General features: G+C 40.8%; 3 protein-coding genes, 1 long non-coding RNA gene and 1 pseudogene across 4 annotated transcripts; 4 read left to right on the top strand and 1 right to left on the bottom strand.

Annotated features, from left to right (window-relative positions):
• The first annotated feature begins 16,018 nt into the window (after nucleotides 1–16,018).
• On the top strand, nucleotides 16,019–19,139 carry LOC147371694 (olfactory receptor 5BS1-like). The gene is made up of 2 exons (XM_086403693.1): nucleotides 16,019–17,183; nucleotides 18,977–19,139. Exons 1-2 carry the CDS (start codon nucleotides 16,411–16,413, stop codon nucleotides 19,137–19,139), a joined length of 936 nt encoding a protein of 311 aa, XP_086259819.1. The 5' UTR covers nucleotides 16,019–16,410.
• Nucleotides 19,140–34,648: 15,509 nt separating this feature from the next.
• On the top strand, nucleotides 34,649–37,107 carry LOC147371693 (olfactory receptor 5BS1-like). Its single transcript, XM_086403692.1, has 2 exons — nucleotides 34,649–35,421; nucleotides 36,945–37,107. Exons 1-2 carry the CDS (start codon nucleotides 34,649–34,651, stop codon nucleotides 37,105–37,107), a joined length of 936 nt encoding a protein of 311 aa, XP_086259818.1.
• An 8,565-nt stretch (nucleotides 37,108–45,672) lies between these two features.
• On the bottom strand, nucleotides 45,673–64,028 carry LOC147371691 (uncharacterized). The gene is made up of 3 exons (XR_015164821.1): nucleotides 62,656–64,028; nucleotides 49,556–49,686; nucleotides 45,673–47,435 (listed from the first exon to the last, which is right to left on the bottom strand). It is a non-coding gene; the product is annotated as an uncharacterized LOC147371691 (long non-coding RNA).
• Nucleotides 52,195–54,533, top strand: LOC147371692 (olfactory receptor 5BS1-like). Its single transcript, XM_086403668.1, has 2 exons — nucleotides 52,195–52,967; nucleotides 54,371–54,533. The coding sequence occupies exons 1-2, from the start codon at nucleotides 52,195–52,197 to the stop codon at nucleotides 54,531–54,533; spliced, it is 936 nt and encodes a 311-aa protein (XP_086259794.1).
• Nucleotides 59,829–68,822, top strand: LOC147371690 (ubiquitin-conjugating enzyme E2 E3-like; annotated as a pseudogene).
• The last annotated feature ends 3,267 nt before the right edge of the window (nucleotides 68,823–72,089 follow it).

Raw genomic sequence — 72,089 nt, 5'->3', positions numbered from 1 at the left:
ATGGTTCCAAAAAGAGAAAAGTAGATCAGAATGGAAAAAGACATGTCCTTACAGTTGGGGCCAGCTGACAAAAGTGGAAGTGGGCCTGTGGATGGGATTATAATGTGGAAACCACACTGATGTCCTCATTTGGAGGTTACGTGCAGGTTCCCTGGGAGAGTATCCCTGTTGTGAAGAAAACACACTAGAATATTTCATGTGAGCGGCAAATGAGTTAAAGCAAAGATGGCTGGAGAATCTAAGAGATAAACAGTACTTTGTGCTGCTATTGTAATTTTTTCCTATGCTTGAAAGATAAAACATTACACTTCCTTATAGAGGCCAAGCCTTACTCAGATGCAGTTCATACAAAGTTATGAACCTAATTGCTCATATAGGAATCCACCTGTAATTGAGAGGCACCGTGGGAAGATATTAGGAGCCACTATGTCATCAGTGTTGTGGGTGATCTGGATGTGACAGAAGGAATGGGCTTTTTTAATTCCAATTTTCTACAGCATTCCACCAAAAAACTAATAGGACTAATAAATGAATTCAGTGAAGTTACAAAATCAATACACAAAAATCAATTACATTTCTAAACAATAAAAAGCCATCAGAAAGAGAAAGAAAACAATCCAATTTACAATTACATCAAAAAGAACAAAATATCTAGAAATAACTTTAACCAAGGACTTGAAAGACCTGCACACAAAAAACTTAAACACACTCATGAAGAAATTGAAGAAGATACAAATAAATGGAAAGATATCCCACACTTGTAGAATGAAAGAATTACTATAATATTAAAATATCCATCTTACTCAAAGTATATAGTGAAATGCAATCCATACCAAAATTCCAATGGTATTTTTTATAGAAATAGAGCAAACATCTTAATATTTGTGGAACCACAAAGGACCCCATATAGCCAAAGTGATCCTCAGAAAGGAGAACCTGCTGGAGGCATCTCACAGCTACAGTATCCAAAATGTGGAACTGGCACAAAAACAGGCTCAAGGGCCAGAGGAGGGCAACAGAGACCCCAGAATTAAACCCATGCGGATGCGGTCAGTTAACTTAGGAGAAAGTAGCCAAGAACACACCAAGGGGGAAGGACAGTCTTCACAATAAACACTGCTTGAAAACTGTACACCACACATCAAAGAACTACATCAGACACCATCGACTTTGCAGAGAAAACTAACTAAAAACCCAGTTTAACACAACAAGTCCCTGCGGCATCAGCGGAAGGTGGACCCTCCCCCACCCATTGCCACAGTCATACACAGGAAGCTTCTACTCATTTCTCACCTTCTACTCCCAATGGTGCTTCCACAGGCAGATCCTGAGGAAACCCAGGACCTGTCAGCACAGACGCAACTTAAGGTTGTCCTAAAGGCCAAACGTTGGCGAGCCCTACAGAGACTGAACGCCTGTGGCATGGACACTTGCCCGGGGCTTCCCAAAGCTCAAGCCCTGGTGGTGCCTGAGGAGACACATCCTTTCAGCTGCTGCTGCTGCTAAGTCGCTTCAGTCGTGTCCGACTCGGTGCGACCCCCATAGACGGCAGCCCACTTTCAGCTGCGCACAGAGCCAATTTCACAGAGGAAGGTGCATGCGCTGGCGGGTCAGAGAAGTGGGCCCAGCGCCCCCTGTGGTTGGTACAGGGATTGTAGACCGTTCTCTGCTGGCCAACCTGCTGAACTTATTCAGCTGTTGAAATTCAAACTGAAATGGAATCAAACACCCTGTAACTTCTCCAAAAACACTTAAGGAACAATTCATTGGAATTGTTATACAGTGAAATAAATGTACACATAAACTTTATAACAACTCCAAATTCACTCAAAATTATTTATAGACAAAATTTAAATGCAAAACTACTCAAAATTAAAGAAGAAAATCGACATGAGCTTGGGTTTGTAGATCAGTAGCTTTGAGTTTTAACACACAAAACACAAAAGGCAATCCACAAAGAAAAGTCATACCATAAGCATTCTAAAAATTAAAGATTTCTATTATGCGAAAGAGCTCATTCAGAAAATCAAAGCCAAGTCACAAACTGGGAGAAAAATATTTGCAAACACATATCTAAGAAGGGATTTGGCTCAAAAAATACAGAGAATTCTAACACAAGTAATCCCATTAAAAATAGGTAAATATCTGAATGGACACCTGGCTAAAGATGATACATAGATTATAGACAGAAATATACCAAGAATTGGGCTGAGGGGGCTGGGGCAGAAAACAATGGTCCAGCTAAATTCCCTGAGTCAAGTATGACCCTGAAGTAGTTCTATCCTCCCCAGAGGCCTTAGAGAGACAGAGGGAGGAAGGAAAAGAGAGATAGTTATGCTTAAACGTAACTAAAACCCTAATCACTCTTACCAGTTTCATCCAATATGGTCTAGGAAGTCTTAGCCATTGTAATTAGATGGAAAAAAGTAATAAAAAGAATCTGACTGGAGAGGAAGAATTAAAGTTTTCACTGATAGTAGATGACATGATATTTTATGTCATGATACAATAATATGATATGACATGATAAACCTGAAGACAACACCCCAAAACAAATAGAACTCACCAGAAAATTCAGCTGACTTCTAGAATACAAAATTAACATATAGAAATCTGTCATACAGCAAAAGAGACACAGATGTATAGAACAGTCTTTTTGACTCTGTGGGAGAGGGAGAGGGTGGGATGATTTGGGAAAATGGCATTGAAACATGTATAATATCATATAAGAAACGAATCATCAGTCCAGTTTCAATGCATGATACAGGATGCTTGGGGCTGGTGCACTGGGATGACCCAGAGGGATGGTACAGGAAGGAGGTGGGAGGGGGGTTCAGGATTGGGAACACGTGTACACCCGTGGCGGATTCATGTTGACGTATAGCAAAACCAATACAATATTGTAAAGTAATTAGCCTCCAATTAAAATAAATAAATTTAAATTAAAAAAGAGAAATCTGTCGTAATTCTATACACTCATAACAAACTCTCAGAATGAGAAATTAAGTAAACAATTCCAATGACAATGAGATTAATAAAAATAAAATACCTAAGAATACATCTAACCAAAGAGGTGAAAGACTTGTACTCAGAAAACGGGAAGACAACGATGAAAGAAATTGAAGATGACACAAATGAAAAGATATACTGTGCTCATAGATTTGAAGAATTTGTATTGTTAAAATGATTCCACACCTCAAGACAATCTAGTGATTTGATGTCATTCTTATCAAAATACCAATGGAATATTTCAAAGAAGTAGAGCAAAGAATTCTAAAATGCATATGGAAACACAAAAAGCCTCAATAGTCAATACAACCTTAAGAAAGAAGCACAACTCTGAACGTAACATGCTCCCTGATTTCAAACTATACTACAGATGTGGAATCCTCAGTCATATGGTATTGGCACACACACACAAAGAAAAAGTTCCACACAGATCGATGGGACAGAATAAAGAGCCCAGAAATGAACCCACACTTATATGGTCAAGTGATCTACAACAACAGAGATGAGAATATACAATGCAGAAAAGAAAGCCTCTTCAATAATAAATGGTGTTGGGAAACTGGACTGCTGAATGCACAAGAATCAAACTAGAATCCTTTCTCATGCCATCTACAAAAATAACCTCAGTTCAGTTCTGTCGCTCAGTCGTGTCCAACTCTTTGCGACCCCATGGGCTACAGCACGTCAGGCCTCCCTGCCCATCACCAAACCTCAAAATGAATCAAATGCTTCAATGCAAGATCTGAAGCCATGGAACTCCTAGAAGAATATATGGGCAGTATGCTCTTTGACATGAGTCTTAGCAATATTGGGGGGAGATCTCTCTCCTCAAACAAGGAAAACACAAGGAAAATAAACCACTGGGAATCCATCCAACGGAAAATCTTTTGAACAGCAAAGGAAATCACTCACAAAACAAAAAGGCACCCTACTGAACATGAGAAGATATTTGCAAAAAAAAGAGAACGAAATCTTGTGACAAGAAGAATTGACCTAGAGGATATTATGCTAAGTGAGATATGTCAAACGGAGAAAGAGCAAGACCCTATGATGTTGTTTATATGTGTATAGAATCTACAAAATGAGCAAATGGATGCATAGATCCCAAGAATATGCTTGTGGTTGCTAGAAAAGAGTGATAGGGGGATGGCTACAATATGTGAAAAAGATTAAGAGGTACAAAATTCCAATTATAAAACAAATGTCATAAGAACGTAATGTACAGCATATGGAATACAATCCATAATATTGTAAAAACACTGTATGGTGATGAATGGTAACTAAACAAATCTTGATGATCATTTTGTAGTGTATAAAAATATTGAACCACTATGTTGCATTCCAAAAAGCTAATATAATATTGACAGTCAATTATACATCAATTAAAAAAAGAAGAAGAAAAAATACTATCTTAGAAAAGAAAGAGTGTAGTGAGGTAAAAAGCAGATGTCAGATGAAACTGTGAAAATGTGTAGGTTGAAGAGACCATGTCCGCTGAAGTTCAGCTCTCAAGTCACCCAAATAAGGACTCAAAGAGGTAAGGACATTTGATACTACTAGAGAACTTGCTTGAACATCTTTGTTTAAAGAAGCTTTATTATCTGTTTAAAGAAGTGTTGTTGTTGTTCAGTCGCTAAGTCGTGTCCGACTGTTTGCGACCCCATGGACTGCAGCACACCAGGCCTTCCTATCTCTCACAGTCTTCTGGAGTTTGCCCAAGTTCAAAGCAAAATTGGGTAAGGTACAAAGAGTTCCCATAAGCCCTCTGCTGTGACCTGGTTGATTCTCCCATCACCCTCCATGGGTGCTCAGAGCCTTCCACATCCAAAGTCTCCTATCAACATCCTGTGTGGTGGTCACACGTCATGATCACGAGAGTCCAGAGTTTACATTAGGATTCACACCTGGTGTTGTACATTCTATGGGTTTTGACAAATGTATGTCACCATGAATACATCCTACTGAATAATTTCACTGCCTTTAAAATCCTCTGTGCTCAGCGTGTTTATCACTCCCCATCCCTCAGCCCCACCATGAGCCCCTCACATCCCCACTGATCTTTTCATTCTTTCCATAGTTTGCCTTTTCCCAAATGTCATACATAATTGGTACTTTAGGGTATGCCACCTTTCCAAATTGACTTCTTCCAGTGAGTAATATGCATTTCAGGTATCCTACCTGTCTCCCCATGGCTCCCTAGCTCTCTCATTTCTTTTCAGTGCTGAAAAACATTCTGTTACATAGATATAACCAAGTCTATTTGTCCATTCACCTCCTGAAGGACATCATCACTGCTTCTAAATTCTGGCACTTAAGGAGAAAGCTGCCGTAAATGTTCTAGTGCAGGTTTTTGTGTAGATGTAAATACTCGATTCATTTGGGTCCTTTGATTCCAATATTTTGAGGGCTGGATTGTATGGTAAGAATGTATTTCATTTCGAAAGACACAGCCCATATTCACAGAGTTTCTGAAGATGGTAGCTGAGAGCATGTCTGCCTACTGAAGACTCAAGACAAGTAAAGGGGTAGAATTATAGATGCCAGCTAGAAAGATGACTCTAAGACAAAAACCTTACCTCCACCTTCTTAGAGTTGAAAGCTGGTCCTGAGAATTAAATGGATACAAGACATAGTCACAGGAGAGAAGCATACATATTTATTCCCCATAAGTTGTATGTGACACAGTGCACCTTCCTAAGGAAATAAGAAAGAGAAGTGACAAAACCTAAATGTTTTTCTATTGGGTTGAAAAAAGAGAGGTGATTGTGGGGAAGGAACTACACTATGTAGGGAGGCTAAGGGTGGTAACAATGATGTTGAATAAGGTCTATTTGTACAGAATTCTCTCATTCCCAATTTTCTGTCCTTGATAATGATGTCACCCTCCTTCTAGGGAGGCAGGACATCATCAGTGGGGGTTAAGGAAGGGAAAGGACATTTTACATACATATATACATATACCCATATATCCATACGACAGAAAAATAGACAAAGACAGAGATAGAGAGACTGAGAGACAGAGAGAAAGAATGAACACAAGAGAGAGGGGATGAGCAGAAGTCATAGACTTCTCATAAATCAGTCTGTATATTATAACCCAGTTGCAATGTTCATCCCCTTGGAGGGGTGGGGATTACACAAGGATACATGACCAGGAGCCAGGAACCCTGGGAGCCATAATGGGGACAGCCACCACATAGACCAAGATGAAACACTAAGACTTGAGCCTAAACGTACATAACAAGAGGACCTGGAAGGCTGTATGCCAGAGGGGACAACGTCTGAATTTCATTTAATTTCAACCTTCCCCGGGGGGGACTGGGAAACAGGCAGGGAGGTGAGTGACTTTCCCTTGATCTCAGAGTAAACCCAGGCTTGTTGCAGTTGTATTCTGTGCTACAGCAGCCCTTTATAAATGTAATCTTTCCTTTGCTAAGTCTGTCCATGAGCCATGTGTGATACGAGTCTATGGGCTTTACAGGCAATACAGGTATAAAAGGTCTATACACCTGATGACCTCCCTAGAATGTAGACACCAGAATGACCCCCACATTCAGATGGGGAGTTGGGGGACCCTGAGAGGTACATGGCTTGCTGAGGGTCACATGACTGTTGAAAAGGAGCAGCCGGGTCTGAACCCAGCTATGCCCTCAAAGTTGGGGTCCTTACCGCACCCAGGCCTCCCTAAAGCTATGGAGTGGGTTGTGTTGGTATCACTGTGCATGGACATTGCATATAGTCATCAGCCCGAAGGTGCCCTTGAGGAGCGTTGTGAAAGGAGGAGGCCCAGGTAAGGGGACCCCATAAAGTGGCCTCATTTCCCTGGCAACAAAACCAACAATCTTGGAACCTGAATAACAAGGCAGCCACATCTAGAGGTGCCCCCTAGCCAGCTAACTTGAAACTCTCAAATGGACATGTTCTGCTGTGTCCCAATGTTCCGAGATCGTGTCCTCAGGAGAACCCATGGTGAGAGCCTTTACTGACACTGCTGACATTGGGTCAGGTCTCACCCCAGACACCTATGGCTATTTGCCTAGAGGGACCCAAAGGTAACACAGGGAGGCCCAGAGTGGACTAGCCCAGGCCAGGACACCACTCTGATCCCACTTGGGTAGTCTTATAACTTCACATAGATAATGAATTTTAGCCTAATTCATTATTGATATCAAGTTATAAAAGACTACAAACTATGTAGTTTGTATTAAAATGCAGATATATTTCTGAGTCACTCAGAAACAGCAACACACTTTATATTCTTGGGCTCCGAAATCCATGTGGATGGTGACTGCAGCCATAAAATTAAAAGATGCTTGCTCCTTGGAAGAAAAGCTATGACAAACCAAGACAGTGTATTAAAAAGGAGAGACAGATATTACTTTGCCAACAAAGGTCCATATAGTCAAAGCTATGGTTTTTCCAGTAGTCATGTATGGATGTGAGAGTTCGACCATGAAGAAGGTTGAGCACTGAAGAACTGATGCTTTCAAACTGTGGTGCTGAACAAGACTCTTAAGAGTCACTTGGGTAGCAAGGAGATCAAACCAGTTAATCCTGAAGGAAATCAACCCTGAATATTCATTGGTAGGACTGAAGCTGAAGCTGAAGCTACCATACATTGGCCACCTGATACAGAGAACTGATTCATTGGGAAAGACCCTGATGCTGGGAAAGATTGAGGGCAGAAGGAGAAGGAAGCAACAGAGAATGAGGTGGTTGAATGGCATCCTCAACACAATGGACTTGAGTTTGAGCAAATTTGGGGAGATGGTGAAGGACAGGGAAGCCTGGCATGCTGTAGTCTATGGGGTCGCAAAGAGTGTGATATGACTGAGCAACTGAACAACAGCAACAATATTTCTGAGTATGTAGTTCAAACTCTTGTAATAAAAGTTTTACTTTTTACTTTTGTCTGTAGTAATATTTCCTCTTACCCTTTGTAGCTCAGAGATCACCTAATGTACATCTCAAACATAATAGACTTACTTCTGAAGGCAAACACAAAAGAATGTGTAACTGCAACCTTTTTTTGGTGGTGGGAAGTTGGAAATAATTAGAGTTAGTTAGGACCTCTGTTTTAGGAAGATAAAGGATAAAGCTATTACAGAAGAGGTTCCAAAATAAAGTGAATCAAACAAATTAAAAGATTATTTTTTTCTGAAGCTCAATAGTATTGGATGGTCCAGAGTGAAAAACCCAAGTTCCTTGCCTATTGTTGCTTTGTTATCTCCTAGGGATTTATTCCGGAGAACGCAATGGCAACCCACTCCAGTACTCTTGCCTGGAAAATCCCATGGACAGAGGAGCCTGGTGGGCTGCGGCCCCATGGGGTTGCAAAGAGTCAGACATGACTGAGCGACTTCACTTTCACTTTTCACTTTCATGCATTGGAGAAGGAAATGGCAACCCACTCCAGTATTCTTGCCTGGAGAATCCCAGGGACGGGGGGAGCTGGTGGGCTGCTGTCTCTGGGGTCGCACAGAGTCGGACATGACTGAAGCGATGCAGCAGCAGCAGCAGCAGGAATTTATTCAATCAACCATCATTCGGTCCTTATCTGTGGCAAAGACTGATAATTGCTCTTCGATACCTATCCTTTTCTACCTTTGAACAAGTTCATGTTTTAAATATTTGACTGTTCATGTAATATAGAGATTACATTTTTTTTTCCATTTATTTTATTTTATTTTTTAACTTTACAATATTGTATTGGTTTTGCCATATTTCAACATGATCTGCCACAGGTATACACGTGTTCCCCATCCTGAACCCTCCTCCCTCCTCCCTCCCTGTATCATCCTTCTGGTTCGTCCCAGTGCACCAGCCCCAAGCATCCAGTATCGAGCATCGAACCTGGTCTGGCGACTCGTTTCATATATGATATTATATATGTTTCAATGCCATTCTCCCAAATCATCCCACCCTCTCCTTCTCCCAAAGAGTCCAAAAGACTGTTCTATACATCAGTGTCTCTTTTGCTGTCTCATACCCCATGAACAGTATGAAAAGGCAAAATGATAGGATACTGAAAGAGAACCTCCCCAGATCAGTAGGTGCCCAATATGCTACTGGAGATCAGTGGAGAAATAACTCCAGAAAGAATGAAGGGATGGAGCCAAAGCAAAAACAATACCCAGCTGTGGATGTGACTGGTGATAGAAGCAAGGTCCAATGCTGTAAAGAGCAATATTGAATAGGAACCTGGAATGTCAGGTCCATGAATCAAGGCAAATTGGAAGTGGTCAAACAAGAGATGGCAAGAGTGAATGTCAACATTCTAGGAATCAGCGAACTGAAATGGACTGGAATGGGTGAATTTAAATCAAATGACCATTATATTTACTACTGCGGGCAAGATCCCTCAGAAGAAATGGAGTGGCCATCATGGTCAACAAGAGTCTGAAATGCAGTACTTGGATGCAATCTCAAAAACAACAGAATGATCTCTGTTCGTTTCCAAGGCAAACCATTCAATATCACAGTAATCCAAGTCTATGCCCCAACCAGTAATGCTGAAGAAGCTGAAGTTGAACGGTTCTATGAAGACCTATAAGACCTTTTAGAACTAACACCCAAAAAAGATGTCCTTTTCATTATAGGGGACTGGAATGCAAAAGTAGGAAGTCAAGAAACACCTGAAGTAACAGGTAAATTTGGCCTTGGAATACAGAATAAAGCAGGGCAAAGACTAATAGAGTTTTGCCAAGAAAATGCACTGGTCATAACAAACACCCTCTTCCAACAACACAAGAGAAGACTCTATACATGGACATCACCAGATGGTCAACACCGAAATCAGACTGATTATATTGTTTTCAGCCAAAGATGGAGAAGCTCTATATAGTCAGCAAAAACAAGACCAGGAGCTGACTGTGGCTCAGACCATGAACTCCTTATTGCCAAATTCAGACTTAAATTGAAGAAAGTAGGGAAAACCACTAGACCATTCAGGTATAACCTAAATCAAATCCCTTATGATTATACACTGGAAGTGAGACATAGATTTAGGGGCCTAGATCTGATAGATAGAGTGCCTGATGAACTATGGACAGAAGTTCGTGACATTGTACAGGAGACAGGGATCAAGACCATCCTCATGGAAAAGAAATGCAAAAAAGCAAAATGGCTGTCTGGGGAGGGCTTACAACTAGCTGTGAAAAGAAGAGAAGCGAAAAGCAAAGGAGAAAAGGAAAGATATAAACATCTGAATACAGAGTTCCAAAGAATAGCAAGAAGAGATAAGAAAGCCTTCTTCGGTGATCAGTGCAAAGAAATAGAGGAAAACAACAGAATGGGAAAGACTAGGGATCTCTTCAAGAAAGTCAGAGATACCAAAGGAACATTTCATGCAAAGATGGGCTTGATAAAGGACAGAAATGGTATGGACCTAACAGAAGCAGAAGATATTAAGAAGAGGTGGCAGGAATACACAGAAGAATTGTACAAAAAAGATCTTCACGACCCAGATAATCACAATGGTGTGATCACTGACCTAGAGCCAGACATCCTGGAATGTGAAGTTAAGTGGGCCTTAGAAAGCATCACTACAAACAAAGCTAGTGGAGGTGATGGAATTGCAATTGAGCTATTCCAAATCCTGAAAGATGATGCTGTGAAAGTGCTGCACTCCATATGCAAGCAAATCTGGAAAACTCAGCAGTGGCCACAGGACTGGAAAAGGTCAGTTTTCATTCCAATCCCAAAGAAAGGCAATGCCAAAGAATGCTCAAACTACCGCACAATTGCATTCATTTCACACGCTAGTAAAGTAATGCTCAAAATTCTCCAAGCCAGGCTTCAGCAATATGTGAACCATGAACTTCCAGATGTTCAAGCTGGTTTTCAAAATGGCAGAGGAACCAGAGATTAAATTGCCAACATCTGCTGGATCATGGAAAAAGCAAGAGAGTTCCAGAAAAGCATCTATTTCTGCTTTATTGACTATGCCAAAGCCTTTGCCTGTGTGGATCACAATAAACTGTGGAAAATTCTGAAAGAGATGGGAATACCAGACCACCTGACCTGCCTCTTGAGAAATTTATATGCAAGTCAGGAAACAACAGTTAGAACTGGACATGGAACAACAGTCTGGTTCCAAATAGGAAAAGGAGTTCGTCAAGACTGTATATTGTCACCCTGTTTATTTAACTTATATGCAGAGTACATCATGAGAAACGCTGGACTGGAAGAAACACAAACTGGAATCAAGATTGCTGGAAGAAATATCAATAACCTCAGATATGCAGATGACACCACCCTTATGGCAGAAAGTGAAGAGGAACTAAAAAGCCTCTTGATGAAAGTGAAACAGGAGAGTGAAAAAGTTGGCTTAAAGCTCAACATTCAGAAAACGAAGATCATGGCATCTGGTCCCATCACTTCATGGCAAATAGATGGGGAAACAGTGGAAACCGTGGCTGACTTTATTTTTCTGGGCTCCAAGATCATTGCAGATGGTGACTGCAGCCATGAAGTTAAAAGACGCTTACTTCTTGGAAGGAAAGTTATGACCAACCCAGATAGCATATTGAAAAGCAGAGACATTATTTTGCCAACAAAGGTCCATCTAGTCAAGGCTATGGTTTTTCCTGTGGTCATGTATGGATGTGAGAGTTGGACTGTGAAGAAGGCTGAGCACAGAAGAATTGATGCTTTTGAACTGTGGTGTTGGAGAAGACTCTTGAGAGTCCCTTGGCCTGCAAGGAGATCCAACCAGTCCATTCTGAAGGGGATCAGCCCTGGGATTTCTTTGGAAGGAATGATGCTAAAGCTGAAACTCCAGTACTTTGGCCACCTCATGCGAAGGGTTGACTCATTGGAAAAGACTCTGATGCTGGGAGGGATTGGGGGCAAGAAGAGAAGAGGACGACAGAGGATGAGATGGCTGGATGGCATCACTGACTTGATGGACGTGAGTCTGAGTGAACTCCGGGAGTTGGTGATGGACAGGGAGGCCTGGCGTGCTGCAAGTCATGGGGTTGCAAAGAGTCGGACACAACTGAGGGACTGATCTGATCTGATACAGGGTTATTGTTACTACAAAGCCACAGTCATCAAGACAGTATGGTACTGGCACAAAGACAGAAATATAGATCAATGGAACAAAATAGAAAGCCCAGAAATAAATCCACGCACCTATGGACACCTTATCTTTGACAAAGGAGGCAAGAATATACAATGGATTAAAGACAGTCTCTTTAACAAGTGGTGCTTGGAAAACTGGTCAACCACTTGTAAAAGAATGAAACTAAAACACTTCTAACACCATACACAAAAATAAACTCAAAACAGATTAAAGATCTAAATGTAAGAACAGAAATTTTAAAACTCCTAGAGGAGAACATAGGCAAAACACTCTCCGACATACATCACAGCAGAATCCTCTATGACCCACCTCCCAGAATATTGGAAATAAAAGCAAAAATAAACAAATGGGACCTAATTAAACTTAAAAGCTTCTGCACAACAAAGGAAACTATAAACAAGGTGAAAAGACAGCCTTCAGAACAGGAGTAAATAATAGCAAATGAAGCAACTGACAAACAACTAATCTCAAAAATATACAAGCAACTCCTACAGCTCAACTCCAGAAAAATAAATGACCCAATCAAAAAATGGGCCAAAGAACTAAATAGACATTTCTCCAAAGAAGACATACTGATGGCTAACAAACACATGAAAAGATGCTCAACATCACTCATTATCAGAGAAATGCAAATCAAAACCACTATGAGGTACCATTTCACACCAGTCAGAACAGCTGTGATCCAAAAGTCTACAAGCACTAAATGCTGGAAAGGGTGTGGAGAAAAGGGAACCCTCTTACACTGTTGGTGGGAATGCAAACTAGTACAGCCACTTTGGAGAACAATATGGAGATTCCTTAAAAAACTGGAAACAGAACTGCCATATGACCCAGCAATCCCACTGCTGGGCATACACACTGAGGAAACCAGAATTGAAAGAGACACGTGTACCCCAATGTTCATAATAGAGATTACATTTTTCAATCACATGTGATCAAAGTGTCAGTGAGTTGATAATTGTTGAAGCTGGGTGATGGATACAGGATTATTACACTATTCTTTTTACTTCTATATATGCTTAAAATTTTCCATAATAAAAAGGTTCTACCACAGTTAAAATTTTAAGTGGTTTTTTTTTTTTCCTTTTTAACTGAAAGTGAAAGTGACTCAGTCATGTCTGACTCTTTGTAACCCTATGGACTATAGCCTATCAGGCTTTTCGGTCCATGGAATTCTCCATGGCAAGAATACTGGAATGGATAGCCTTTCCCTTCTCCAGACGATCTTCCTGACCCAGGGATCAAACCCCATCTCCCGCATTCTCCTACTGTCTGAGCCACTAGGGAAGCCCTTTTAACTGAAGTTAGATGATATCAAGTGTTGTGTTAATTTCTGCCATACATCAAAAACATTCATCAAAAACATTTATACGTTCTTTTTCCTATTATGGTTTATGACAGGATATTGAAAATAATTTCCTGTGCTATATAGTAGGACCTTGTTGTTTATTCATTTTACATATACTAGTTTGCATCTACTAACCCAGAACTGTTTTACAGTTTTAACCTACCTGGATTTTTTCAAATTGCAAAAAATTAAAGAATTAATATTGGATAGCATAATAAATTTGCATTTTTGCCTATTATCATGAAGTTATTTAAACATACTTTTTCATTTTTATTTTTATTTTTTTAATTTAAATTTATTTATTTTAATTGGAGGCTAATTACTTTACAATATTGTATTTGTTTTGCCACACATCAGCATGAATCCGCCAGGGGCATACACATGTTTCCCATCCTGAACCCCCCTTCCACCTCCCTCCCCATACCATCCCTCTGGGTCATCCCAGTGCACCAGCCCCGTGCATCCTGTATCATGCAACAAAACTGGACTGGTGATTCGTTTCTTATATGATATTATACATGTTTCAATGCCATTCTAGCAAATCATCCCACCCTCTCCCTCTCCCACAGAGTCCAAAAGACTGTTCTATACATCAGTGTCTCTTTTGCTGTCCTGTATACAGGATTATCATTACCATCTTTCTAAATTCCATATATATGCATTAGTATACTGTATTGGTATTTTTCTTTCTGGCTTACTTCACTCTGTATAATAGGCTCCAGTTTCCTAAAATATCTTTTTTGTATTTTATCTTTTATCATTTTATTTCTATAATCACAAATATTATTTAAAATTGAACAGAAAAAGGAATTCCCTGGTGGTGTAATGGATGGGAATCTGCCTGCCAATGCTGGGGACATGAGTTCAGTCCCTGGTCCAGGAAGATTCTACATGCCACAGTGCAACTAAGCCCACAGGCCACAACTTCTGAGCACATGCTCGTGAGCCCTCAAGCCGCAACAAATGAGCCCCTGTGCCACAACTATTGAAGCCCATATACCTTAGAGCCAGCAAGCTGCAACTACTGAGCCCATGTGCTGCAACTACTGAGCCGTGTGCTGCAGCTAGGTGCCCGTGTGCACACAGATCCTGTGTTCCACAGCAGGAGACACCACCGCAGTGAGAAGCCCATGCAACACTGCAGTGAGTAGTAGCCCCCACTCTTCACAGCTAGAGAAAGCACACATGAGCAATGAGGACCCAGTGCAGCCAAAAGTAACAAATGAATACATACCTATTTCTAAAAAAATTAACAAAAAGATAAGAAAAAGAAGGAAGGAGGGGAAAGAGAAAGGAATAACAAGATTTAAAACTAAGAAACCGTAGTTTTAAGGTTTCTAAATCTTAAAAGAGAGACTCTGTTTATAGAGTCTCTTATAGAAAAGCCTCTATCTTCATCTTGAGAAACTCTTAGCCACCCAAGGGTACCTCTTGCAACCCACTGAAACAAGAGTAATACAGGGAGGAACGTTGGCCCTGGAGGACTCATTCAGATCAGAGCAGGCCTCCTGCTTAAGGGCCTCTCCAGGGACCGCCAACACTCTCCAAGGTCTAGGGCTGAGATCAGGTCCCTCTGGCCATTGTTATTTTGGAGGCAAAGTCAAGAAATTTTCTCATTGGACAGAAGGACTATAGGGATATTTCCTTGCTCAAAATCTCCACCTCTGCATCTTCTAAAGGAAAGACAAAGTTGTCGGTAGTCCATGAAGCCCTAGCCATATCTGTGGCTTTTGCTCCAGTGTTAGAAAGAATCCCAAATATCCACCACTGAGAGTGTCTCTTGTTGTAGGGAACCCACGTGAAGACAAATATTCTTCTCGTTCAGCTCCATCTTATCTTAAAACTATCCAATCTGGGAACTCCTGAGTATACAAGCCATAAATAGAGATCAGATTCTCATTTATCCTCCTCCTGAGTTACCCTTCAAGGGGACAGAGGGGAAGACAATATCTTGCTTTGCTCTGCACTAAATCCTCTTGACTGTTCATTTTGCCACATGTTCTAGGTGGTCTTTTATCTCCCCTCTTTTTCTCTTTTACTATCTCTGTGATGCACAGAACATGGTCCAAATTTGACCTGGCTTCATCCAAATCCTCTAGTACCAACTCAGAGAATAGCACAGTCGTCATGGACCCTCATGTTAAGTGATGAGATTACAGTACAAACAGTGGACATTATAAATTCACAGAATCTTGGAATGGGAAGCCCTTGGAGTCACTGCAGTACACAACCCTTGCCTCCCACTTGACGGCTTCCTCCTGCCTGACTTCCATGAAAACAACTATTCCTGTGCCACTTCTGCTTCTGTTGACACAGAAGGGGAGAAAGTTTCCATTTAGTACCAGAGATACCCAAGGAAGATTGGCTCCCAATCTGTAGAATTTCTAAGCTGGAACAGATTTTAAAATGTCTAGTTTTTCCAGATTTTCTTTTAATGAGAAACTCAAGTGACTGATTCATGAACTCACAGTGACAGAGAACGGCTTTGTGCCATCATCCACTGTCACAGTACCTCTACCAATCACTCAAACCTGCATCATGGACTATGAGCCTTAGGTCAGCCAAAATCTTTATTGCTTACTCACTATGCCAGTGAGTCTTCCTGTGCTTTGAATTCAGTTACTTTGGGAACTGGAGAAGAGCACTTCTCAGTGCTCTGGAGGCTATTTACAACTCCCTTCCTTTCCTTCTCCAGTCTGAATAATCTCTTTTCTCTTCTTCCTTTCTAGGTGTGAGCCTCTCCATCTTCCTTCCCACCATCTCCACCGCAGCCAATAGATTATTGCTTTGAGCTGGGCAGGACTGATGAGGTCTGACATAGCAAGGTTGCCTCTGCTACACAATCTGATCTGGGTCAGCCCTGAGGCTTTATTCGTAACACCTCATCTCAAGCCATTCTCTGAGACTCATAGCACATTGGAGCATTCTTTTCTGTTCTTGTCCTTCTAAAGAGAAACTCCAGTGCTCCATGGAAGCTGGCAACACAACCACAGTCACTTTCTTTATTCTCCAAGGACTATCCAACAACCCTCAGATCCAGGTAGTACTCTTTGTAATATTCCTGGTGATTTACGTCCTGATTCTCACAGTGAACCTGCTGATGCTGCTGGTGATCAGGACTGACTCCCACCTCCACACCCCTATGTACTTCTTCCTCAGTCACCTCTCCTGCCTGGATGCTTTCTATGCCTCAATCATTGTGCCTAAGCTGCTAAAGAACCTGCTTTCCAAGTGGAAGACTATATCCTTCCTTGAATGTTTCATCCAGATCTTCTTTGTTATATTTCTTGGGGCCACTGAAACTTGCCTCCTTTCAGTCATGGCCTATGACCGGTACCAGGCTGTGTGCCACCCGCTGCTGTATGTGGTGACCATGAATAAGAAGGTGTGTGCTGGCCTTGCGGGAGCCTCCTGGGCCATAGGAATGGGGACTGGCCTGCTTAATACCATCCTCCTGGCTCAGCAGCACTTCTGTGGCCCCAACCTAATCCGCAGTTTTGCCTGTGAGCTTCCTCCAGTGCTCCTGTTGGCCTGTTCTGACCCCTACATTAGTGTGTTCTCCATCCTGACCACCATGGTGGTCCTGGGCCTTGGCACCTTTGTCATATTGGTGGGTTCTTATACCCGTATTATCCTGACAGCCCTGGGAATGAACTCTGCCACAGGTTGGAACAAGATCTTCTCTACCTGCTCATCCCATTTTCTTGTGGTCATCATATTTTATGGTTCTGGAATTTTCAGGTATGTCATTGCTAAAACTTGGCCTACAAATGCAGTGTGTTTTTCACCCTAAGTAAACTTGCCCTGTAGACAGAGCATTGCAAAGTGGCAAGAAAAGAATTATACTGGAATCAATAAGCCTAGGTTCTAGTTCTGGCTCCGCTGTGGACCTAATGCGTGAATTATTTTTTTTTTAATCCATTTTCTTTCTGAGGCCTCAATTGTCTAACTCTGCAAAATAAGTTTATACAAGAAGTAAAGACTTTCTTACTTTCATTAACCTATGATTTCAGAGTCACCAAAAAAAATAATACAGACTTTTGCTAGACTTTTATTAGTGCTAGACAAAAATAAGTAAATTATATCATCCTTGCAACAGATGCCATTTCTCTTTCCTACTGGAAATTGGTGTCTCCACAGCTTATTTCTGCCTTAACTATTTATTAGGTGTTTATTACATAACAGCTGATTTACATAATCAAGCTCAATTTTAGTATACATCACACCACACCAAAAGAGAAATATTATTAATCTCATTTTCTGATAAGAAACTTGATTTTTAGGAGTAACCAAGTACCCTACAAAACTTTCCAGAACAAGCTAGGAATGAAGCCAAAATAAAAACCAAGTCTTACTGACTGGACACCTCAAGCTCTTTTCTACTACGTTTCTCTGAAATATAAACAGCAATACCTGATGAGTCCTTGCTTCCCAGGGAACAGAGTAACTATGGCCTATACTCTCTACTAGTGAACTGGAGATGGATTTACTAAAATTGCTCTAAACTTCTCTCACCTGCTTTTTTTTTTTTTTTTTTCTGGACAGAAGTCATAGGGTGTGAAAGGATAAGGAATGGTCTAGGAGAGCTCACCTGAGCCTGTGGGAAAATCTCTTGAGCTCTCTTTGTCTCTGTATCCTCATTTTCCCAAGAGGGTAGGAGATTTCTCCCACCTATTTCACAGATATGTTAGGAGTATGAAATTAAAAGATTAAAAAATGACAGTAAGATGAATATCTTTCTTAATCAAGCACACCAAACCCAAAAAAGAATGTTCCAATGATAATGGAACAACTGCAAAAATTTGTTTTCCAATGCTTCTTTGGGAAATACTCCTTGTGATACTTAACGAAGTACATCCTTTTAATTCTTACTATTTTGGAATCATATCTCATGCTAAATACATTTTTATAGTTCACTTTATTTACAAAGCTTGGCTTCTTTTCTAAGCCAAAGACAAATATGTTTAAAAGGACACAATTTTATTCCACTAAGCATTGTAAAAATAAAGTGCTGTGATTCTGGGTTAATTCCCCATAAATGTTTGGAAAAAATGACAACATTATTGGACTAGCATATAGTTTTGCATATGCTAGCCCAACAATGGAATTATCACCACAAGATGGGAACATACAGTTGTGCATATGAGAGAAAAAAGAGAAAAAAAATCCTCATCATCATCATAACTATTAAGAAAAGACACTTTGAAATGTATGAAGTACGAGAGAAATGCATGAAATCATTTTTAGTTCTATTCTAACCCGTAGCACTTCATATACTGCAGAACGTCCTTTTGCCTCAGGGTAGCTCCTATAATGTTTTGCATTAGATAATTCATGTATGGAAGTGTTTGAAGGCAGAAATGACAGACTTCTCACTGATAATACAGTCATTTCTAGATGCTTCTATCGGTGATAGCTGACTCAGCCCTGAGGATGCTCTTTGCAGAATCTAGGATGGAATGGACCCTGGCTGCCAACAGCATTGTGGTCATTGTCTTGAGCTCATTTTTTCCCTTTGTGCAATTCCCTTCAAGGTACATGACTCCAGCTTCTGGCTCAGCCCTGGAGCAAGTGCTATCCATGCAGTACAGTGTGGTGACCCCCCTACTGAACCCCCTTATCTACAGTCTGAAGAACCAGGAGGTGAAGGCAGCTCTTAGGAGGACATTGGCCAGGAAACCTAGTTTTACCTTCTAAGCCAAGCTCTACTGCAGCCTCATAAAAGGAGGAAAAGTCATGAGAAAGGAGAGGAGACAGAAAACCTTCATCTCAAAGCTATCTCAGCATGAAAAACAGAAGCCTTAGTTGCTCTGACCCCAGTGCCCTCCCCTAGTCAAGCAAAATGGAAAAACCTCCACAAAACCAATGGCAGCCATCCACAGAGGACCCAGTCACCACACAAGAAAATCTTCTCAATAAACATATGAAGGATCTTCAAAGAACTAAAAATGAAGCCACCATATATATCAGCAATTCCATTTCTGGGAATACATTCAAAGGAAATGAAACCAATAACTCAGAAAGGTATCTGCACCCCCATGTTCATGACAGCATTATTTACAACACCCAACACATAGAAAGAACCTAGGTTTCCTTAATGGATGAATGGATAAAGAAGGCATAGATAAAGCAATGGAATATTATTCAGCTGTAAAAATTAGGAAATTCTACTATTTGTGATGACATGCATGGACCATGAAGGCATTTTGCTCAGTGAAATGTCAGACAAATAAAGACAAATGCAATATGATCTCACATACATGAGGAATCTAGGGAAAACCAAACTCTTAGGGAAAAAAAGGTCAAACATATGGTTATCAGAGATGGAGGGTAGGAGGAAAGGCAATTGGAGGAAAGTAATTAAAAGGTACAAATTTCCAGTGTAAGGTAAATATTAACTTGTACTATATGATGACTATAGTTAACAGCATTGTATGATATATACAAAATCTGATAAGAAAGTAAATCCCAACTAGTAACATCACAAGGAGAAAAGTTTTTTTTTTTTCTTTTCTTCTTGCTTTTCTTTATCTTATACCTTTATGAGATGATGGAATATTTTGAGGAATAGAGAAGAGTTTTATATGAGCCAAATTGAGGACTATAGCCCAGAAGACAGCCTCTCAGATAACTCTGAGAAACTGCTCCACTGAAGCATGATTTTTAGCATAGTCATATATCTTATCAGAACACAGAACACACATCAAACATTACCTGGGTATATTCCTTCAAGCTTCCAAAAGAGACAGGATAAGTAGATATAGAATGAGACAGCAGGACCCTGGTGTCTAGGAAAGGAACCTTTCTTCAAGGAAGTTAAACACAGATGTCATATCTTTATCTTCAAAACAGATATTCTTTACCTTAATGATTGAAGCAGACCTACTGTGTGTGTTTGACAGGCTCTTCAGGTTCACACAAACTCCAGGCTGAACCATATATAAGCCAAAATGACTTCCCCAAAACTCAATGTGTGAAATTTTCTCAACCATAGCTAACTTTCAAGATTTTCCTGATTAGAAGTTTTTAGATGATGGATATTAACTGAACCTATTGCAATACACATTTATATGTGTGTGTATGTGTGTGTGTGTGTGTATTTATATTCTCATGCTGTGCACCTTAAACTTACATATTAATATAGGTCAATCAGCTCTCCTTAAACTGGGGGAAAAACAGTAAAGAAAATCTTCACAGCTCCAACAGCCATTTCCACTATCTTTCTCCTCTCATTTCTTACCGTTTCAACCCCTCCTCTTTTGCCTCTCCTTCAATCTTTTATTTTTGTTTATGCACAAAGCAGAAATCCAACCACTAGCAAATTTCCCACTTCATTCTGGGAGAGTCTTATCTTAGTACTGAGACCCAGCTCCTCCTTTGTTCCCATACAGAAAACTGCCTGGCAAAATCTACAGCTCCAGAGTAACCTGGAAAGAAATGAAATAAAAATAAGCATGTTTCATTGAAACATGTAAAATATCATGTAAGAAACGAATTGCCAGTCTAGGTTCGATGCACGATACTGGATGCTTGGGGCTAGTGCACTGGGACGACCCAGAGGGATGGTATGGGGAGGGAGGAGGGAGGAGGGTTCAGGATGGGGAACACATGTATACCTGTGGCGGATTCATTTTGATATTTGGCAAAACTAATACAATTATGTAAAGTTTAAAAATAAAATAAAATTAAAAAAAAAAAAGAAAGAAAAGCTAAAAAAAAAAAAGTAACCAAGTAATTATCTTAAACAAGTGAGTGAATCAATGGCTAGCCACTCATTGTCACCTTCAGAAGAAAACAGTGCTAATCATGAGGTCAGGGAGGAGGTTAAAAAAGGAGTGGTAAGGGATGAGAGGCAAACAACATAGGCTGAAATATTCTGAAAGGGCTTTTTAAAAGAATTGATTATAGTGTAGTTGATTTACAATGTTGCGTTGGTTTTCGATATACAGCCAAGTGGCAAACAAAACCAGTTATACATATACCCACTGTTTTCTTTTTAGAAGTGAAATAATTTTGTATCTAGAAGCCCCAGTTAGTGCTTAGTAAACTCAGAAAGGTGGTAAATTGTAAAAATAAAATACCTATAAATCAAAAAAAAAAAAAAAAAAAAAGCATGTTTCCAACTGTATTATTCTTAACTAGTAATACCTAAGGTAGAACATAGCAAATAATAAATCCTGAATAACTATTTGTTTATTAAGAGGTGCATGAGAAATGAATGATCAGTCTGTCTCAGGAGTCCCCCTTTCCCTTGCATGATCCTAGGAAAGAAGAGGGAATATTTTCCTCTAAAATGTGAGTCTTGAGAGTAAAACCCTATCTAACGGATTCTGTATCCTCAGTGTCTCAGTTCAGATCAGTCACTCAGTCGTGTTCAACTCTTTGCGACCCCATGAATCGCAGCACACCAGGCCTCCCTGTCCATCACCAACTCCCGGAGTTCACTCAGACTCACGTCCATCGAGTCTAGTAGTTCCTATTACTTATTGGCTCTCAATTAGAATACAAAAAAAAAATGAATGAGAGAGAAGGGAGTGAGAGAAGGAACATATGAAAAGAAACATTTAATTTAGTCCAATAAAATTCCTGCCTTCGTAACAATATAGATGTCAGAGGAAAGTAGCATGGAGGAGAGATCAGGATAGAAAAAGAGAAAAACAATCTTTATTTTGGGACACCACCCAAGGTCATCTTCACAAGAGGTTGCTGAAGCACGTGCACTCTGACCCCCTGTCCTAAGTCTCTCTGTCACCCACCCGAGTCCAGACAACTTCAGATCCCTAATGCCTTCAAGAACTGTTCCAAGCCTAGAGGAAGGAGAAGTTGAAGAAAGCAAAACAAATGCCCAGCTGCCACCTCATCTCCCATTCAGCTCCAAGAAAGTTCTCAGAGAGACAATAGCAGACCACTTCCATGCCAGCTCCCTGACTTCTATCTGTTCTCAATCCTTTGACCCTCAGGCTGAGATCCTTTCCTCAATTGTCAGTTTTCTTCAGCAAAGCCATCTGAAAATCAAGTCCTCATATGTGGCATACTCCAGGCAAAATTTCCAAAATGAGGATATTTCTCTGGAGATGAAGGCCAGGGCTGAGGAGCTAGCAAAACAGTCCCAGGTTCAGTAGCATTTCTGCTTTGCACACTTGGTGGAGCTGGTGCTTTACATTTTCCAGAGCATATGCCTTCCTGAGGGCGTAACTGAAGCAAAATAATAAGCAGATTGTGAGATCAGTAGGAGGAATGGCCATTCAATCCTGCCTACCCACACACAACACACAGGCTACTGCTGCTGCTGCTGCTAAGTCGCTTCAGTCGTGTCCGACTCTGTGCGACCCCAGAGACGGCAGCCCACCAGGCTCCGCCATCCCTCGGATTCTCCAGGCAAGAACACTGGAGTGGGTTGCCATTTCCTTCTCCAATGCACAAAAGTGAAAAGTGAAAGTGAAGTCGCTCAGTCGTGTCCAACTGTTAGCCACCCCATGGACTGCAGCCCACCAGGCTCCTCTGTCCATGGGATTTTCCAGGCAAGAGTACTGGAGTGGGGTGCCATTGCCTTCTCTGAATTATTCCTAAAACCCTATAGATTGGGGAAGACTATTATCTCATAATTAAGGAAGAAAATACATGCAATATCCCTGGGAAATGTGTCACATTGTGTTAAAATTCAGATTAAAATCATATTATGAAAGCCAAGTTATTTCCTGAGAGTTTGGTTGCATTAAGTATAGGAATGGGCTGTCTTGTCCACCACTTGCCAGGGCCTATACGTCCTTTAACAGGCTATGGAGGCTTCATTTGGGAGCTGCTGGTCCCTGAGACAAGAGAAATATGGTCTGAATGCCGAAAGTACCCACAGGTATAGAGTGTACGAAGAGAGAATTAGAAGATAAATAACTTGGCTAAGACAGAAATTGTGTATCTTGAATGGAATTTTGGAAAGCTGAATTGTCAAAGCAGGATGAGATCTCAGAAAAATCACTGGACCAAAGCTTTCATTTAATGATGAAAAAATTGAGCCACAGAGACAGAGATGACTTGTCCAGATTTGGACCATCAGTGTGAAGCAGAAACAGACTTTAGGACTTGATCTCCTAATATCCTTCTTTCACATGCCTCATGATCAAATGACAATAAGGTTCTGCAAACCTACCCTGTAAAGGCCAGTAAAGCAGCAAGAAAGAGTAATAGAGTGCAGGGTCCCAGCCACAGGCCCCAGGTGTTCAAATTTTTCAGTTGCTGAGTTGCTGTCATATATATTTTTTTTAATAAGTTAATTTTTATGGCAGTATAGCTGCTTTCCTGTAGCTCAAACAGTAAAGAATCTGCCTGCAAGGCAGGAAACCAGGGTTCAATCCCTGGGTTGGGAAGTTCCTCTGGAGAAGGGAATGCAATCCACTCCACTATTCTTGCCTGGAGAATTCCATGGACAGAGAAGCCTGGTGGGCTACAGTCCATGGGCTCGCAACGAGTCAGACCCGACTGAGTGACTAACACACACACATAGCTGCTTTACAAGGCTGTTAAAGCAGCTTTACAAAGCTTCTGCTGCACAGCAAAATGAATCAGCCATGTGTATATTTCTTCCCTTTTAGATTTCCCTCCCATTTAGGATACCACTTTAGGCGCATCAAGAGGAGTTCTCTGTGTCATACAGTATGTTCCCATCAGTTGTCTATTTTATACACAGTATCAGTAGTATGTGTCAATCCCAATCCCCCAATTACTCCCACCCTTTCCCCCTAGGTATCCATACATTTGTTCTGTACATCGTGTCTTTATTTCTGCTTTGCAAATAAGGTCATCTATACTGTTGCTGAGCGCCAAAGAATGCTGCTTTTGAACTGTGGTATTGGAGAAGATTCTTGAAAGTCCCTTGGACTGCAAGGAGATCCAACCAGTCAATCCTAAAGGAAATCAGTCCTGAACATTCATTGGAAGGACTGATGCTGAAACTGAAACTCCAATACTTTGACCACCTGATGCAAAGAACTAATTCATTGGAAGAGAACCTCATGCTGGGAAAGATTGAAGTTGGGAGGAGAAGGGGACGATAGAAGATGAGATGGTTGGATGACATCACCAATGAGATGGACATGAGTTTGAGTAAGCTCTGGGAGTTAGTATGGACAGGGAGGCCTGGTGTTCTGCAGTCCATAGGGTCGCAAAGAGTCAGACACGACCAAGCATCTGAACTGAACTGATACCATTTTTCTAGATTACACATATATGCATTAATATATGATATTTGTTTTTCTCTTTCTGACTTACTTCACTCTGGACTAACTAGGTCCATCCATGTCTCTACAAAAGAACAAATTTTGTTCCTTTTTATGGCTGAGTAATAATCCATTGTATAATCTCCAAAATATAAAAGCAGCCCATGCAGTTCAAAATTGAAAAAAATAAATCAAAAAATGGGCAGAAGACGTAGATACACATTTCTCCAAAACAGACACACAGATGGCCAACAAGCACAAGAAAAGATGCTCAACCTCACTAATTATTAGAAAAATGCAAATCAAAACTGCAATGTGGTATCACCTCACACCGGTCAGAATGGAAATCATCTAAAAATCTACAATCAATAAAGCTAGTGAGGGTGTGGAGAAAAGGGAAACTTTACAGTGTTAGTGGGAATGTAAACTGCTATAACCATCATGGAAAAATATCTGGAGGTTCCTTAAAAAGCTGAAAATAAGACTTCCCTGGTGGTCCAGTGGTTGGGCGTGCCAATAGGGAACACAGGTTGGATCTTTGGTCTGTGAAGATTCCAGGTGCCGCAGGGCAACTCAGCCCATGTGCCGAAACTGCTGAAGCCCACGTGCCCTAGAGCCTGTGCTCTGCAACAAAGAAGCCATCACAATGAGAAGCCCACACACTGAAACTAAAGAGTAATCCCCACTCGCCACAGCTAGAGAAAGCTCATGTGCAGCAGTGAAGACCCAGCACAGGCAAAACAATAAATAATTTTTTAACAATACCCTACTCTCTGAGAGGGCTTCCCAGGTGGTGCTAGTGGTAACGAACCCGGCTGCCACTGCAGGAGATGTAACAGACATGGGTTCGATCCATGAATCAGGAAGATCCCCTGGAGAAGGATATGACAACCCACTCCAGTATTCTTGCCTGGAGAATCCCATGGACAGAGGAGCCTGATGGGCTACAGTCCAACCAAGACCAGAAAAGGCAGTGTGAATTATTAGATGTAAGCGGGTAGGAGATGTTCTGATTTTCCTTGATCTTAGAATGCACGGGAAAGGAGGGACCCTACAGTCCATGGGGTCACAAAGAGTCAGACACAGCTGAAGTGACTTAGCACACACACACTATCTGAGATTGTTTTCTTCAAATGAGTCATGGGTTACTGGGAGAGAAATGGAAGCCTGGCCAACCAGATCAGCATGAAATGGCTCACACAAACTATCCTCACATTGCATAGAGTGAAATACAGATTTCTGGTATTCAGTGTTTTAGTGATGTTGATGAATTATTGATAACCTTTGCTTAACATACTTTTCTCTCAGACTGAGGTAGCCATATTTAGTTATCTATACCAACATTTCTTATTGTTTCCAAATATCCACATGACTGCCTTTTAGAGAGTTTTATCTGGACATAAGGTGCCATCTCTACATTGATTCAGTGGTATTAATGCTAAAAGAGTCATTTAAAATAAGTAAATAAATTGTTTAAAAAACTAAAAATAGAACTACCATCTGACCCAACAATCCCACTACGGGGCATTACCCAGAGGAAACCATAATTCAAAACTACACATGCACCCAAATGTTTACTGCAGCAGCATGGAAGCAACAAAAATGTCCATCAACAGAGGAGTGGATAAAGAAGGTGTGGTTCATCTATTGCTTCTAGAAAGATTTCCTCTCACAGCAATTTCTGAAGGGTGTGTTCTTATTTCAGGGGTAAGGAAATACCTCAACCCCCTTCAAGTCACCCATTTCAGATTCTTGGAGCTTCTGCCCTTCCTGTCCTTTTCCCACTCCACATCTCTACCTGTGACAATCCCACCAACATTTCAGAACAAGCTTAAATTCATTCCTCTGCCGTCGGGGGCATTGAGCAAGGATCAAAAGTCAGAGCACAACAAACACATGAAAAGATGCTCAACATCACTCATTATCAGAGAAATGCAAATCAAAACCACTATGAGGTACCATTTCACACCAGTCAGAATGGCTGCGATCCAAAAGTCTACAAATAATAAATGCTGGAGAGGGTGTGGAGAAAAGGGAACCCTCTTACACTGGTGGTGGGAATGCAAACTAGTACAGCCACTATGGAGAACAGTGTGGAGATTCCTTAAAAAACTGGAAATAGAACTGCCTTATGATCCAGCAATCCCACTGCTGGGCATACACACTGAGGAAACCAGAAGGGAAAGAGACACGTGTAGCCCAATGTTCATCGCAGCACTGTTTATAATAGCCAGGACATGGAAGCAACCTAGATGTCCATCAGCAGATGAATGGATAAGAAAGCTGTGATACATATACACAATGGAGTATTACTCAGCCATTAAAAAGAAAACATTTGAATCAGTTCTAATGAGGTGGATGAAATTGGAGCCTATTATACAGAGTGAAGTAAGCCAGAAGGAAAAACACCAGTACAGTATACTAACGCATATATATGGAATTTAGAAAGATGGTAACAATAACCCTGTGTACGGGACAGCAAAAGAGACACTGATGTATAGAACAGTCTTACGGACTCTGTGGGAGAGGGAGAGGGTGGGAAGATTTGGGAGAATGGCATTGAAACATGTAAAATATCATGTATGAAACGAGATGCCAGTCCAGGTTCGATGCACAATACTGGATGCTTGGGGCTAGTGCACTGGGATGACCCAGAGGGATGGTATGGGGAGGGAGGAGGGAGGAGGGTTCAGGATGGGGAACACATGTATACCAGTGGCAGATTCATTTTGATATTTGGCAAAACTAATACAATTATGTAAAGTTTTAAAAATAAAATAAAATTTAAAAAAAAAAAGAAAGGGAAAAAAAAAAAAGTCAGAGTGCCAGTAACATATCCCTGGAGCATAGTCCCTGCATGTCCAATGGTGTCACTACAAGGCCCAGGGCTCAGACACAAATTAGCTTCAAGAAAGTACAAAGAAGCAAGATAAGGTAGCCATAGGGAAGAGGAGTTCCAGGAATAGAAAGAGGCAGAAGCAGCAAAGACAGCAGGTGTTCACAGCTTCTCATAGAGCTGCTGATCCAGCTTCTCAGAACACAATGCTTTATGGGCCAACCTGATCAAAAAGGAGACAAGGCAAGTTGACTGACAGGCTCTTAGCTCGACTTCCATCTACCTTTGTCCCCAGGAAAGCTGAGGTGGAAGAGTGAGGGTGAAAATTAAAACCAAAAAGATTTTCCTGGCCAGCTGGCAAGAGACACTGAGCCACCTCCATTTTTTTTTTAAACTCCAAGAAGATAGTAGGGCCGTGGTACAAAGAGCTTGCCTTAGGGTTAGGTCTAAGCAAGTCAAATTAAATGTGCAAGACCCGCTGAAGGAAACCCTGGGTTTCAGCCCTCTATTAGGGAATCCTTGTTAGGAAAATTGTGAAACAGAAGTGAAGTAAATAAGGCTTGAAAATTGGAAACCTGAGTCTGCTTGATGATTTCTGTTTAGAAGACTACTTTCTAGCTTAAAATACCAGGAGATAAAGAAAAAGGGCTATGGTAGTAGAACTAAAGAGCTCAGAAGAAGGAGAGGAGGGTAAAGTAGAAAATAGAATGGGGACTCTCCAGTAGTTAATTCCTACTTTATCCAGAATCTTCTTGACACACATAATGTCATCAGTAAGGTCATCATCCAGGAACTCTGGCAGAAGTTACAGGGGGCAGGGGGATCGGGGGGAGGTGGGATGAGAGAGCTAAGTATTACCCAGAAAGGTAATGAGTGTCTCTGTTCCCCGGTCCTTCTCGGAACTAGAGATTTGTGCTTGTTGTCTTTCTATATGAGAAATCCGATACAATAATGCCTCCCCCTAGGTAAGGACTCCCTTTGCTTTTCTCAGGCATCACCAGAGGAATTACCAACTTCATCAACTGAATTACTCTGAAAATGCCAGAGTATTAGACTTCAAGATCCCCAAAGAGCTCAGAATATCTACCCGTGAACTTCAATAAGCTATCTGTGAATTTACTGATGATGAAAATTTCTAACATCCTCTTGCTCCGTATTATCAAGTCCCACAGTTGATGCGGAATCCAAGACAATGAAGTAAGAGGTGTGCTTGACACCAAAAAAGAAGACTGTCACAGGAGTAGGCAATCTCAAAAAGAAAATCAAACCCGGAGGCTCACCCTTCCCATTTGTACATGTTAGTACAAAGCAACAGCAAATAAAACACTATGAAACTATGAGGCATAAAGACATACACGATACTGGATGCTTGGGGTTGGTGCACTGGGATGACCCAGAGGGATGGTATGGGGAGGGAGGAGGGAGGAGGGTTCAGGATGCGGAACACATGTATACCTGTGGCGGATTCATTTCAATATATGGCAAAACCAATACAATATTGTAAAGTTAAAAAATAAAATTAAAAAAAAAAAGAAAAGTGAAAGAAAAAATAAATAAATAAATAAAGACATACATACAGATGAATGAAATGGATTGGAGACCCCAGAAATGAACCCACCCATCTATGGTAAACTGATTTTACACAATAGTTAACAATATTAAATTGCAGGAAAATGGTGTTTTTAACAAATGGTGCTGGGCAATTTGCTATCCACACTAAACTGGACTCTTTCCCTCTACCATATACAAAAAGTAACTCAAAATACATAAAAAAACTTGAATGTTAAGAAGTAAAATTACAACCAACACACCATATCCACAGGTTCCATATCCATGGACTCAACCAACTCCAGATTGAAAATATTAGGAGAAAGAAATTACAATGTTTCAAAAAGTAAAACTAGAATTTGCCATATAACTGCAAATATTTACATAGTATTTACATTGTAATTACAATCTTTATATAGCATGTACATTATATTAGCTGACATAGTAATCTAGAAATTATTTAAAGCAAATAGGAAGATGTGCCTGTGTTATATGGAAACACTATGCCATTTTACATAAGAGACTTCAGCACACATGGCTTTTGATGTGCCTGGATTTGAACCAATGCTCCACAGATACCAAAGGATGACTGTATAAAAGCTCCAATGAAACATTGGGATAAATCTTGAATTTAGTGGTGATTTCTTAGATCTGAGAGCAAAACACAAGCAATGAAAGAAAAAATAGATAAAATGGACTTCCTCAAAATTAAAAACCTTTTTGCATCAAAAGTTACAAATCAGAAAGTGAAAATATAGCCCACAGTATTTAAGAAAATATTTGCACATTATTTATCTGATGTATCATTATCCAGAGTATATCAAGAACTTTTGCAATTTGTCAACATAAAGACAAACAAGTCAAGTTTAAAAATGAATAAATGATTTCAGTAGGCCATTCTCCACACAAGACATACAAATAGTCAACAAGTAGATGAAAACATGTCAAACAACATTAGTCATGATGGAAATGCAAATTAAAACAGCAATGCAACAATTCCTTCACATACTCTAAAATGGTTAAAATCAAGAAATCTAAAAATAACATAGATTGGCAACAGTGTGCAGAAATTGGAACCTTTAAACATTATTTGAAAAAATGGAAAAGATGTAACCTAGGTTAAGACTATAAATATGCAATTAACATACGGTTCAACAACTCCACTCCTAGATATATACCCCCAAAGAAATGATAACAGATATATTGATAACAGCACTGTTCACAATAGCCAATAGGTAGAAACAAGGCAAATGTCCATCAGTGGATAAATGGATAAACAAAATGGAGTACATCCATAAACAGCTGCATTATTGACCATAGAAGGAATAAAGTAAGATGATCCAGCCACTGTGGAAAATAGTACGGCCGTTCTTGAAAAACTTAAACCTAGAATTAAAGTATGATCAATCAATTCCACATCAGGATATATACTCAAAGGACTGAAAGCAGGGACTAGAAAAGATACAGGTACACTTATATTCATAGCAGCATTAACCACAGGAGCAAATGGATAAACTAAATGTGGCATATACACAAAGTAATATAATTCAGCCTTAAAAACAGAAGCAACCATAAATAGGTGCTGGATTTTGTCCAAAGAGTTTTCTGCAATTATTGAGATTATCATATGATTTTTATCTTTCAGTTTGTTAATATGGTATATCACATTGATTAATTTGCATATATTGAAGAATCCTTGCATCCCTGCCATAAATCCCACTTGATTATGGTATATGACCCTTTTAATGTGTTGATGGATTCAGTTTATTAGTGTCTTGTTAAGGATTTTTGCATCTGTGTTCATCAGTGATTGTTGTGTTCAGTTGCTCAGTCATGTCCGACTCTTTGTGACCCATGAACGGCAGCACGCCTGTCTTTCAGTATCTCCCAGAGTTTGCTCAAATTCATGTCATTGAGTCAGTGATATCATCCAACCACCTCGTCCTCTGTTTCCCCCTTCTCCTCCTGCTTTCAATCTTTCTCAGCATCAGGGTCTTTTCCAATGAGTTGGCTCTTCCCATCAGGTGGCCAAAGGATCAGAGCTTCAGCTTCAGCATCAGTCCTTCCAATGAATATTCAGGACTGATTTCCTTTAGGATGGACTGGTTGGATCTCCTTGCAGTCCAAGGGACTCTCAAGAGTCTTCTCCAGCACCACAGTTCAAAAGCATCAGTTCATTGGCCCTCAACATTCCTTATGGTCCAAATCTCAGATCTGTACATAACTACTCGAAAAACCATAGCTTTGGCTAGACAGACCTTTGTTGGCAAAGTGATGTGTCTGCTTTTTAATACGCTATTTAGGTTTGTCATAGTTTTTTTCCAAGGAACAAGCGTCTTTTAATTTCATGGCTTCAGTCACCATCCATAGTGATTTTGGAGCCCAAGAAAATGAAGTCTGTCACTGTTTCCATTGTTTCCCCATCTATTTGCCATGAAGTGATGGGACTGGATGCCATGATCTTTGTTTTCTGAACGTTGAGTTTTAAGCTGGCTTTTTCATTCTCCTCTATCACTTTCATCAAGAAGCTCTTTAGTTCCTCTTTGCTTTCTGCCATTAGGGTGGTGTCATCTGCATATCTGAGGTTCTTGATACTTCTCCCAGCAGTCTTGATTCCAGTTTCTGCTTCATCCAGCCCAGCATTTAGCATGATGTACTCTGCATATAAGTTAAATAAGCAGGGTGACAATATACAGCCTTGGCATACTCCTTTCCCATTTTGAACCAGTCCTTTGTTCCATATCCAGTTCATCAGTGATATGGGCATGTAATTCTTTTTTTGTGGTATCTTTGTCTGGTGTTGATATCAGGGTGATGGCGGCCTTGTAGAATGAGTTTGGGAGTGTTACTCTCTCTTTAATTTAATGAAAGAGTTTAAGAAGGATAAGTGTTAGCTTTTCTATAAACTTTTGATAGAATTCACCTATGAAAGCTTCTGACCCTGAGCTTTTGTGTTGGAAGATTTTTTTCATAGTTTCCATTTCAGTGCTTTTGATTGGTCTGCTCATATTTTCTATTTCTTCCTGGTTCATTTCGGAAGGTTGTACTTTTCTAAGAATTTGTCTGTTTCTTTAAGGTTGCCGATTTAATTGGCATGTAGTTGCTGGTAGTATTCTCTTAGGATCTTTTGTATTTCTGCATTGTCTGCTATAACTTCTCCATTTTCATTCCTAATTTTATTGATTTGAGTCCTCTCCCTTTTTTTCTTTATGAGTCTGACTAATGGTTTATCTATTTTGTTTATCTACTCAAAGAACTAGCTTTTACTCTTACTGATCTTTGCTTTCTCTCTTACTGATCTTTGCTTTCTTTTTCTTCATTTCTATTTCATTTATTTCTGCTCTGGTTTTTATGATTTCTTTACTTCTACTAACTGTGGGGGTTTTCATTCTTCTTTTTCTAGATGCAGTAGATGTAAGGTTAGGATGCTTATATGATATATTTCTCTTTTCTAGAGGTAAGATTGTATTGCTATCAACTTCTCTCTTAGAAGTGTTTTGCTGCATCCCAGAGGTTTTGGGTTGTCATGTTTTTGTTGTCATTTGCTTCTAGGTATTTTTATTTCTTTTTAAATTTGTTCAGTGATCTCTTGGTTATATAGAAGTGTACAAAATAACTTCAATATCTTTTTCATCTTAAATGTTTCATCATTTTATTTTTATAAGCATAAATATCATTTAAAGTATAACAAAATGAGAACGAATGGAAGGAGGGAGGGAAGAAGGGTAGGAATTCCAAGCTTTGAAATAAGAAACCTTAGAACTCTATTATATTTTTTCTTTAGAAATTATTGGCCACCCAAGGGTACCTCTTAGATGATGCAACTCTCGGAAACAAGACTAATACAGGGAAGAAAGAGCTGGCCCTGGAGAACTCATTCAGATCAGAGCGTGCCTCCTTCCTAAGGGCCTCTCCAGGGACCCTTTAGACATTTTCCAAGGTCTAAAGCTGAGATAAAGTCCCTCTAGCGATTGTTATTCTGGAAGCAGAGTCAGAAGTCATCCCATTGGACAGAAGGACTATAGGAATATTTCCTTGCTCAGAAACCCCACCTCTGCATCTTCTAAGGGAAAGTTGAAGGAACCACATGAAGCCTTACTTATATCTGTGGCTTTGCTCCAGTGTTAAAAAGAATGCCATTCAGGTATCCTCCACGGAGAACATCTCTTGTTAGCCTAAGGAACCCAGGTGAAGAAAAATATCCTTCTCATTCAGCTACATCTTCTAAAACTGTCCAATCTGGGAACTTGTGAGTGTACAAGCCACAAATAGTAACTAGATCCTCATTCATCATCCTCTTGAGTTAGCCTCCAAGGGGAGAGAGGCCATCACTTGGTGTTCCTGTGGTCTGGACTAACCCCTCTCACTGTCCATCTTACCAGGTATTCTAGGGAGTCTTTTTTTCTCTGCTCTTTTTTTTACTGTCACATTACTGTCTCTGTGATGCACAGAAGGTGGTTCAAATTTGACTTAGCTTTATCCAAATCCTCTGGTACCAACTTAGAGAATTCATTGTTTTCATAGATTCTAGTGTTAATTCCTGAGATTACTGTGCAAACAGTGAACATTATAAATTCACAGAAATCCTGGAATGGGAAACTGTTGGAATAACTGATGTGCACAGCCCTCACCTCCAATTTGAGGGCTTCCTCATGACTGGCTCCCACGAAACCAGACTATGACTCTGCCACTTCTGTATGGGTTGACACAGAAGGGGAGAAATTTCCATTTAGTACCAGAGATATCCAAGGAAGATTGTCTCCAATCTGTTTTGTTTAAATATTTGTTCATATTTATTTATTTATTTGGCTGCACTGAGTCAGTTGTGACACTCAAGATCTTCAATCTTCGTTTTGAGGTATGGGGGATTTTTAGTTGTGCTGTGAGAACACTTAGTTGAGGCAGGTGGGATCTAGTTACCTGACCAAGGTTTGAGCCTTGGCTGCCTGCATTGGGAGTGCAGCATCTCAGCCATGGCCCATTAGGGAAGTTCATCCGCATTCTTCAGAATTTCTAAGGTGGTATGGACTTTAGAAACCATCTAAAGTTTTCCAAGACTGTTTTTTTTTTTTTTAAATAAGAAGTGCAAATGACTTGTTCATGAACTTACAGTGAGAGAGAAAGGTCCTGTGCCATCATCAACTGTCACAATACTTCTATTAATCATTCAACATGCATCGTGGACTACCAGTCAGATGGTTGGCCAAAATCTTTATTGCTTACTCACTATGCCTGTGAGGCTTCCTGTGATTTGAACTCTGTTGCTTTTGTAACTGGACAACAGCACTTCTCAGTGCTCTGGAGACTATTTCCACTCCCTTCGTTTCCTTCTTCAGTCTGAATAATGTCTTTTCTCTTCTCCTTCCTAGGTTTGATTCTCTACACTCTTCCTTCTCACCTTCTCCACCTTATCCGATAGATTATTGCCCTGAGCTGGGCAGGGTTGATGAGATCTGACATGGCTAGGTTGCCCCTGCTACACGAACTGTCCTTGGTCAGTCCTAAAGCTTTATTCATGACACCTCATTTCCAGCCATGCTCTGAGACTCATAGCACCCTGGAACATTCTTTTCTGTTCTTGTCCCTCTGAAGGGAATCTCTAATGCTCCATGGAAGTTGGCAACACAACCAGAGTCACTGCGTTTGTTCTCCAAGGACTATCCAACAACCCTCAGATCCAGGCAGTACTCTTTGTAATATTCCTGGTGATTTACCTCCTGATCCTCACAGTGAACCTGCTGATGCTGCTGGTGATCAGGACTGACTCCCACCTCCACACCCCCATGTACTTCTTCCTCAGTCACCTCTCCTTCCTGGATGCCTTCTATTCCTCAGTCATTGTGCCTAAGCTGCTAGAGAACCTGTTTTGCAAGCAGAAGACAATAACCCTCCTAGAGTGTTTCACCCAGATCTCCTTGGTCATATTTTCAGGGGGCACTGAAACCTGCCTCCTTTCAGTCATGGCCTATGACCGGTACCAGGCTGTGTGCCACCCCCTGTCATATGTGGTGACCATGAATAAGAAGATATGTATTGGCCTAGTGGGAGCCTCCTGGGCCATAGGAATGGGGACTGGCCTACTTAACACCATCCTCCTGGCTCAGCAGGATTTCTGTGGCCCCAACCTCATCCGCAGTTTTGCCTGCGAGTTTCCTCCAGTGCTCCTGTTGGCCTGTTCTGACCCCTACATGAGCGTTACCTCCATCCTGACCACCATGGTGGTCCTGGGCCTTGGCACCTTTGTCCTAGTGCTGGTTTCTTACAGTCATATCATCATGACAGCCTTGGGGATTGACTCTGCCTCAGGTCAGAACAAGATCTTCTCTACCTGCTCATCTCATGTTCTTGTGGTCACCATCTTTTACGGTTCAGGAATTTTCAGGTATGTCATTGTTAGACCTCCGGAATGTAAATGCAGGATATTTGTCACTCTAACGTAACCTTGAACTACAGAACAAAACATTGCAAAGTAGCAGGAAAAGAGCTGTACTGGAATTCAGAAGTCCTGGGTCCTATTTATGGCTCTTTTGTGGACTAGATGTGTGAATTATAAAATATCCATTTTCTTTCTGAGAGTTTAATTTTTACACAGTTAAGCTCAATTTTAATATGTATTACATCACAAAAGAAATATTATTAACCTCATTTTCCAGTTAGAAACCTGAGTTTCTGAAGTAACCAGGTACTTTATCAAAGTTGCTGGAACAAGCTAGGAATCAAATCAAAATATAAACCAAGCCTCACCAACTTGAAACCTCAACCCCTTTTCTACCAAGTTTCTCTCAAGCATAAACAGCTGTAGTTGATGAATCCTTATTCCCAGGAAACAAAGTAACCAATGGCCTGTGCTCTTTCCAAGTGAACTGGAGATGGATTTGCACAAGTTACTCCATACTTTCCTCATCTGGTTGTTACTTGGAGAGAAGTCAGGAGAGGGAAAGGATAAGGAATGATCTAGAAGAGTTCACTTGAGCCTGAGAGCAAATCTCTCCAGCTTTCTTTGTCTCAGTTTCCTCGTTTGCCATAAAGGTATAATAAAATTACTCCCACCCACTTCACAGAAATGTTTGGAGGAATAAACTAAAAGATAAAAAATGAGAAAATGAGTATCTTTTTTAACTAAGCATGCAAAACCCACAAAGAACATTCCAATGAAAATGGCACAATTGCAAAAAAAAATAAAATTTAATGCTTCTTTGGGAAATACTCCTTGTGACACTTAAGATACACTAAAAATTTTAGTATTACTATTTTGGATTCATATCTCATGCTGAACACATATTTATCTTTCATTTTAATTACATAGCTTGCGTTATTTTCTAAGCCAAAGACAAATGTGCTTAAAAGGACAAATGATTGTTCCACTAAGCATTAGAAAAATAACATGCTGTGATTTGGGGGTATTTCTCAGAGTCATAAATGTTAGGAAAATGATAGCATTATTGGACTAGCATTTAGTTTTGTAAGGAACAATCATCACAGGATTGGAACATGCATATATAGGGAAAAGAAGAAGAAAAAAAATCCTATTATCATTATTACTATTAAGGAAAGTCACTTTGAAAACTGTGAAGTGCTACAGAAATGCTTGAAATTTTCTTTAGTTCTAGTCTAACCTGTACCATTTGATATGCTGAAGAACTTCCTTTTTCTTTGGAAACTCCTCTAACATTTTGCATAATATCACTCTTATATGGAGGCATTTGAGGGCAAAAATAACTGACTTCTCACTAATAATACAGCCATGTCTAGTTGATAGTTGATAATACAGCCATTTCGAGTTGATAGTTGACTCAGCTCTGAGGACCCTCTGGGCCAGTCTGGGATGGGATGGACCGTGGCTGGCAATGGCATTGTGGCCACTGTCCTGAGCTCATTTTATTCCTTTGTGCAATTCCCTTCAAGGTACATGACTCCAGCTTCTGGCTCAGCCCTGGAGCAAGTGCTATCCATGCAGTACAGTGTGGTGACCCCGCTACTGAACCCCCTTATCTACAGTCTGAAGAATCAGGAGGTGAAGGCGGCTCTTAGGAGGATGCTGGCCAGGAAGCTCAGACTTACCTTCTAAGCCAGGCTCTACTGCCTCCTCGTAATCGAGGAAAAAGTCAAGAGAATTAAGAGGAGATAGAGAGCTTCACTTTTAAGCTATCTCAGCATGAATTCTTCTCCACAACAGAAGCCTTAGTTCCTCTGACCCCTGTGCCCTCATCCAGTCAAGCAGGATGGGGAAACCTCCACAGAACTGATGGCACTCCTCCACAGATGACCCAGTCACCACACAGGAAAATCTTCTCAAAAACCATACAGAGGAATTCTCAAAAAGCTAAAAACAGAACCACCCTATGTCCCAGCAATTCCACTTCTGGGAATATATTCAAAGGATATGAAAATACTAATTTAAAAGGATATCTACACACCCATGTTCACAGCAGCATTATTTACAACAGTCAACATATGGGAAAGAATCTAGGTTTTCTTAATGGGTGAATGGATAAAGAAGGCATGGAAAAGCAACTGAATATTATCCAGCCATAAAAAGGAGGAAATTCTACCATTTGTGACAACATGGATGGACACTGAAGGCGTTATACTCAGGGAAATAAGTCAAAGAAACACAAACACTATATGATCTCACGTGCAGAACCTAGGGAGAAACCAAACTCACAGAAAACAAACATGTAGTTGTCAGGAGTGGAAAGTAGGAAGAAACGGAATTGGAGGAAGGTGATAAAAAGTACAAATTTTCAGTGTAAGGTAAGTACTAGGGATGTAAGTACAACATAATGACTAATTAACACCACTGTATGATACATAGGATTTACACAGTAAATCCTAAGAGTTCTCATCACAAGTAAAAAAGTTTTTGTGTTTTTTTTTCCTTTTGCTTTTCTGTTTTTTATATATTTATTTTTTGGACATGATGGACTTTTTAGGAATAGAAAAGAGTTATATTTGCATCCCAGTGAGGACTGTAGCCCAGGAGACAGCTTCTCAGATAACTCTGGGAAACTGCTCAGTTGAATCTTTTTTTTTTTTTTTTTGAATAGTAATATAACTTATCGGAGCACAGAACATACATCAAATGTGACAGGGGTATATTCCTTCAAGTTTCCAAAAGAGAGAAGTTTAGTAAATATAGAGTGAGACAGCATGATGGTCATGCCTGGAAATGGAACCTTATCTTTCAGGGAATGTTAATATGGATGTCATAAGGAAGGAGATTTTTATCCCTGTCTTCACAACAGACATTCTTTCTTTACCTTAATAATTGAAGCAGATATGCTGTGTATGGCTGACAGGCTCGCCACATAAAATTCAGGTTGAAAAATGTATTAGTCCAAATGACTTCCCCAAAACTCACTGTGTGAAAATTTTCTCCATCAGAGGGAATCTTCAGGTTTTCCCAGTTTGAAGTTTTGTGATGATGGATATTAACTGAACCTATTGTAATACTCATTTATATATGTATAGCAGAGCATCCTGCTATATGCCTTGAAATTATACAGACTTATACAGTAATGTACGTCAATTCTCTATCCATAAAACTGGAGGTCGGGAGAGTAAAGAATATCTTCACAGATCCCCAGCCGTTTCCACAGCTATTGCTTTTCCCTCTCATTTCCTGCCTATTCAGCCCCTCCCTTTTGCCTTGCCCTCACTCCTTTACTTTGTCTATAGACAAAGTGGAAATCTGACCAGTAGAAAATTTACCACTTGCTTTTGGGAGAATTCCATCTTAGTACTGAGAGCCAGCTCCTCCTTTATTTCCATATCGAAAACTCCCTGCCAAAACCTACAGCTCCAGAGAAACTTGGTTTCAGAAAAGGCAGAGGAACCAGAGATCAAATTGCCAGCATCCACTGGATCATCAAAAAAGCAAGAGAGTTCCAGAAAAACATCTATTTCTGCTTCATTGACTATGACAAAGTCTTTGACTGTGTGGATCACAATAAACTGTGGAAAATTCTGAAAGAGATGGGAATACCAGAGCACCTGACCTGCCTCTTGAGAAACCTGTGTGCAAGTCAGGAAGCAACAGTTAAACTGGACATGGAACAACAGACTGGTTCCAAATAGGAAAAGGAGTACGTCAAGGCTGTATATTGTCACCCTGCTTATTTAACTTATATGCAGAGTACATCATGAGAAACGCTGGGCTGGAAGACGCACAAGCTGGAATCAAGATTACTGGGAGAAATATCAATAACCTCAGATATGCAGATGACACTACCCTTATGGCAGAAAGTGAAGAAGAACTAAGGAGCCTCTTGATGAAAGTGAAAGAGGAGAGTGAAAAAGTTGGCTTAAAGCTCAACATTCAGAAAACTAAGATCATGGCATCTGGTCCCATCACTTCATGGCAAATAGATGGGGAAACAGTGGAAACAGTGGCTGACTTTATTTTTGGGGGCTCCAAAATCACTGCAGATGGTGATTGCAGCCATGAAATTAAGAGACGCTTACTCCTTGGAAGGAAAATTATGACCAACCTAGATAGCATATTCAAAAGCAGAGACATTACTTTGCCAACAAAGGTCCGTCTAGTCAAGGCTATATTCATGTATGGATGTGAGAGTTGGATCATAAAGAAAGCTGAGCGCCGAAGAATTTGATGCTTTTGAACTGTGGTGTTGGAGAAGACTCTTGAGAGTCCCTTGGACTGCGAGGAGATCCAACCAGTCCACCCTAAAGGAGATCAGTCCTGGGTGTTCATTGGAAGGACTGATGTTGAAGCTGAAACTCCAATATTTTGGTCACCTGATGCGAAAAGCTGACTCATTTGAAAAGACCCTGATGTTGGGAAAAATTAAAGGCAGGAGGAGAAGGGGATGACAGAGGATGAGATGGTTAGATGACATCACCAACTCAATGGACATGAGTTTGGGTGAACTCCGGGAGTTGGTGATGGACAGGGAGGCCTGGCGTGCCTTCATGAGATCACAAAGAGTTGGACATGACTGAGCGACTGAACTGAAAGTAGAACATTGAAAACAGTAAATCCTCAATAACTATTTGTTGATTATGAAGTGAATGAAGGAATGAATGGTGGATCAGTCTGAGGAGTCCTTTCTCTTGTATGATCTTAGGATATAGAAGGGACTATCTACCTGTAAGCCTTGGAATATAGCAGACCGAGGTGTGATATTTAGCAATCAGACAATTCATTTTAAACAAGGAACTAATATCCAGAAAGTTAATGTACACTGAAGTTGAAGTTATTAAAATAAAAAAATTTACCTAAATAAATAAAATTTTAAAATGAAGTGTAAGTCTTGAGAGCAAAACTGTGTCTAAGCCTTCTGTATTCCCAGTGTCTAATAAGTCCTGTCACTTAATTGGCTAACAATAAGTGTGCAAAAAAAAATGAATCAGAGAGAAGGAACATATGAAAAGAAACATTTAATTTTGTTTAGTAAAATTGCTGCCTTCACGACGATACAGATGTCAAGGAACGTAGCATGGAGGAGAGATTGGGATAGAAAGGAAGAAAAAGAGTCCATATTTTGAGACATCATCCTGGGTATTCCTCCCAAAATCTCACTGAAACCTGTGCACTGTGAGAACCCCTGACTTGAATCTCTCCACCACCCACCTGAGCCTGGACCACTTCAGATCCTTGACTGGTTCAAGACCTCATTCAGGCCTAAAGGAAGGAGAAGTCGTTGGAGAAGGCAGAACAAATGTTCAGCTTCCACCCCATCTCCCCTTCAGCTCCAAAGAGAGTTCTCAGAAAGACAACAGCAATTGTTCCATCCAGATACTGACAGGTCAACATCAGCCAAGACCACTTTCATGCCAGCTCTCTGAATTCTATATGTTCGTGATCCTTTGACCCTCAGGCTAAGATCCCCTCCTCAGTTGTCAGTTCCCTTCAGCAAACCCTCTGAAAATCATGGCCTCATATGTAGTACACTCCCAGGGGAAATTTCCAAGATGAAGCTATTTCTCTGTAGATGAAGGCCAAGGATGTAGAGCCCAGCAAAACAGTCCCAGCTTCAGCTGCATTTCTGCTCTGAGAAGCTTATGCTTTACATTTTCCAGAGCATATGCCTTCCTGAGGCTGAAACTGAGGCAAAGTTCAGTAGATGTGTGAGATCAGTGGGAGGAAGGGCCATTCAATCCTGTCTTCACATACAACCCAACCACATACAGGGATTATTCCTACAACCCTGAAGACTTGGAGGAAAGTCTTTTACCCCATGATTAGGGAGGGAAATGTATACAGCACCCTCTGGGAGATGTGTTACGTTATGTTCAAATTCAGACTAAAATCATAGGATGAATACCAAGTTATTTCTTGAGACTTGGTTGACATTAAGTATAGGAAAGGGATGTCCTGCCCACCATTTGCCCGGCCCTAAAGGTCCGTCTAGTCAAGGCTATGGTTTTTCAAGTGGTCACGTATGGATGTCAGAGTTGGACTGTGAAGAAAGCTGAGCACCGAAGAATTGATGCTTTTGAACTGTGATGTTGGAAAAGACCCTTGAAGAGTCCCTTGGACTTCAAGGAGATCCAACCAGTCCATTCTGAAGGAGATCAGCCCTGGGATTTCTTTGGAAGGAATGATGCTAAAGCTGAAACTCCAGTACTTTGGCCACCTCATGCGAAGGGTTGACTCATTGGAAAAGACTCTGATGCTGGGAGGGATTGGGGGCAGGAAGAGAAGGGGATGACAGAGGATGAGATGGCTGGATGGCATCACTGACTCGATGGACATGAGTCTGAGTGAACTCTGGGAGTTGGTGATGGACCGGGAGGCCTGGCACGCTGCGATTCATGGGGTCACAAAGAGTCGGACACGACTGAGCGACTGAACTGAACTGAACTGATATGTCCCTAAATAGGCTATGGGGCCTTCATTAGGGAGCTGCTGGGCTCTGAGACAAGAGGAATATGGTCTAACTGCCAAAACTCCAGTGGGTATATAGGGTAAGAATAGGGAATTAGAAAATATAACTTGGCTAATACAGAAATGGGCAATTTAAATTGAAGCTTTGGAATACTTGCTTTGGAATGTCAAAGCAGGAAGAGATCTCAGAAAAATCACTAGAACAAAATCTTCATTTAATAATGAGGAAACTGAGCCACAGAGGCAGAGATGAATTGCCCAGCTTTGGACCACCAATGAGAAGCAGAAACAGATTTAGGACTCAAATCTCCTGATTACCCTCTTTCGCATTTCTCATAATTAAATTAGAATAAAGTTCTGCGAACATCCTCCTTAATGATCAAACAAGAAGTAGCAGTAATGAAATCGAGTCCCAACAACAAGGCCCCAGGGGTCCAGATTCTTCCATTGCTCAGCTCTCCTCCTCTATTGTTTTCAGAAAGAGTTGTTCCTCTCACAGCAATTTGTGAAAGGTATTTTCTTATTTCAGAGGTAAGGAAATAACTCAAACCCCCTTCAAGTCATTCATTTCAAATACTTTGAGCTCCTGCCCTGGCTTCTTTTTCCCATCACACATCTCTACTTGTCAGAATCTCATGAATCTTTCCTTGAGCACTTTTACCCACAGCTCCCCCACCAAATATAAATTATCTTCCCTCTAATGAACATTGAGGGCACATTTCTAATCTCTCTCTATTTATGACACTATAGCTTGCATTTTAATTAATTCTTAATGTTTATCTTATCTTCCCTACTATTCCTTGAGGAAAGAGATGGTTTCAGCCAACTTTAGATCCCCTCCATCTAAGGTGGAGATGATGGAATTCTAGCTGAGCTATCTCAAATCCTAAGAGATGGTGCTGTCAAAGTGCTGCACTCAATATGCCAGCAAATATGGAAAACTCAGCAGTCACCACAGGATTCCAAAATGTCAGCTTTAAGGCAATGCCAAAGAATGTTCAAACTACTGTAAAATTTTGCTCATTTCACATGCTAGTAAGGTTATGCTTGAAATTCCTCAAGCTAGGCTTCAGCCGTAGGTGAACTGAGAACTTCCAGATGTACCAGCTGGTTTAGAAAAGGCAGAGGAGCCAGAGATCAAATGGTCAACATTCACTGAATCTTGAGAAAGCAAAGGGATTCTAGAAAACCATCTACTTCTGCTTCATTGACTACGCTAAAGCCTTTGACTATGTGGAACACAACAAACTATGGAAAATTCTTAATGAGAGGGGAATACCAGATCACCTTACCAGTCTTCTGAGAAAACTGTATGCAGGTCAAGAAGCAACAGTTAGAACCGGACATGGAACAACAGACTGGCTCAAAATTTGGAAAGGAGTACATCAAGTCTGTATATTGTTACCCTGCTTATTTAATTTCTATACAGAGTACATCATGTGAATTTTTGGGCTGGGTGAATCACAAACTGGAATCAAGATTTCCAGGAGAAATATCAACGATCTCAGATATGCATATGATATCACTCTAATGGCAGAAAATGAAGAGAAACTAAAGAGTTTGTTGATGGAGTAAAAGAGGAAAGTGAAAATACTGTCTTAAAACTCAACACTCAAAAGACTAATATCATAGCATTTGTCCCATCACTTCATGGCACATGATGGGGAAAAAGTGGAAGTATGACAAGTTTTATTTTATTGGGCTCCAGAATCACTGCAGACAATGTCTGCAGCCATGAAATTAAAAATCACTTGCTAACCTAGATGTCCATCAACAGATGAATGGATAAAGAAGCTGTGGTACATACATACAATGGAATACTGCTCAGCCATAAAAAGGAATGATGCACATGAATTAGTTCTAATGAGATGGACAAACTTAGAGCCTATTATACAGAGTGAAGTAAGTCAGCAAGAGAAATATAAACATCATATACTGACACATATATATATGGACTCTAAAAAGATGGTACTGATGAATTTATTTTCAGGGCATCAATGGAGAAACAGACAGAGAACAGACCTATGGATATGGGGGGAGGGGAGGAGGGAGAAGATGAGATGTATGGAGAGAGTAACACGGAAACTTACAATACCATATGTAAAATAGATAGCCAATAAGAATTAGCTGTGTGACTCAGGGAAGTCAAACAGGGACTCTGTGACAGGCTGAAGGGAGGGGTGGGAAGGGAGATGGGAAGGAGGTTCAGGAGGGAGGGGACATGGGTGTACCTATGGCTGATTCTTGTTGATGTGTGACAGAAAACCACAAAATTCGGTAAAGCAATTATCTTTCAATTAAATTTTTTTTAAGTTGCTTGCTCCTTGGAAGGAAAGCTAGGACAAACCTAGATAGTATATTAAAAAGCAGAAACATTACTTTCTGCCATCAAACGTCCATATATTCAAAGCTATGGTTCTTCCAGTAGTCATATATGGATTTGAGAGTTGGACCATAAAGAAACCTGAGCATTGAAGAATTGATACTTTTTAATTGTGGTGCTGGAGAAGACTCCTGAGAGTCCCTTGGACTGCAAGGACATCAAACCAGTCAATCCTAAAGGAAATCAACCCTGAATATCCATTGGAAGAACTGATACTGAAGCTGAAGCTCAACCCTTTGGCCACTGATGCCGACTCATTGGGAAAGACCCTGATGCTGGGAAAGATCGAAAGCAAAAAGAGAAAGGGGAGGTGAAGGATGAGATGGTTAGATAGCATCACCAACTCAAAGGACATGAATCTGAGCAAACATCAGGAGACAGTGGAACAGAGGGGCCTGGCATGCTGCAGTCCATGGGGTCACAAAGAGTTAGATACTTACAACAACTGAACAACAACACTGGAATCTATTTGTAACCTCCACCATATTATCGTAAGAGATTTGATACTAGTATCATAAGGATCATACCTGAATGGCCTAGTGGTTTTCCCTACTTTCTTCAATTTAAGTCTGAATTTTGCAACAAGGAGTTCATGATCACAGCCACAGTCAGCTCTAGGTCTTGCTTTTGCTGACCATATAGAGCTTCTCCATCTTCAGCTGCAGAGACTATAATCAATTTCAGTATTGACCATCAGGTGATGCCCATGTATAGAGTTGTCTTGTGTTGTTGGAAGGGGCTGTTTACTATAACCAGCGGGTTCTCTTGGCAAAACTTTGCCCTGCCCACTTTGTACTCCAAGGCCAAACTTGCCTGTTATACCAGGTATCTCTTGACTATCTACTTTTGCATTTCAATCCCTTATAATGAGAAGGACTTTTTTTTTTTTTTTGGTGTTAGTTCTAGAAGATCTTGTAGGTCTTCATAGAACCATTCAACTTAAGCTTCTTTGGGTCTAGTGTTGGCACATCAACTTGGATTACTGTGATGTTAAATGGTTTGCCTTGGAAAGGAACTGAGATCATCCTGTCATTTTTAAGACTGCATCCAAGTACTGCATTTCATTTCAGACTCTTTTGTTAACTATGAGAGCTACTCCATTTCTTCTAGGGGATTTTGCCCACAATAATAGATATAATGGTCATCTGAATTAAATTCACCCATTCCTGTTTCATTTTAGTTCACTGTTTCCTAAAACGTTGATGTTCACTCTTGCCACATCCTGCTTCAGTTCAGTCACTCAGTTGTGTCCGACTATTTGCGACCCCATGAATCGCAGCATGCCAGGCCTCCCTGTCCATCACCATCTCCTGGAGTTCACTCAGACTCACTTCCATCGAGTCAATGATGCCATCCAGCCATCTCATCCTCTGTTGTCCCCTTTTCCTCCTGCCCCCAATCCCTCCCAGCATCAGAGTTTTTTCCAATGAGTCAACTCTTCGCATGAGGTGGCCAAAGTACTGGAGTTTGAACTTTAGCATCATTCCTTCCAAACAATACCCAGGGTTGATCTCCTTTAGAATGGACTGGTTGGATCTCCTTTCAGTCCAAGGGACTCTCAAGAGTCTTCTCCAACACCACAGTTCAAAAGCATCAATTCTTCAGCACTCAGCTTTCATCACAGTCCAACTCTCACATCCATACATGACCACTGGAAAAACCATGGCCTTGACTAGATGGACCTTTGTTGGCAAAGTGATGTCTCTGCTTTTCAATATGCTACCTAGCTTGGTTGACCATGTCCAATTACCTTGATTCATGCACGTAACATTCCAGGTCTTTATGCAATATTGCTCTTTATAGCGTTGGACTTTACTTTCACCACCAGACACATACACAACTGTGTGCCATTTCTGCTTTGGCCCAGCTCTCTTTCTGGACCTATTTTTCTACTCTTCCCCAGTGGTATATTGGACACATTCTGACCTAGGAGGCTCATCTTCTGGTGTCATATCTTTTTGCCTTTTTATACAGTTCATGGGGTTCTCAAAGCAAGAATACTGAAGTGGTTTGCCATTCCTTTCTCCAGTGGACCATGTTTTGTCGTAGCTTCATTGAGTTACACAAGTCCCTTTGCCACAATACTGTGATCCATGTAATCATTTTGGTTAGCTTTCTGGGATTGTGGTTTTTATCCTGGAGGCTGTGGGATTGTAGTTCTTGTTTCTTCTTACTGCCTTCTGATGGATGAGAATTCAAGGCTTATGCAAGCTTCCAGGATGGGAGGGACTGGCTGTGTAGAAAGCTGAATCTTCTTCTGGTGGGCAGACCTATGCTCAGTAAAATTTTAGTCTAATTGTTTGCTGATGGGTGGGGTTGTTCTCCCTTCCTGTTAGTTGTTTGGCCTGAGGCATCTCAGTCTACAGAGTCTACAGGCTCTATAGTAGGGCTATTGGAGAACTTCAGGAGGACTTATGCCAACACATGCCTCCCAGGACTATTGCTGCCAGTGCCCCAGTCCCCGAGGCAGGCCACTGTTGACCCACACTTCTGCACGAGACCCTCAAACATTCACAGGCAGGTCTGGCTCAGTCTCCTGTGTGGTCACTACTTTTTTCCCTTGGATCCTGACATACACAAGGTTTTGTTCATGCCCTCCAAGAGTCTCTGTTTCCCCCAGTCTAGTGAAAGTTCTGTAATCAAATCCTGCTGCCCTTAAAAGTCAGATTCCCTGGGGATTCTCAGTCCCTTCATCAGATCATCAGGCTGGGAAGCCTTACGTAGAGCTCAGAACTTTCACAACAGTGTGAGAACTTCTTCAGTATTATTATTCTCCAATTTGTGGGTCGCCCACCTGACTGGCATAGGATTTGATTTTAACATGATTACACCCCTCCTACAGTCTCGTTTTGGCTTCTTCTTTCTCTTTGGGTATAAGGTATCTTTTTTTTTGGTGGGTTCCAGCCTCTTCCTGTATCATAATATTTTACAAGACTCCTCATGCTCCTCCTTCAGCCTCCTTCCTCGCAGGCTTGCCCTGGGCTCCTACTCAGTCTCTGCCAGCCTTTTCCTGGTTCTCCTTGAGCTCCCTACTGCAGGCTCTAACCACCACTGCTGCCACCACCAATCAGCTGCCCAGTTGAGCACATCCAGCTTCAATCATGTGTGAAGTAAGCTTGTTCCTGGCTGAGGCTGCTCACATGGCCACACATTCCTGGCTGATCTTAAGAATGAGCACATACACATAGGTCACAGGAGAAGCCCAGCAGAAAGTCAAATCCAGAGCATCCCAACTTTGAATATGCTCTTTCAATACCTAATAGAGCACCTAATGTACCTCTCAAACATAATAGACTTGCTTCTGAAGACACTAAAAAAAATGCAACCTTGTTTTTTGTAGTGGGAAGTTGGAGGTAACTGGTCAGTTAGGAAGTCTGTTTTAGAAAGATAAAGGCTTAAGCTATTACAAAAGAGATCCCAAAAAGTGTATCAAACAAAATGAAAGATTATTTTTCTCTTAATCCCAGACATGTACTTGACAGTCCAGAGTGAAAAACCCAAGTTCCTTCTATATTGTTCTTTGTCATCTCCTAGGGACATTTCATGCAAATATGAGCACAATAAAGGACAGAAATGGTACGGACCTAAAAGAAATAGAAGATATTAAGAAGAGGTGGTGAGAATACACAGAACAACTGTACAAAAAAGATCTTCACAACCCAGATAATCACGATGATGTGATCACCAACCTAGAGCCTAGAAGGCAAAATCAAGTGGGCCTTGGGAAGCATCACTACGAACAAAGCTAGTGGAGGTGATGGAATTCCAGTTGAGCTATTTCAGATCCTAAAAGATGATGCTGTGAAAACGCTGCACTCAATATGCCAGCAAATTTGGAAAAACTCAGCAGTGGCCACAGGACTGGGAAAGATCAGGTTTCATTCCAATCCCAAAGAAAGGCAATGCCAAAGAATGCTCAAACTACCTCACAATTGCACTCATCTCACATGAAAGTAATGCCAAAAATTCTTCAAGCCAGGCTTCAAAAGTACCTGTACCGTGAACTTCCAGATGTTCAAGCTGGTTTTAGAAAAGGCAAAGGAAGCAGAGATCAAATTGCCAACATCTGTCGTATCATTGAAAAAGCAAGAGTTCTCCAGAAAAATATCTACTTCTGCTTGATTGACTATGCCAAAGCCTTTGACTATGTGGACCACAACAAACTGTGGAAAATTCTTAAAGAGATGGGAATACCAGACCACCTGACCTGCCTCTTGAGAAATCTGTATGCAGCAGTTATAACTGGACATGGAACAACAGACTGGTTCCAAATAGGAAAAGCTGTATACATCAAGGCTGTATATTGTCATCCTGCTTATTTAACTTATATGCAGAGCACATCATGAGAAATGCTGGACTGGAAAAAACACAAACTGGAATCAAGATTGCTGGGAGAAATATCAATAACCTCAAATATGCAGATGACATTACCCTTATGGCAGAAAGTAAAGAAGAACTAAAGAGCCTCTTGATGAAAGTGAAAGAGAAGAGTGAAAAAGTTGGCTTAAAGCTCAACATTCAGAAAATGAAGATCATGGCATCCAGTCCCATCACTTCATGGCAAATAGATGGGGAAACAGTGGAAACAGTGGCTGACTTTATTTTGGGGGCTCAAAATCACTGCAGATGGTGACTGCAGCCATGAAATTAAAAGACACTTGCTCCTTGGAAGAAAAGTTATAACCAACCTAGACAGCATATTAAAAAGCAGAGACATTACTTTGCCAACAAAGGTTCATCTAGTCAAAACTTTGGTTTTTCCAGTAGTCATGTACGGATATGAGAGGTGGACTATAAAGAAAGCTGAGCGCCAAAGAATTGATGCTTTTGAACTGTAGTATTGGAAAAGACTCTTGAGAGTCCCTTGGACTGCAAGGAGATCCAACCAGTCCATCCTAATGGAAAACAGTCTTGAGTATTCATTGGAAGAACTGATGTTGAAGCTGAAACTCCAATACTTTGGCCACCTGATGTGAAGAGATAACTCATTTGAAAAGACCCTGATGCTGGGAAAGGTTGAAGGCAGAAGGAAAAGGGAATGACAGAGGATGAAATGGTTGGATGGCATCACTGACTCAGTGGACATGAGTTTGAGTAAACTCCAGGAGTTGGCATTGGACAGGGAGGCCTGGCATGCTGCAGTCCATGGGGTCGCAAAGAGTTGGACACGACTGAGTGACTGAACTGAACCGAACCGAACTGAACTGATCTCCTAGGGATTTATTCAGTCAACCATCATTAGGTCCTTATCCATGGCAAAGACTGATAATGGCTCTTCAATACCTATCCTTCCCTTCTTTCTTTTAACAGGTCCGTGTTTTAGATGCTTGACTGTTCGTGTAGCATAGAGATCATTTTTTTCTGTCCATGTGGTCAAAGATGGATAATAGTCAACGAGTTGATAATTGTTGAAGCTGGAGAATGGAAAAAGAAGAATTATTACAGTATTCTCTTTATTTTAAATATGTCTAAATTTTTCCATAACAAAAAGTTTTAATCACAGTTTAAAATTTTTTTTGTTTTTTTCCTTTTTTAATTGAAGTTAGATGATTTAAAATATTGAGTTAATTTCTGCTGTACATAAAAAAACTTCAGCTATGCATATATATATATTTCTTTTTTATATTCTTTTCCATAATGGTTTATGACAGTATATTAACAATACTTCCCTGTGCTACACAGTAGGACCTTGTTGTTTATTCATTTTATACATACTCCTTTGCATCTGCTAACCCAAAACAGTTTTATGATTTTTAATCTATTTGGATTTTTTTTGAATTGCAATAAATAAAATAATTAATTTTGGATAACATAATAAAATTGTATTTTCTCTTGCTATCATGAAAATATCTTTAGTATACTTTTCAATTTTACAATACCTAAAATATCTTTTCTCCTATTATATATAGTATCATTATATTTCTATATCATAAATATTATTTAAAATTGAAAGAAAAAGAGGACATTCTTGGTGGTACAATGTTGGGAATCTGCCTGCCAATGAAGGGGACATGAGTTCTATCCCTAGTCCAGGATATTCCGCATGACAGGGAGCAACTCAGTTCCTGCACCACAACTTCTGAGTATTCATTCTAGAGCCTGCAAGCCACACAGCGACGAAGAGGAGCCCCCACTCTCTACATCTAGAGAAAGCACACACTCAGCAAGAGACCCACTGCAAGCGAAAATAAATTTGAACAAATAAATGTATATATATATATTTTTTTTTTAACTTAACAGAAAGAGAAGGAAAGAAAGGAGGGAGGGAAGAGGAGAAGGAATTCCAAGGTTTAGAACTAAGAAAACTTAAGACTCTCTCTATATTTTTATTTTTAGAAATTATTGGCCACCCATGGGTAACTCTTGGATGATGCAACTCACTGAAACAAGAATAACACAGGGAAGGAATGTTGGCCCTGGAGAACTCTTTCAGATCAGAGCAGGCCTCCTGCTTAAGGGCCTCTCCAGGGACCACCAACACTCTCCAAGGTCTAGAGCTGAGATCAAGTCCCTCTGGTCATTGTTATTTTAGAGGCAAAGTCAAGAAAACTTCCCCTTGGACAGAAGGACTATAGGAACATTTCCTTGCTCAGAAGCACCACCTCTGCATCTTATAAAGGAAGGACAAAGTTCAGGGAAGCTCATGAAGCCCTAGCCATATCGGTGGCTTTTGCTCCAGTGTTGGAAAGAATGACATTCAGGTGCCCTCAACTGAGAGCATCTCTTGTTGGCCTAGGGAGCCCAGGCGAAGACAAATATTATTCTCATTCAGCTCTATCTTATCTTAAAACTATCCATTCTGAGAACTCATGACTGTACAAGGCATAAATAGAGATCATATTCTCATTTATCACCCTCCTGAGTCACCGTTCAAGGGGAGAGAAGTCAATATTGTAACTTGCTTTGCTCTATACTAAATGCACTAACTCCCCATTTAGCCACATGTTCTAGGCGGCCTTTTATCTCTCCTCTTTTTTTCTTTTACCATCTCTGTGATGCACAGAAGGTGCTCCAAATTTGACTTGGCTTCATCCAAATCCTCTAGTACCAACTCAGAATAGCACAGCCTTCATGGAATCTCATGTTAAGTACAGAGATGACAGTGCAAACAGTGGACATTATAAATTCACAAAAATCCTGGAATGGGAAGCCCTTGGAGTCACTGCAGTACACAACCCTTGTCTCCCATTTGAGGGCTTTCTTCCACCAGGTTTCTGTGAAATGAGGCTACTACTGTGCTGCTTCTGCTTATGTTGACACAAAAGGGGGAAATTTTCCATTTAGTACCAGAGCAATCCAAAGAAGATTATTCCCCATTCTTTAGAATTTCTAAGCTGGAAAGAACTTTAGAAACCATCTAGTTTTCCTAGATTATTCTTTAGTGAGAAACCCAAGTTACTTATTCATGAACTTACAGTGACAGAGAAAGCTTCTGTGCATCAACAGCTGTCACAGTACCTCTGCCAGTCATTCAAACGTGCATCATAGACTATCAGCCAGATGACCAGTCAATATCTTTATTGCTTACTCACTATGCCAGTGAGCTTTCCAGTTGTTTGAACTTTGTTCCTTTTGAAACTGGAGAATGACAGTTCTCAGTGCATTGGTGTCTATTTCTATTCCCTTCATTTCCTTCTCCAGCCTGAATAATCTCTTTTCTCTTCTCCTTTCTTTTTAGGTTTGATTCTCTACATATTTCTTTCCCATTTTACACCTCCACCTTAGCCAATAGATTACTGCCCTGAGCTGGAAAGTGTTGATGAGGTCTGACATGGCAAGGTTGCCTCTGCTACACAATCCATCCTGGGTCAGCCCTGAAGCTTTATTCATAGCATCTCATCTCCAGACATTCTCTGAGACTCATAGCACACTGGACCATTCTTTTCTGTTCTTGTGCCTCTGAAGGGAATCTCTAATGCTCCATGGAAGTTGGCAACACAACCAGAGTCACTGTGTTTGTTCTCCAAGGACTATCCAACAACCCTCAGATCCAGGCAGTACTCTTTGTAACATTCCTGGTGGTTTACCTCCTGACCCTCACAGGGAACCTGCTGATGCTGCTGGTGATCAGGACTGACTCCCACCTCCACACCCCCATGTACTTCTTCCTCAGTCACCTCTCCTTCCTGGATGCCTTCTATTCCTCAGTCATTGTGCCTAAGCTGCTAGAGAACCTACTTTCCAAGTGGAAGACTATATCCTTCCTTGAATGTTTCACCCAGATCTCTTTGGTCATATTTTCTGGGGCCACTGAAGCTTGCCTCCTTTCAGTCATGGCCTATGACCGGTACCAGGCTGTGTGCCACCCCCTGTCATATGTGGTGACCATGAATAAGAAGATATGTATTGGCCTAGTGGGAGCCTCCTGGGCCATAGGAATGGGGACTGGCCTGCTTAACACCATCCTCCTGGCTCAGCAGCATTTCTGTGGTCCCAACCTCATCCGCAGTTTTGCCTGTGAGTTTCCTCCAGTGCTCCTGTTGGCCTGTTCTGACCCCTACATGAGCGTTGCCTCCATCCTGACCACCATGGTGGTCCTGGGCCTTGGGACCCTTGTCCTACTCCTGGGATCCTACACCCATATCATCATGACAGCCTTGGGGATCAACTCTGCCTCAGGTCAGAATAAGATCTTCTCTACCTGTTCATCTCATTTTCTTGTGGTCACCATTTTTTATGGCTCAGGAGTTTTCAGGTATGTCATTGCTATACCTCCAGAATGTGGAAGTGGGATATTTTTCACTTGAAATTAATGGTGATCTGTAGAACAGAGCACTGCAAAGTAGTAAGAAAAGAACTGCACAAGAATTCAGAAGTCCTGAGTTCTAGTTCTGGCTCTGCTGTGTGGAGTATTAAAAATTTATTTTCTTTCCAAGACCTCAGTTGTCTAACTCTGAAAAATAAGCTTATACAAGGACTAAAGGATTTCCTAATTTCATTAACCTACGTTTTGGCAGTTTTGGAAGGGAATCAGAGAGACCTTAGTAGGCTTTTATTCAGAGTTTGATAAAATATGTATATAATATATTGTATTTGAAACAGATGCCATTTCTCTTTCCTACTGAAAGATGATGATCCAAAGCCTATTTGTCCTATAACTATTAATTAGGCAGCTACTTACAACGACTGCTTTGCACAATCAAGATCAATTTTAGTATGTGTCATACCACAAGATAAATGTTATTAAGCTCAATTTCTGATTTAAAAAAACTGAGTTTCAGGAGTAACCAGGTGCTTTATCAAAGTTGCCTGAACAAGCTAAGAATGGAGGCAAAATATAAACTGAGTCTCACTGGCTTGAAAACCTCAAGCTCTTTTCTACCACCTTTCTCTCAAACATAAACAGCTCTAGTCGATGAGCCCTTGCTTCCCAGGAAATAGAGTCACTAGTGGCCTGTGCTCTCTACTAGTGAATCTGGAGATGGATTTGCACAATTAGTCTTACCATTATTGGATTCATAATCATTTAGCATTCATATCGTGCTAAACATAGTTTTATCTTTCACTTTATTTACAGGTCTTGGCTTCTTTTCTAAGCCAAAGGTGCTAAATGTGCTAAAACAGACAAATGTTTGTTCCACTGAGCGTTAGAAAAAAAATGTGCTGTCATTCGGGGATAATTCAAGAGCCATAAATGTTGGGGAAAATGACAGCATTATTGGACTAGCATATAGTTTTGTAAGGAACAATCATGACAAGATGGGAACATACAGTTGTATATATTTTAAAAAAAAAGAAGAGAAAACATTCTTCATATTCTCAACACTTTGAAAAGTATGAAGTACTATAGAAATGCGTGAAATCATTTTTAGTTCTATTCTAACCTGGAGCACTTCATATACTGCAGAACTTCCTTTTTCTCCTTAGGGCAGCTCCTATAATGTTCAGCATAAGATCACTCATGTATGGAGGTATTTGAAGGCAGAAATGACTGACTTCTCATTATAATACAGTCATTTCTAGATGCTTCTACCAGTGATAGCTAATTCAACCCAGAGGACCCTCTTTGCAGTCTGGGATGGGATGGACCCTGGCTACCTACAGCCAAGTATCTGTTGTCCTGAGCTCATTTTATTCCTTTGTGCAATTCCCTTCAAGGTACATGACTCCAGCTTCTGGCTCAGCCCTGGAGCAAGTTCTATCTGTGCAGTACAGTGTGGTGACCCCACTACTGAACCCCCTTATCTACAGTCTGAAGAACCAGGAGGTGAAGGCGGCTCTTAGGAGGATGCTGGCCAGGAAGCCCAGGCTCACCTTCTAAGCCAGACTCTACTGCCTCCTCATAATAAGAGGAAAAGTCATGGGAAAGAAGAGGAGATACAGAGCTTCATTTCTAAGATATCTCAGCATGAATTCTTGTCCCAAATGGAAGTCTTAGTTCCTCTGACCCTTGTGCGCTTCCCTAGTCAAGCAAGATGGAGAATTGATGGCATCCATCCACAGATGACCCAGTCACTACACAAGAAAATTTTCTCAAAAACCATATAGAGGAATTCTCAAAAAGTGAAAAATAGATCCACCAAATGTCCCAGCAACTCCACTTCTGGGAATAGAGCCAAAGGAAATGAAAATACTAACTCAAAAAGACATGTGCAAGAACGTCTGTGGTGATCCAGTCGTAAAGAATCTGCCTTGCAATGCAGGGGACATAGGTTCAATCCCTGGTCAGGGAACTAAGATCCCACATACAGAAGAGCAACTAAGTCAATGAGCTACAGCTACTGAGCCTGCACACTCTAGAGCCCGTGAAATCAGGCCCCTCAAGAAGCCTTTGGAGGGCAGTAAGAGAAGCCTGTGTGGGGCAACAAAATACACCCACAGCCACCTCAGCTAGAGAAATTTTGCACACCTCCATGAGCCTAGGGGCCACAGCAAAGACCCAGAACAGCCAATAAGTAAATAAATAATAAATATCTTTTAAAAATATATGAGCTCCCATGTTGATACATGTGTGCTCAGTCACATCTGACTCTGTGCGACCCTATGGACTGTAGCCCTCCAGGCTCCTCTGTCCATGGGATTATCCACCCAAGAATACTGGAGTGCATTTCCATTTCCTCCTCCAAGAGATCTTTACAACCCAGAGATCAACCCCCTGTCTCTTGTGCCTTCTGCATTGCAGGCAAATTCATTATCACTGAGCCATGCAGGAAGTCCCAAGTTCATAGCAGCATTATTTACAGTACCCAAGACATGAAAAGAATCTAGGTATTCATTAATGGATGAATGGATTAAAAAAGGTATGGATGAATGGATTAAAAAGGTATGGATAAAGCAATGGAATATTATTCAGCCTTAAAAATGAGGAAATTCTACCACTTGTGACAACATGGAAGTTCTTTGAAGGCATTATGCTGAGTGGAATGGGTCAGACATAGAAAGACAAATGCAATATGATGTCACATACATGTGGAACCTAGAGATCAACCAAACTCATAGAAAAAGATATCAGACATGTAGTTATCAGGAGTGGAGGGTGGGAGGAAGGTGATCAAAAGGTACAAATTTCCAGTGTAAAATAAGTATAGGGATGTACACAACATGATGATTATAATTAACACCACTGTATGATATACAGGGAATTTGTTAAGAGAGTAATCCTAAGAGTTCTCATCACAAGGAGAAAAGATCTTCCTCTTTCTTCTTTCTTTTCTTTATATGATATCTTTATGAGAGCTTCCCTGGTGGCTCAGATGGTAAAGCGTTTGCCTACAATGCGGAAGACCTGGGTTCAATTCCTGGGTCAGGAAGATCTCCTGGAGAAGGAAATGGCACCCCACTCCAGTACTCTTGCCTTGAAAATCCCATGGATGGAGGAACCTGGTAGGCTATAGTCCATGGGGTCGCAAAGAGTCGGACAAGACTCAGCGACTTCACTTTCACTTTTATGAGATGATGGGAATTTTTTTAAGAATAGAGGAGTTTTATTTGAGCCAAATTTAGGGCTATAGCCCAGGAGACAGCCTCTCAGATAATTCTGAGAAACTTCCCCACTGAAGCATGATTTTTAGCATGATCATCTACCTTAACAGAAAAAAGAACATACATCAAACATGACAGGGGTGTATTCCTCAAGTGTCCAAAAAGAGACAGTTATAATCCATATACAGTGAGACAGCAGGACCCTAGTGTCTGGGAATGGAACCATATTTTTGAGGATGTTAATATGGATGTTGTGTGAAGGGAGTTTGTTATCCTTATTTTCAAAACAGACATTCTTTATCTCAGTGGTTAAAACAGATATTCTCTGTGAGTTTGACAGGCTGTTCTGGTTCAACAAAATTCAGGCTGAACCATGTATGGGCCAAAAATGCTTCCCCTTACCTCAATGTGTAAAAATATTCTACATCAGAGAGAACTCTCAGGATTTTCCCAATTAGTTGTTTTGAGATGATGCATATTAATTAAACCTATTGCAATGCATATATATATACACATATATGTATATATACATATATATACATGCACACATATGTGTGTATGTATATATATGCATGTGTGCTCAGTCACTTCAGTCATGTTCAACTCTTTGCAAGCTTATGGACTGTGGCCCACCAGGCTCCTCTGTCCACGGGATTCTCCAGGCAAGAATACTGCAGTGGATTGCCATATCTTCCTCCAATATATATATCTGTAAAACGATCATGCTGTATGCCTAGAATTTACACATTAATTTATGTCAATTGCTGCTGCTGCTGCTGCTGCTTCTGCTGCGCTGCTTCAGTCGTGTCCGACTCTGTGCAACCCCATAGATGGCAGCCCACCAGGCTCCCCCATCCCTGGGATTCTCCAGGCAAGAACACTGGAGTGGGTTGCCATTTCCTTCTCCAATGCATGAAAGTGGAAAGTGAAAGTGAAGTCGCTCAGTCATGTCTGACTCTTCGCGACCCCATGGACTGCAGCCCACCAGGCTCCTCCGTCCGTGGGATTTTCCAGGCAAGAGTACTGGAGTGGGGTGCCATTGCCTTCTCCGTTATGTCAATTATCTCTCCATAAAATTAGGGGGAAAAGGTAAAAAAGATCTTTACAATTCCATCAGCCATTTCACAGCTTTTGCTTTTCCTCCCATTTCTTGCCCTTTCCACACCTCCTCTTTGCCTCTCCCTCACTTGTTTTACTATGCACAAAGTAGAAATGTGACCACTAGTAAATACCCCACTTCATTTCAGGAGAGTCCCATCTCAGTACTGAGACCTTCTTTGTTCCCATACCAAAAATTGCCTGGCAAAATCTAGAGCTCCAGAGTAACTTGGAAAGAAATGAAATAAAATCAGTGTGTCTCCTCTTGTCTTTGTCCTTAATAAGTAACACATGGAGTAGAACATAGCAAAGAGTAAATCTTCAATAACTATTTGTTGATTATAGAGTGAATGAAGGAATGAATAGTAGACCTGTCTGAGGAGTCCATTCTCTTATATGGTCCTAGGAAATAAGAGGAATGGCACCCCACTCCAGTACTCTTGCCTGGAAAATCCCATGGACGGAGGAGCCTGGTAGGCTGCAGTCCATGGGGTCGCTAAGAGTCGGGCATGATTGAGCGACTTCACTTTCACTTTTATGCATTGGAGAAGGAAATGACAACCCACTCCAGTATTCTTGCCTGGAGAATCCCAGGGACAGGGGAGCCTAGTGGGCTTCCGTCTATGGGGTCGCACAGAGTCGGACACGACTGAAGTGACTTAGCAGCAGCAGCATCCACCTCTAAGGACTTTCTAGGTGGCACTAGTAGTAAAGTCAATGCAGGAGGCATAGGAGATGTGGGTCCAATGCCTGGGTTGGGAAGATTCCCCTGTAGGAGGACATGGCAACTGACTCCAGTATTCTTGCCTGGGGAATTCCATGGACAGAGGATCCTGGCAGGCTACAGTCCATAGTGTCAGAAAGAGACACAATTGAGCAACTTAGCACATATCCTCCTCTAAAACCTTGTCTAACAGATTCTGTATCTCCAATATTTAGTATGTTCTGTTAGTGTTAATGAAGTGTGAAAGTCTCTCAGTCCTGTCTGACTCTTTGCAACCCCCACGGGCTATACAGTCTATGGAATTCTTCAGGCCAGAATACTGGAGTGGGTAGCTTTTCCCTTCTCCAGGGGATCCTCCCAACCCAGGGATCAAACCCAGGTCTCCCTCACTGGAGGTGGATTCTTTACCAGCTGGGCTACAAGGGAATAGTGTGCAAAGAAAAATAATGAATGTGAGAGAAGGAGCATATGAAAAAAAAAAAAGTGTGTCCTTCATGACAATACGGATGTCAGAGGGAAGTACTATAGAAGAGATTGGGATCCAAAGAGACAAGAGTCCAAATTTGGGTTCACCACCCAAGGTCATCATCACAAGAGCTTGCATGAGCACTCTGACCCCCTCCCCAGAGTCTCTCCAACACCTATCTGACCCTGGACCATTTCAGATCCCTGACTTGGTTCAAGACCTGTTCCAGGTGTAGAGGAAGGAGAAGGAGTTAGAGAATGCAGAACAAATGCTCAACTGCCACCCCATCTCCCATTCAGCTCTCAAGAGAGTTCTCAGAAATACAACAGCAATTGTTCTATCCAAAAACTGACAGGTCACATCAGCCAAGACCACTTCCATGCCAGCTCCCTGACTTCTATCTGTTCTTGATCCTTTGACCCTCAAGCTAAGATCCTCTCTGCAATTGTCTGTTTCCTTCAGCAAAGCTCTCTGAAAATCATGGCCTCATAATGTGGTTCACTCACAGGAGAAATTTCCAAGATGAGGCTATTTCTCTGGAGAGGAAGGCTAGGGAGTGGAACTGAGTCAAACAGTCCCAGCTTCAATGGCATTTCTGCTCTGCACACTTGGTGGAGCTGGTCCTTTACGTTTTCCAGAGCATGTGCCTTCCTGAGGATGTAACTAAGGCAAAATAATAGTAGATGTGTGAGATCAGTGGAGGAATAGCCATTTAATCCTGCCCTCACACACACAAACACACACAGGGATTATTCCTAAAACCCTGTTGACTTGAGGGAAAGCCTTTTGTCACATAATTAGGGAAGGAAGAGCATGGGAATACACTGGGTTCAAATTCAAACTAAAATTATGTGATGAATACCAAGTTGTTTCCTAAGTCTTAGTTTTCATTAAGAATAGGAGAGGAATGTCCTATTCCCCCCTTGCCTAGCACTATATGTCCCTAAACAGGCTATGGGGACTTCATTAGGGAGTTGCTGGGCTTTGAAACAAGAGAAATATGGTCTGAATGCCAAAAGCCCTATTGCATATATAAGGTAGGAAGAGGGAATTAGAAAATATAACTTGTCTAATACAGAAATGGGGTATAAATTGGAGTTTTGGTAGGCTGGATTGTCAAAGCAGGAAAAGATCTCATAAAAATCACCAGACCAAAATCTTCATTTAAAAATGAGGAAAGTGAGCCACAGAAACAAAGATGACTTGCCCAGGTTTAGACCATCAGTAAGAAGCAGAAACAGACTTCAGGACTCATATCTCCTGCTTCTCCATCTTTCGCATTCCTTATAATCAAATTAGAATAAAGCTCTGCAAACATCCTCCTATAAACCAGAGACGCAGCAAGGATGAGTAATACTGTGCAGGGTCCCAACCAAAAGGCCCCAAGTGTCCAGATTCTTCCATTACCAAGCTGTTCTTATCTATTCATTTATTTTTATTAATTAATTTTTATTGCCGTATAGTTGCTTTAAAATGTCGTATTAGTTTCTACTCCATAGCAAAGTAATCAGCCCTACATACACATATATCATTTCCCTTTGTGATTTCACCCCCATTTGGGATACCACAGTTCATTAATTAGAGTACCCTGTACTATTTAGCATGTTCCCATCAGTTGTCTATTTTGTACACAGTATCCAAAGTGTTTATGTGTCAACCCCAATCTCCCAATTCCTCCCACCCTACCCCTTTCTCCCTTGAGCTCCATACATTTGTTCTTTTAAGTCTCTATTTCTGCTTTGGAAATGTTGCAGTGAAAAGGAAAAAAAGAGGAATGAGTTTTTTTCTTTCTCTTTGCTGAGAACAAAGAAGACAAAGAGAACAGTGAGCAGGACTGAACATTCCTAGTGTTTTGTTTTGTTTTGTTCACTTTAACTGCTCCTAATTCTGCATGTCTATAACTAAGTTTGTGTTTCTGCCCCTAACTCTGCAGGAGCTACACTTCACACCTATTTTCCTTTGTCTCTATGCTCAATACAGCCTGTATATGGTGTTTACCCTTACAACATCCTTCCCCTTGTTAAATATTAGAAAGAAGGCCACAGAGCCACTGAACTGCTACACTCGATTACTGCATTACATATGCCAGCCTATGGCTGCTTTTGACAAGATCCTAAAATGCTTGCTCCTCATCAAAGATTCCTGACTGGGAACCCTCATCTTATATAAGCCTCTAGAATCTTCATGGAGTGGGAGCACAGTTCCTGAGGCATGAGCCTACTATACTCCCCCCTCTGCCAGCTGAGAACTAAATCAACTTTCTATTTCCAAACTCTGTCTCCATATCTTTTATTCAGCTTTGGTGGGCATAGAAAGCCAAGATTTTGGCCAGCAACAGAAATAAAGTCATCTATACCATTTTTCTAGATGACAAACATATGAGAAGGTGCTTAACATCACTATTTACTAGAAAACTACTGTGAGGTACACCGTTACACACGTCAGAATGGCCTTCATCAAAAAATCTACAAACAGTAGGCACTGGAGAGGGTGTGGAGAAAAGAGAAACTCTTACACTGTTGGTGCTAATGTAAATTGATAGAGCCACTGTGGAAAACAATATGGAGTTTCCTTAAAAAACTAAAAATAGAACTACCATATGACCCAGCAATCCCACTCCTAGGCATATACCCAGAGAAAATCATAATTCAAAAAGACACATACACCCCTATGTTCATAGCAGCAGTATTTACAATAGCCAGGACATGGAAGCAACCTAAATTTCCATCAACAGAGAAACAGATAAAGAAGATATGGTAGATCTAGATGGTAACCAATTTGTGAAGGGTATTTTCTTATCTTAGGGGTAAGGAAGTACCTCAACCCCCCTCAAGTCACCCATTTCAGATTCTTGGAGCCCCTGCTCTTCCTGTCCTTTTCCCACTCCACATCTCTACCTGTTAAAATCCCACCAATACTTCAAAACGAGCTTAAATTCACTCTTGTCATGAATCTTTTCTTGAGCCCTTTTGCTCACAGCCTTCCACCAAATATAAATTATCTTTCCTCTTACCAATACTCAGGGCACATTTCTAACTTCTCTCATAATATTAATGATACTGTATCTTGTATTATAAATATTTATTAATGTTTATCTTATGATTCCTACTAGTCCATGAGGGAAGTGATGTTTTTAGCCAGCTTTAGATCCCCTCCAAAGTTCTTTGAATTATGCTAGGTGATCAATAAAACTTGGTTGAATTGAATTGATACAGAAAGGAATCTCCATCATTGAGATGTTGTAAGTTCAGCCTATTTCTTCTCTGGTAGAGATGAAGGTGGCTGTGACCCTTGGCCATCTCCACCTTTCACCCCGTTTCCTTCCTCTCCCTCCAGGAAGAAAATAACAACCAGCCACTCAAAACCAAGCCCTTTATTTAGGACACAGGACACTGTTGTAGTGGAAGTGCTACTGGGGGCACTGAGCAAGAGTCAAAAGTCTCAGAGCACTGTTTACAGATCCCTGGAGAATAGTCCTTGTATGTCCAACAACATCATTAGAGGGCCCAGGCTCAGAGACAAATCTGCTTCAAGGCAGTACAAAGAAGCAAAATGAGGTAGCCAAAGGGCAGAGGAATTTCAGGGACAGAAAGACAGCAAAAGTAGCAAAGACAGCAGGTGTTCACAACTTCTCACAGAGCCACTGATCCAGCTTCTCAGAACAGAGTGCTTTATGGACCAACCTGATCATGAAGAAGGAGACAAGGATTTTAGCTCAAACTCCCACTCAGTTTTATCCCCAGGAGGGCTGACGTGGAAGTGTGGGTGAAAATTACAGACACAGACTTTCCTAGCCAGGTGGCAAGGGACACTGAGCCACCTAGTGGAATAAGGTCCATTTTCTTAAACTCCAAGAAAATTGTAGGGCAGTGGTAACAAGGGTTTGTCTTAGCGCTTAGAACTAAACAAGTCGAATTAGATGTTCAAGTCCAGGTGAAGGAAATCCTGGGACTCAGCCCTCTATTAAGGAATCCTTGTTAGGAAAATTGCTAAACAGTGGTGGAGTAAGTGGGGCTTGAAAATTGGAAACCTGAGTCCGCTTGATGAGTTTTGTTTTGCAAACTATATTCTAGCTTAAAACCAGGAAATAGAGAGAAAGGGGTATGGTGCTGGGACTAAAGGGCTGAGAAGAGGGAGAGGAAGTGTAAAATAGAAAATAGAATGGAGACTCACCGTAGTTAATTCCCACTTTATCCAGAATCTTCTTGACATGCAGAATGTCATCAGTAAGGTCATCATCCAGAAACTCTGGCAGGAGTTATAGGTGGAAAAAATGAGAGAGCTAAGTATTACCCAGAAAGGTAATGATTTTCCCTCTTCCCTGGTCCTTCTCTCAACTAAAGGCTTAAGCCTGTTTTCCTTTTACGTGAGCAATCCAATACAGTAATGCCTCCCCCTCAGTAAAGACTCCCTTCCTTTCTCCAGGGCATCTCTGGAGGAATTATCAACTTCATCAGCCGACTTCCTCTGAAAACGCAGAGTATTAGACTTCAAGATCCCCAAACAACTCAGATCATCTATCCAGGAACTTTAAGGGACTGTCTGGGGATTTGGTGATAATGAAAATTTCTAACAGCCTCTTAATAATATCAGTTCAAGTCCCACACTTGGTGTAGAGTCCTAGGCAATGAAACCAGAGGTGTGCTTGACACCAAAAAAAGAATTTATCCCAGAAGCAGGCAGTCTTAAAAAAGAAAATCAAAGTTGGCTGCTGTCTCATTGTATTTCACTATGCGCACTGTTCACTGAATCCATCGTAGGCAAGATGTGAGCTGGGAAGCTGGAAGAAAACTCAAGGAGCTGTAGGAACTGCAGACACGTTTGTTCTCTCCTGGCTGGCACAGCAGCTGCAGCAGCAGACGCACTGTATTCTCTCCTCTCATGGCTGATCCAGCAACGTAACCATAGGCAGTCACACGGAGCCATAAGGCGGCCTCAAGGACTTCTCAGATGGTGCTTCTATAGGCATATCACACAAAGTAGCCCGTGACCAAGTGAGTACCTCGTGGCACGCTGTAAATGATCTCAGCTGTTATATAGCCATGTATTTACCAAACATGGGGCGAGAGAGCCTGACCACCATCTTGGCTAATTTGCTCTCTCCCTACAGATACTCACACTTCCCATTTTTACATGTTGATACAAAAAGCACTGAATAAAACACTATGAGATTGGCATAAAGATATACATAGAGATGAATGAAATTGAAGGGAGATCGCAGAAATAAACCCACCCATCTATGGTGAACTCATTTTAGACAAAAGTCCACAACATTAAATTGGGGGAAAATGATATTTTCAACAAACAGTGCTAGGCAACTGGTTATCCACATGCATAGCAATGAAATTGGACCCTCTCCTCCTTCCACATACAAAATGTAACCCAAAATACATAAAAGGCTTAAATGTAAGAAGTGAAATTACAGTCAACATCCAATATCCACAGGGTTCACATTTCTAGAGTTCATTTAAAGGATACAGAATTTTTAAAAATATTTGTACATTATATATCTGATAAATCATTATCCGAAGAATCTCAAGAATGTTTACAACTCACCAACACAAAGACCAAAAAAACAATTATAATAATGGATAAATGACTTCAATAGACTGTTCTCCACACAGGTCATACAAATGGTCACCAAGCCATAAAAATATGTCAAAGATCATTAGTCATGATGGAGATGCAAATTAAAACCGCAATGCAGCAACTGCTTCACATATTCTAAAATGGTTAAAATAAAGAAATCTAAAAATAACAACGGTTCACAACAATGTAAAGAAATTGGAACCTTCAAACATTACTTGTAAAAATAGAAAAGGGTGAGACCTACATTTGCAATGTGATGTGTTAGCCTCTCATTCACGTCCGACCCTTTGGGACCCTATGGGCTGTATCTCGTCAGGTTCTTCTGTCCATGGAAATCTCCAGGCAAGAATACGGGAGTGGGTAGCCAATCCCTTCTCCAGGGAATCTTCCCAACCCAGGGATCAAACTCAGGTCTCCTGCAATGCAGGCAGATTCTTTACCATCTGAGAAGATGGGCTTACCACCAGGGAAGTCCACATTTACAATATAAATATATAATTAGTATATTGTTCAACAACTCCATCCTAGAAATATACCCCAAAGAATTGATAACAGGTGTACACATATATTGACAGCAGCACTGTTCACAATAGCCAACAGGCAGAAACAATGCAAAAGTCCATCAGCGGTTAAATGAATAAACAAAATTGTGCACATCTGTAAACAGACATATTATTCACCATAGAGGGAGTAAAATAAAAGAATAAAGTCTCTGTGAAAAACAGTATGGCAGTTCTTCAAAAGCTTAAATATAGAATTAACGTATGATCCACCAATTTCACATCAGGGTACATACATAAAAGGTTGAAAGCAGGGACTGGAACAGGTATGGGTACACTCATAGCAGCATTAACCACAAGAGCAAAAGGAAGAAGCAACCCAAGTGTCCATCAATAAATGAATGGATAACCTAAATGTGGCTTTCACAAAGGAGTATAATTCAGCCTCAAAAACAAAGGAAATACCAACACATGCTACAATATTAACCTTAAAGTCTTTATGATAAGTGAAATAACCCTGTCACAAAATGACAAAAATATATGAATCCACTTGCATGAGGTATCCACTGAAGTCAAAGACAGAAAGAAGAATCTCACTGCCAGGGACTCCGGGAATTAGTGTTGAATAGCTACAGAGTTTCACTAGTGAAAATTGGAATGCTCTGAGTGTGCTTGTTGGGGATACGGTTGTACAACAATGTGAATGTAATTAATCCCAAAGAACTGTATATTTAAAATGGCTTGAATAGTAAATGTTTGTATATTTAGGCACAACGAAATAAATGAAAGAAATACTGATACATGTTACAACACGGATGGACGTTGAAAACACCCCATGTGAAAGAAGCCATACAGGAAGGACATCAGTGTTGCGGATGACCTGGATGTGACAGAAACAGTGGGATTTTTGTAGGTAGAATCTACACCATCTCCTGCAGGAGACCCAGAGCCACTTCAGAAACCAACGAGTGCCTGCTTTTATAGGAAATCCAGAGTCAGGTCAGGGGCCAAGATCCTCGCAGATTGAACCTGCAGCTGCTCCTGCAGAGGACACAGAGCCAGGTCAGAAACCAACACGGGGCAGGTTGAACCTGCTCTTTCTCTTGCAGGAGACGCAGACCAGGTCAGTGTATAGAACTCCTCATGGAGAAGCTGCTCCTGCCCTGCATTAGACCCAGAGCCACATCAGGAACCTTCCCCCCTGAAAACTGAAAACTGCTCCTGCAGGAGACCCATGTGGATTCACCACTGCTGCAGGGGAACCTGCTCTGGCTCCTGCAGGAGACTCTGGGCCAGGTCAGGAACCAGTGCCCTTGCGGGTTGAACTGCACCTCTGAAGGGAGACCCACAGCCATTTCAGGAATCAGCACCCTCAAGGGCAGATTTGGATCTGCAGCCACCATCACTTTCAATACACATCATCAACCCTCTCCCGCTCCTTCATCCAAACTTTACTTTTCATCTCCGGTCATTGTTTGTGTTACAGTTTTTATTGTTTTGTCTTTCATATTATTTACAGCATTGTATATTTCGTGTTTTAAGTTTATAACAATACAATTTAAGCCTTTTTAATATTGCCATTCAGGAGCATTAAATGCACTCATGATACTGTACCACCATCACCACTGCCTAGTTACTAGTTTCTACATTTTATTCCCCAAATAAAACCCTATATCCAAAGAATGCAGCTCCCAATTCCTCCTCTCCCAGACTCTGACAACCATAATCCTCTTTCTTCTCTGTTTCTTTTTTTAACTCAATTTATTTGTTTTTGGCTGCCCTGAGCTTTCATTGCTGTACGGGCTTTCTCCAGCTGCAGCACGTGGGGGCTACTCTTCGTTGTGATGCACAGGCATCTCATTTCAGTGACTTCTGTGGAGCACAGGCCCTAGGGCTTGCAGGCTTCAGTAGCTGTGGCACACAGGCTCTGTAGTGTGGCTTGTGGGCTGTAGAGCACAGACTCAGTAGTTGTGGTGCTCAGACTTAGTTGCTCCTTGGCATGTGTAATCTTCACGGACCAGGTAATCACACCAGTGTCTCCTGCATTGACAGATTCTTATCCATGTACCACCAGGGAATTCCTCTTTCTCTGTTTCTTTACCTATTGTCAATGTTTCCTATAAATGAAATGATTAAAAATGTGGCTTTTTGTGTCTGTCCACATATTTTAAGAAATAACTGGTTACTTTTTATTTTTATCTGAAATAGCATTTTTGTTACTTGAAAGAGGAATTCAGATGCATTACAGATGAGATGTACAAAATGAGATTTTAAACATAGGAAATATGGGCATAAAATTGGGATACACTCTGCTGTTCTAAGTGTGACACCAAATGATATGATACATATACTCCTGTAAAAGGAAACACGTGACTACAGAAGGTATGGAACAGAAACAGCCTCACAAGCATAGAGAACAGACTTATGGTTGCCTAGGAGTAGGAGCGGGGTGAGAGTCAAATTGGGAGTTTGGGACTAGCAGATGCAAACTATTATAAAGAGAATGAATAACAACAAAGTCCTATTGTGTAGCACAGGGAACAATATTCAATATCCTATGGTAAATGATAATGGAAAAAATGTTAGGGAGATGCTCAAACTCACTAGTTATTAATATCATAATTTAAAACAGCAAAGAGATGACACTCCACGCCTGATAGATGACCAAATATTAGTTAGTTGGCAAGTATTTTGTGATAGAGAAACCCACAAGGATTACAGTGAAAGTTGCAACCTCTCCAGTGAAGTTGAAAGTCACTCAGTCATGTCTGACTCTTTGCGACTCCATGGACTATACAGTCCATGAAATTCTTGAGGCCAGAATACTGGAGTGGGTAGCTTTTCCCTTCTCCAGGGGATCTTCCCAACCCAGGGATCGAACCCAGGTCTCCCGCACTGCAGGCAGATTCTTTACCAGCTAAGCCACCAGCAACCTCTCCAAGGCATGAGTATTTGATCAAACTATGCCTACACATAATTATGTCCCAGATACTCTTCATCTGGGTAAAATTCTCAAAAATATTGCCATATAAGTTCTTAAGGAAATACGTATTAAATGTTTATTGCAGACAACTCTGTTCAACTTTCAGTGTTCCACACTCTTGGCCTGAACTTCCTCAGCTTCCTTTTTGCCCTGACCGCCTCTTTCTCACCTCCTCCAACAACCATAGCATCCAGGGACTGGGCTGAGCAGGCAGCAGAATTTTCCAAGAAATAATTTCTCCAAGATGTCCAAATCTGGTGAATGTCTCATGATGAGAGCTACAGACCGACAGTGCTAATTCAGACATGGATCAGAGATCCAGCCACTCCAGAGCCTGAAGAACAAGTGAGAAAACTTTCTGCTGCCCAGGAGAAGAAAACCACCACACTCTAGCAAAACCACTGCTAAGTTATCCACTAGCACCATAAGAACTCAGCAGGAACTAGCTGAGATAACCCTTGATTCTCCCCCTCCTAACTGCCATGCTGGGCCAATGGAGACAACACTGATGAGTGGAGATCGACTACACTTGGCCCACCAGGTTCTGTGTGTGAAGGTGACATGTTCTTTCTGGATATACATTTTCATCTTATTGTCCACACCAGTGGTTTCTCTTTAATTTTTATTTTATATTGTAGTATAGTTGATTAACAATGTTGTGTTAGTTTCAGGTGTACAGCAAAGTGATTAGTTATAAATATCCGTGTATCTCTTCTTTTCCAAATTCTCTTCCCATGTAGGTTATTACAGAGTAGTGAGTAGAGCTCTCTGTGCTACCCAGTAGGTCCTTGTGTTCTGCACCAGAATCTATTATGGCAACATCAACAGTCCAGGAGTCATCTGTCTGTACATCCTTAAAGACAACTGGAGTACCTTTGACTATTTCAAAGGTTTTGCTGTCCGTTTGTTGTCTTCTGACTGACTGCAACCCTGTGGATCCTCTGCTCAACTGCATATACATTCAGTATTTGATCAACAGAGCAGAAAATGACAAGAGAGCTGGACAGTGGACCAAGAGATGTACCACATAATTCTCATAATTTGTGCGCAATGTAAAGGAGCAGAAGACATCTTCTCATGATGCTACAAATGTTTATACCTTTTATAGTATGGAGTCTATGTAGATGTTACACTGATTCTACTCTTTGCTTTTGTCCTTTGAAGGCTGGGAGACTCCCCAAAACATAAATGCTATCAAGAGTACAACTTCGTAGCTTTAGATTACTTATGCTTAAAATGCCTACTTGTAATTCTTATTCCTTTGATATATCAAAATGTATTTTGCAATGTACTAAAGACATCATTATCTTTATGAAATTATAAAAGACTAAGAATTACGTAAGTTGTTTTAAACACAGCTATATTTCTGAGTTTGTGGTTCATGTTCTACAAAAAAAAAAAGAGAAAGCTTTACTTTTTACTTTTAACAGTTTGTAATGAGGTGTCCTTTTACCCCTTGTAGCTCAGAGAGCACCTGATGTATCATCGCAAACATAATAGACATGCTTCTGAAGGCACAAAAAAATTTATTCTTGTAATATTATTTTTGATGGTGGGAAGTTGAAGATAATTGGGCTTAGTTAGGAAATCTGTTTTAGGGGGGAAATGGCTAAGCTGTTGTAGAAGAGATCCCAAAATAAAGTGAATCAAACAAAATAAAAGATTATTTTTTCTTTTCAGTCCAGAGACGTACTGAATAGTCCAGAATGAAAACCCAAGTTCCTCCTATATTGTTCTTTGTTATTTCCTAGGGAGTTATTCAGTCAACCATCATTCAGTCCTTATCCATGGCAAAGACTGATATCTAATATCTTAGATATCTTCAATATCTATCCTTCCTTTTTACCTTTGAGTAGTAAAATATGTCCATGTTTTAGACACAACTATTCATGTAATACAGAGACCACATTTTTCACTCCCATGAGGTCAAAGCAGTCAATGAGTTGATAATTATTGAACCTAGGTGATGGATAGAGAGGAATTATTACACTATTCTTTTTATTTTTGTAGATGCTTATTTTTCCATAATAAAAACTTTCTACCACAGTTAATGTTTCAAAGTTTTTTAACTTTTTTTAATTGACGTTAGTTGATTTATATGTTGTGCCAATCTCTGCTGTACAGCAAAGTGATTAAGTTATACATCTATATATGCATTTTTTAAATGTTCTTTCCCATTATGGTTTATCACAGGATGTTGAATATACTTCCCTGTGCTATGCAATAGGACACTGTTGTTTATCCATCCTATATCTAATAGTGTGTATCTGCTAACTCAACACTGTTTTAAAGTTTTTAACTTATTTGGATATTTTCAGTTCAGTTCAGTTGCTCAGTCATGTCCAACTCTTTGCGACCCCATGGGCTGAAGCATGCCAGGCTTCTCTGTCCATCACCAACTCTCGGAGCTTACTCAAACTCATGTCCATTGAGTCAGTGATGCCATCCAACCATCTCATCCTCTGTCATCCCCTTCTCCTCCCTCCTTCAATCTTTACCAGCATCAGGGTCTTTACCAATGAGTCGGTTCTTTCCATCTGGTGGCCAAAGTATTGGAATTTCAGCTTCAGCATCAGTCCTTCCAATGAATATTCAGGACTGATTTCCTTTAGGATGGACTGGTTGGATCTCCTTGCAGTCCAAGGGACTCTCAAGAATCTTCTTCAACAACACAGTTCAAAAGCATCAATTCTTCGGCGCTTAGGTTTCTTTATAGTCCAACTCTCACATCCATACATGACTACTGGAAAAACCATAGCTTTGACTAGATGGACCTCTGTTGGCAAAGTAATGTCTCTGTCTAGGTTGGTCATTGGAGAAGGCAATGGCACCCAGAGGAGCCTAGTAGGCTGCAGATCATGGGGTCTCGAAGAGTCAGACACGACTGAGCGACTTCACTTTCACTTTCCCTTTCATGCATTGGAGAAGGAAATGGCAACCCACTCCAGTGTTCTTGCCTGGAGAATCCCAGGGACGGGGGAGCCTGGTTGGCCACCGTCTATGGGGTCGCACAGAGTCGGACATGACTGAAGCGACTTAGCAGTAGCAGCAGCAGGTTGGTCATTGCTTTTCTCCCAAGGAACAAGCGTCTTAATTTCATGGCTGCAGTCACCATCTGTAGTAATTTTAGAGCCTAAGAAAATAAAGTCTGTCACTGTTTCCACCGTTTCCCCATCTATTTGCCATGAAGTGATGGGACCGGATGCCATGATCTTAGTTTTCTGAATGTTGAGTTTTAAGCCAACTTTTTCACTCTCCTCTTTCACTTTCATCAAGAGGCTCTTAAGTTCTTCTTCACTTTCTTCCATAAGGATGGTGTCATCTGCATATATGAGGTTATTGATATTTCTCCCGGAAATCTTGATTCCAGCCTGTGATTCATCTAGCCCAGCATTTCACAGATGCAGATGTACTCTGCATATAAGTTAAATAAGCAGGGTGACAATATACAGTCTTCACGCACTCCTTTCCTGATTTGTCACCAGTCTACTGTTCCATGTCCAGGTCTAACTGTTGCAATAAATAAAACAATTAATTTTGGATAACATGATAAACTTGTACTTTCTTTTATCATTAAAATATCTTTAATACACTTCTCAATTTAAAATACCTTCAATATCAGTTTTCATGTTATATCCTTTATTATCTTTCTATAATCAAATATTATTTAAAATATAAGAGAGGAAAAGGAAGGAGAGAGGGAAGAAGGGAAGGAATTCCAAGATTTACAACTAAGAAATCTTAGAACTCTGTATTTTAATCTTTAGAAATAATTGGCATGGACAAGTACCTCTTAGATAATGCAACTCACTGAAAAAAGTAATACAGGGAAGGAATTGTTGGCCCTGGAGAATTCATACAGATCAGAGCAGAACTCCTGCTTAATGGACTCTCCAGAGACCACCATCACTCTCCAAGGCCTAGAGCTGAGATCAAGTCCCTCTGGCCATTGTTATATTGGAGGCTGAGTCAAGAAATCTTTCTGTTGGACAGAAGGACTATACGGATATTTCCTTGCTGAAAAGCTCCACCTCTGCCTCAATTGTCTAACTATGAAAAATAAGCTTATACAAAGACTGAAGTTTTCTTGTTTCCATTAAACTATGATTTCAGTTCAGTTCAGTCACTCAGTCGTGTCCGACTCTTTCCAACCCCATGAATCACAGCATGCCAGGCCTCCCTGTCCATCACCAACTCCCAGAGTTCACCCAAACCCATGTCCATCGAGTTGGTGATGCCTTCCATCCATCTCATCCTCTGTTGTCCCCTTTTCCTACTGCCCCCAATAGCTCCCAGCATCAGAGTCTTTTCTAATGAGTCAACTCTTCTCATGAGGTGGCATCTTCTGAAAGAATGACAAAGTTCAGGGAAGCCCACCAAGTCCTAATCATATCTCTGGCTTTTGCTGGTTAGAAAGGATGCCATTTAGGTATCCTCTACTGAAAGTATCTCTTGTTGGCTGAAAGAGACCAAGTGAAGAAAATTGCCCTTCTCATTCAATTCCATCTTCTTCTAAAACTATCCACTCTGGGAAC

The sequence above is a fragment of the Bos grunniens genome, chromosome 5 (genome assembly GCF_055505025.1).
Source record: "Bos grunniens cultivar Pamir isolate PY7600 chromosome 5, Bosgru_T2T1.0, whole genome shotgun sequence".
Lineage (NCBI taxonomy): Eukaryota > Metazoa > Chordata > Mammalia > Artiodactyla > Bovidae > Bos > Bos grunniens.
The sequence above is the reverse complement of the archived record's forward strand: the minus strand, read 5'-3'. Positions and strand labels throughout refer to the sequence as shown.

Coding starts and splice junctions, on each gene's coding strand:
- LOC147371694 (XM_086403693.1), top strand. CDS start 16,411: ATGGAAGCTGGCAACACAACCACAGTCACTTTCTTTATTCTCCAAGGA. Junction 17,184..18,976: donor TATGGTTCTGGAATTTTCAG/GTATGTCATTGC, acceptor ATTCCCTTCAAG/GTACATGACTCCAGCTTCTG.
- LOC147371693 (XM_086403692.1), top strand. CDS start 34,649: ATGGAAGTTGGCAACACAACCAGAGTCACTGCGTTTGTTCTCCAAGGA. Junction 35,422..36,944: donor TACGGTTCAGGAATTTTCAG/GTATGTCATTGT, acceptor ATTCCCTTCAAG/GTACATGACTCCAGCTTCTG.
- LOC147371692 (XM_086403668.1), top strand. CDS start 52,195: ATGGAAGTTGGCAACACAACCAGAGTCACTGTGTTTGTTCTCCAAGGA. Junction 52,968..54,370: donor TATGGCTCAGGAGTTTTCAG/GTATGTCATTGC, acceptor ATTCCCTTCAAG/GTACATGACTCCAGCTTCTG.